Below are 72,089 nucleotides of genomic sequence, written 5' to 3'. Positions count from 1 at the left end.
CATCATATTTATCAGATTAGGTTCAGTTGGAGAAGAAAGGGGGAATAAATGGAAATAAATAATTTGGTGTTTTCATATGTTTATTTCAAAATGCTGTGTTGCTCTGTCGTAGCACAGCAGGTTTGGGTCACAGGTACTTTTGGATTCAGAAGCCGTGACCCCACCCAGAACATGCAGTAGTTAAGTCTGCATTGAAGTTCCATCTTGTGAGAACTTGACTAGTTTATGTAGGCTCTAAACCATCATTAGCCACATTCCCTTTTGAAAGTCTCATCTGTCTGGAATTTGCCAAGGACAAGTTCATCTTATTTTGTGCTTGGATTGCTTTGTCTAGTTCTTCCAAAAATTAGACCATCAAAGTTAAGGAGTATTTGTTTATGTCAGATGGTGATGAGACCATTTCAAAAATTAAGAAACATCTGTTTCCCAAGGTTTTTAGATTGATGATGGGAAATATCATCCTATTCTATGCAGATGTCCCACCAGAGACAAGGCAAATCAAAGTATAACCCTTTTGTGACTAAAATAAAATAAGTTTGCTTAATTCTGTATTACATATTCAAGCATTATATGGGAATATAGAATTCTATTTACCATGCACTAAGAGAAGGAGGTACACACCACTATCTAATTCCTCCTTGCCAATCTTCCTGTAAAACCACCAGCACTACAAATTTATTGGTTGAAAAGTTCCATAATAGGTTAAAAAAATGAGCACAAATTTTGAAAAAAAGAATATGAATTACTAAATTAGCATTGTATGATGGTACTGTATGGATTAAACAATGGAAATTGTGAAAGCTGAATATTGATATCGCTCAGGCACAAAAGCTGACAGGATAATAGCACCTACTTCCTAAAATTCTTTAGTCTGGGATTGTTCTGGCTTCTTGGATACTGTACAATCCTGTACACATTTAGATGCTCAATGGGTTGTGGGGATCATTAGAAATTGAATCTGTTTTAGAAGGTCAGTATTTTGGTGTTATGCATTTCTAAAAAATGAATAAAGCTACATCTGTTTATTTATGGAATGTTTCTGAAAATGTGCCTACTATTCACAGTTTTTGACATAAATTTATCTGAGATAACCTTCTTGAACATACATTTTCCCAGTGTCATCCTTTATTATATAAAGTTCACCCATGCAGACTTTGTAAAACACCAATTTCCTACATAAGAATAAGTTGATTATTATTTTGGTGTACAACTTTCAGAGACTTTTTTTGGGGGGGAATGCTTCTTTCATAAAACAAACATGGGTTTGATTGATGAAAGATGAACATTAGCAGATTCCATTTCATTCCATATTGTAATCTCTGGAACAATCCAATCTATTTTAGTGGATCTCACAAATCCACTCCCACTGAAACCAGAGACAAATGTCTTTGCATCTCTTAACTTCCATTTTATTCCCAGAAGATATAATTATGCATAAAATTGTAGTCCTTATCTCAATATTATTCAGTGCTCTTGTGCCAGAAGCTAATCAAGCTTTTGACCTAGTTTCAAAAGTCTTAGCATATGATTATCCTGGCAAGGATTATTTCTTTGCTTCCCAGTGAAGGAGGGAGGAGAAAGAAGGGAGTATATGTGTAAACCTGCCTGCATTGTCTGAGTTTCCAAAACACACTGAACTACAAAGATGCTACATTTTTTCTAATGTTTTGTGAACCTACCCTGTGTGGTTAATTTATGGTTCATTGTGTTATGCAATCTCAGAACTTCAGATTTCTTGACCAAATAAGGGTTAGATTAAGTGTATGTATGAACTCAGTCTTTGACTCTAGATTCATCTCTTCTACTTCTGTTAGATGAAGGTCTAACAGATATACATTAAAGGAATATAGTTCTCAATACAAAGAAAGTATCCATGCCCAGCCTAGAACTCAAAAGAGCTTTACTAGGTAACTCAATGTTGGAAGTTGATCTGGTCTTGTGTTTAGTCATGGCAGTGGTTTGAGTCAAGGGAACAAGCCACTGCTAAGGATACAACAGACTAAAATATGGAACACCTTATTGCTTAAGCCCACTGAAGATGTCTCTATGGCTTTTCCTGTGCAGAAGCCCCAATAGTTACAGTGAAATCAGAATCTCACTGGTTGGAAGAGCTTTCAGTTACCATTCTGATAGGTCACCTCATGGGGTGGGCTCTCTCTCTATCACACACATCCCTGAAGTTTCCCTAGCAGCACCTGAGAGGTTTGCCTGGTAGAGTTCTGGAGTTTTGTAACCCTTATGTTTGCCGGTAGACTGTAAGCAGAGACTTATTGTTATAGAGCTATGGGGATATAGTCACCAACCATAGGAACTATTACAGTTTTTGACTTTACCTAATGATGTTTCCAATACATTCAAGCAGCACAGTGTCCTCCTTCACATGACATACTGAAGCATAAATTAGCCAAATGTATTTTAGATTAGCAATGATGTGCAAATCTAGTCAGTGTGATTATTTCTGGTTCAGTGTGATATGCAAGGTCAGAAATATAGGTTGAATAAACCATGATGTCAACCCTACAAGGTAGACCAGATCAGGAAACCAATTCCACAGGAAGACCATCTCAATACTTTAAGCGATAGTAACAGAATCTTTCAAGTCTGCTTGGGTTTCATCTTTGCTCCCTCTTATAATCCATTGAGCTAGGGAAGAGCCACCTTGAATCTCTTCCTAACACTATCTCTTTTCCCAGGCCTAAAAACTGCTTCTACCCTTGCCTTTTCTGTAATGGTTTCTGAATATTCCCTTCAAGGCCATCTCTGTGGCTCTCTAAACATAGAAGATGCATTACTGAAATGCAGTCATTGTCAAGAAAAATAAATTATTTTAAAGCAAATGTTGACATTTTGCAAAAATGCCACAAGGTGTCAGCAGCTACATTCAAAGCATTCAGTATTTAGGGAATTTTAAAAGGACTCATTCACTTGGTTTTGCTTTTAAATATGGTGTGTTTTCTGTATGAAAAGTGTTCAGGAAGCCCAAACTGGTTGAAACCATTTTCTTCTGAGAAAACACAGTGAATTATCTTTACAACAGCATATTCTGTGGGGGGTTTTCCTCTGAATTTTTTGAGGCAGGGTTCTTTAACCTTAGCAACTTTAAGATGGGTGGGCTTCAACTCCCAGAATTCCCCAGCCAACATGGCTGGCTGGGGAATTCTGGGAGTTGAAGTCCACCCATCTTAAAGTTGCTGAGGTTGAGGAACCCTGTGTTAAGGAACCCAACATACCCATATACTTGCTCACATCCTAAATACAGCAATGTCCAAAATATGTGACTAGACACTTTGATACACTCCTACTATGCACTGAGAAATATATTACAAATGTGAATGTAACTGGAAATGAAGCATCTAACAAATGAGTCTTTCTGTGGCCTCTCTGAATGATTTAGAGTTCCAGCTTTCCTTCTGTCTTTCCACCAGCAGTCACTGAAAAATGGGGCTGCCAGCTGCTACTCTGAGTGATTCAGTGTTGCATCTTTTCTTCTGTCTTCCCACCAGCCTTACTAAAGTTAGTTTATTTATAAAGATGATCTCTGCAGAATTTCAGCATGAAAAGGGCAGCCTGTCAGGCTTGTCTGACCTCATGAATGAGTTTTACTGGATATCTGCCAAGAGTCCTGGTCATCAGAAGAGCCACTGACCCAAAATAGCGGCTACAACTACTTTATTCTAGTGCTGGACAGCTTCCATTTTTTCCTGTGGAGCTCATGTTGAAGCAGCTGGAAGGGCCATATCAACTATCCTCCAATTCTCCTAGAGCTGACACAAAGTTCTTCCTCTCAACCACTATAATGGGTTGTGAGAATAACCTTGGGAGACTGGAGGAAGAGCCGCAGCCTAGATAATGGTCTGATAAATGAAATCTGGGTCCAAAGGAGGTTGGAGAAAGCATCTCAGAGGGAGCCTTCTTACTTATCTGGGAAGCAAAAGCAGGGGAGGAGGGAAGTGCTTTCAAACTTGCAAAATTCTGTTATTTATTTTATTTATTTATTTGTTACTGCCCGTCTCACTCCAGAGCGACTCTGGGTGGTAACAAATTTGAAATATAAATAAATGACATCATTTTGCTCGTTTGAAAGCATGTCCCTCCTCCCCTGGCATATTATGGTAACCTTACAGTAAAGGCAGTATTAGTGTTCATGGTTTTGGTTTTCTGTATGGACTATCTTGAAGGCTGACAACCACCTTAATGTGCATTTGTCCTGTCCTTGAGTCAGCAGAAAGTAATAAAAACAATACTGTAGAAAACAAGGTCATACAAATTCCCTTGTTTGCAAAAGCAGCAGAAAACCTTTAACAAACTAATTACATTAAAATGTAATTTTAGTGGCTGCAGACTTGAGCAGGCCAGACGTGGTAAGAAACAGAAGAAAGATGCTGACAAGCAATGTCAGCAACAGTGGGGCTGCTGGGGCTTATGGGTCTAGACATTTGGCCCCCAGTGCTAGCTCCAGCAGATGACTTCTGCACTTTGCACTTGATTGCTCTTTCCTTTTAACCAAAAATGTTCCTTTTCAACAATACTTTCAACAGACACAGTTTGTCAGTTCTCTTTACTTCTCAAACGTATAATCCACTCAGCAATATCCCCCCCCCCCAAAATATCCCTTTATATATAAAAAAAAGCTGTTGGTGGCAAGTAACATCCTAGATAATATACAATATGGATAATCTCCTTCAGAGTAAGTGGAAGTTGGCCTGCTCTGGATCAAGACTACTGTATATGTGGGGAGGGTTGAAGGCATACGCTGTATCTTTCCCCCCAAAATGCCCATAACTCACATACACACAAATTATTTTTGTGCCCATGGGTTATTCTTTAACTGGGCACTATATATATATGATCTGGGAGGGATCTCTGCTAGGTATGGCACGCTGGGGCTACTATATCATTCTTTTTAGTCTGCATCTAGCGGCCGTCTACTCTCTGTTGCATTATCTTTGTTTTCCTCCAAAGCCATCAGTAGACATTTTAGAGTTAGCATTTTGAATGGAAGCCAACATAGACTTCTGCTCATGCAAAGAAACTATTGTACTGTCAAGGTGTCAGACGGATGATTTGATGGCTGACTTTTATAACACTTTTTAAAAAAAAGAAAACTGAAGTATAAAAATAAATTGACAGTTGGGCTGCTCCCTTTTCAACTCAATCATTACTCTACAGAAGAATGGCTTCATCAGCAGGAGTCCCTATACTTAAACTAGCTTCCTTCCCCAGAGCTATGCCAAGTAATTGAGCAACTTTCCAATTTTCCAACAGGCCACATTTCCAAAGCAACATCCCATGATAATGATTGCCTAGTCAAGTCATCTGAGCTAGACCGAAGTTTTCTTAAAAGTTATTGCTTGGAATTGCTGGGTGGACAGACATGTTACATGGCCCAGGATAATACTGGAGCCAAAAATAGTCCATGTAATTTCATTTTTATTTGAAAATAATGGGATTGTGTTCGTTTCCTTGCTTTTTTTCCTTCTAATACAAGTTGCCTTATATCATATTACAGTATTTGTCTGTCTAGACTAATATTGTCTACTTTTATGGGCTGCTTATTCTAAAAAAAAATTATGAGAATAAATCTGCCAGGAATTCAACCTGAGTTCTTCTGAATGATGCTAGGTATTTTCTCTCCCACTATGGCATTAGGTTATACCAGTGTTTCTCAACCTTGGCCATTTTAAGACCTGAGGACTTCAATTCCCAGAATTCTCCAGCCAGCAAGGCTGGCTGGAGAATTCTGAGAGTTAAAGTCCATAGATCTTAAAGTGGCCAAGGTTGAGAAACACTGGGTTATATTCTTTCAAAGAAGCCTACTTTTCACCCTGCTTCTCAAATGATTGCATAGATGAGCCCATCCAACCATCTCTGTCCACCTCTGGACTATGGAACAGTATTTCTTCTTACCTGGGCACAGGGCAGCAGTGAGAAAGAGAGTTATGTAGCCCTCTGGATTTGGAAACAAAGAGGTGCTTCAGGGTACCTGTAAGCATGAATGTAGCACCTGTCTACAACTCCTTATAGCACCCAAATCTTTTCCCAAGATCACATGGCCATCCTTTTTAGTGCAATCCTAGGAAGAGATGCGTTTGATTTAAGGAGTTGCAGGCAGGCACTACATTCATGCCCCTGCACCCTTTTTGCCTTTGAACCCAGAGCACTACACTGCCCTCCTATGCATGCTTCAACACTTATTTCAAAGAAACGTTTTGGCCTCGGAGGAGCACAAGTAAAACATCTTTCTGCTGTTCATTCATGCAATCCTGAAAAAGAGATGCAGCTGCTTTAAAAGTTACATTGATTCAGTCAACTCATTCAAACTGCCACATTTTTTTTTTCAGGCTCGTTTGGAAGTTGGAAAGAAGATTGCCTACTTTAAAGGATTGCAGAAAAGTGCTGTGCTGAGCCTTGCAAAAGCTCTGAAGCACTACCTCTGAATCATTCTCAAAGCATGCACAGGAGAGAACCCATCACCAACAGGACATGTGCATTCCTCAAATCACTTTTTGCAGTTGTTAGAGATCCCAGGATTGTGTCATTGTTTTACAGCCCCAGAGATCCAAAACTTTCATCCAAAGTTTCATGGAAGGTAGCAAATAAATGTTTTCTTCTGCTTCAGAAGATGGAACTGCATTTAATGGCATTAAATTACAGGACAATACTTTTTGGCTGAATAGCTGTTTGATTATAGGAATGTTTTTTTTTAAAAAAAATCATATAATTAGCTTAGTGAGCTCTCTCTCTCTCTCTCTCTCTCTCACTAGATGTCTTCAAGCAAAGGCTAGGCATTTATCTGTTGAGGATGCCATGCCATTCATCTGCATCAAGAACTAGATTTGGACTGGTACCTTCTAAGTCCTCATCATCACTGATTCTGTTTTTCTTTGTGATTATCATATTCAGTGGTGACTCCATCGCTGCTGATTTGTATATTCAGAACACAAAACCTGCTAAAAATGAGTTCATCTCTCCTGCCTTTCAAGGCAATAAGCAACCTATTCTTGGGTGTCCTGACTAGCAATTACTTTGCCACCTGCTCTGATTGCTGCGCATCACCTACTTTCACACTTCTTGGTTTCTATAATGCCTGATTGCTACGTTGCTTTTGTCTGCACCATGTGTGTTATGGCTCCCAATATTATCAGCCTGCCAATGCATTTTAACCACTTCTGTTTACTCTTGCACGAGAGGCAGTCTGTGGGTGTTTTTCTGGATGACCAGACACACACGCTGACCTCTCGGGCAACAGAAAATACACAAAACAGTATTTCAGGAGACAAAGTTTTCAGTACCCTTGAATGCCTAATAATGATTTGCTGATAAATCCCTTTTATAATTTTATCTAACTATTTCATATTTTCCCTGCCATCCAAGGCCATTGTCACGGTATTTTCAAACACCTTGTTAATTAACCTTCTGAGATGGAAGATGAATTACTACAAGTTTATCAGCACTTTGTTTATGGTAGATCAGCTTTTTTTTTTTTTTTTTTTAGCATGGATTGGGCTACAGTTAAGGTCATTGCAACAGTCCTTCAATTGTGTTAGTTGATATTCTGTAGAATATATCATTGTAATGGTGGAGTACGTTTTCTAACAGTGTATTTTTGAATGACAGACATGAATGTTTTCAGAAGTAGGGATGGCTACCAATTTAGCTGGTTTGAAAAGGAGACCAGATACATTTATGGAGGCTTGGGTTGTTAATGGCTACTAATTTGATGGGTATATACAGAATCACAAGCAGCATAACTTAAATTCACAATTATTGGGAAGCAACAGTGGAACTGCGCTAATACCGTTTCCCTTGTTCATTTGTATGACCTTATCAAATGTCTTGACTGGCCACTGTGTGACCCAGAATGCTGAACTAGATGAGTCTTTGGTATAATCAAGCAAGGCAATTGCATTGTCATATTATCTGGACACTTAATTATGAAGCTGTACTTAGAAGAGAATGTGGGCTACTTATGTTGGAACAACTCAGAACAATCTGTCAGTCTTCCATAAAGTGAATATCATCAGAAGCTGCCTTATACCCTGTTAACTCACCGGTCCATCTAATTAAGTAATACCTGCTCAACTCACCATTGAGTCTCCTGGATCTTGGGCAGAACACAATTCTCTTCTGATGCTTGGAGTTGAGATCTTCTAAACAGAAGATGCAACATGCACGCTATACATAGAATTAAAGCCCTTCCTTTTTGCTTTAGGATACAATATTATTTCAGTAGCTGTCAGAGATAGTTAAATCCTAACCTGACACCACTTTTGACCCTTCCAGATGGCTGATCAGATCAGTGCTGGCCCAAGAAATTCTGCTTACCCAAATTGTGTAGTGACAGCAGCTGGACAAAGTGGCAGAAGAAGCACATGATGTCTGTGCATGATGGCATTAAAATTGAAAGTTATCTCCAGAACAGTCAGAATGGGACCTAAATCTTAATGAGATAATAAACTTATGTCTAGCTTGGGAAAAAATTAGGACTTGCATAAATAAATATTTTTCTATGCATAACATTTCCTGAGTCCACAAAGAGAAGGCAAAAACAAGGAACCTCATTTAGCTGTTTCCTTTACCTGCTGGTTTTTCTATGTTGACAGAAATTCCCACTGCTAATCCAGACCAGTTCTAAAACTTGAAATTATCTCGTTCCAGTTTTTGGATAGCATGTCACCTACAATATATTATCATAATAATAATTTCAAGAGCACTATGTGCTAGTGAATGTTCATATGCATAAAAAATAGATTGAGGTCAATCCCTAGAGATTGTATGGGCACGTGCACATTGTTCCTTGGCAGTAACACAGAACTGGATTGCCATTTCCTTCTTGTGCAATTTTGGACCTCCCATTTGTGGACAGTTTCTACCAATCTTTAAGCACTTGCAAATCTGAAACCAAGTTTCTTTACTGGCATGCAGACAATGCTGTGATCACTTGGCCCCCCAGCCATGAAAGGTACTGAGAGCCCCAAACATTCCACAAGCAAGACTATATAGAGATGGATCTAATGGTATCACAAAGATGTCATGAATAATTAATTTATGGTCACAAGATGAAGGGGTATCACTTTGTGTGAAATGGACAAATGACCCTCAGCACGGAGATGATGGAACTTTGAAGCCATCACTCAAAAGCTTCACCCTGCCACATTAACATATCAGCAACACAATAAGATCAACATCTGCCTTTGACTATATTTTGTCATGGCAATTCCCTCCCAGGAAATACCAAGTTGGAGTTTGTTATCTATCTCCTGAAGCTTTTGCCCAGGGCCCTGAATTCAACAGAAAAAATGCTACTGTTTAATACAGTAGGGTGCACTAGTATTGATGGTTATAAGAGCACCAGAATCCTAATAATATAAAATAAGCCTCATATTCACATCACTATAAGCATTCCATTTTAATTATCCCCACACTAGTTTACAGACCTGGGGTTCCCTGGTGATCTCCCACACAAGAACTAGTCAAATTCAACTTCACTTGGCTTTATTGATATCAGCCAAGGTAGGTTAGGTACTGCCATGTGTTATATTTTTAATTCATCAGGCACTCCCAACCAGGGTGTCATACAATTCAATCCAGTACAAAATCCAAATGATGTGATCTACTATTTTTCTTCTGGAACATGTCAATCTGGCCATTCCAGATACAGTGAGTAGTTTTCTGAAAGTAAACCTTCTGGAACAGGAAGCAATGTGCCCAATTTTGGCTGTTTTGAAGCCAAATCATCCTTTCATCTACTCTCAAATGAACTTTGCAGTATGGTAATGAAGATTCCCATACTGCAAATAAAAACTGAGAATAGCTTCTTAATAAAAGTTATATAGCTTTTTACAGATAGTCCTCATTTAGTGACTGCTTTGTACAGTGACTGTTGTGACGGTGATGAAAATAACTTTGTGAGCAGTCCTCACATTTACAATCTTTGCAGGTCTGTAAAGCAAAGGAAAGCTGAAGTAAGATCATAAACACAGTTGGGGTTTCACTTAGTGACCACTTCACTTAACAACTGAGTTGCCGGTCCCAGCTGTGGTTGCTAAATGAGGACTACCTGTATTTTGCAGTGCAGTTGTAAGCATGTTTATTCAGAAGAAAAGCTTATTATTAATTTAAATTTATTGGCTGCCCAACTCCAGTAGGCTCTGGGCGGCGTACAAAACTAGATAAAACAAAAACAACTAAGAATATTAATTTAAGCAGACAGCCCAGATTAAAATAATCTAATAGACAGCAAAATCAACTGGCTGTTTTGACTTAAATGTATGACATGCAGCAGAGCTTACTTTGAGATAAATATGTAGAGGATTGCATCTCAAATCATTACATTACGCCAATTCTAGAAATGGTACTTTCACTAGTGGAAAATATATGTAGTTCAGGGTTGAACTGTTGGGTCCTTGGAATTCCCTGAGCTTGGTTGTTTCCCTGCAGACATTTCATTACCAGGCTAGGTAACGTCATCAATGCATGCAAGTTCAGGGAACATCAAGAACCCTAACAAACTCTACTTTCTCCATTTAGAAAGAAAAAGAAAGGGGAAAATGTGTTTAAATCTTGAGTGCCTTTTTCCCCTTTTGGTGGCAATGTAAAATATAAATTTTATGTTGTGTTTATTTACAGAACATTTATGATGGCTATAATAACTCTGTTTAAGTAAATAAATAAATAAACCTCTAGAAGCTGAAGGTTTTTGTTTTTAAGAGGAAGAGAGAAGAAAAATAATGTTCTCCCATCATTCTTCCACTGTAACTTCTTTAACTGAAGTGTTCCCTTGCATGGTGAAATTGGAAAAAACATTGTGTGACATGTATCTATTGAGAACTTGATCTCAAGGGCATTCTGAAAGGGCCTCCAGTTTAATAGTTTAGCTAAACCAGAGTGATTCTTCTCCTTTGCTTTGCTCCAGGGAAAACTTCTGCAAGGCAATCTGAAACTGTCTTTTTAGAAATATAATACCAAACAAAACAAAGTAAAATCAATCATAGGTTTTATGAGATGCTGCTGAAATATTGTTTAGCTTTCTGGGACATCGGCATACCCAGCAAATTGAAATGATGTCAAAGTGACACGCAATGTCATGATGCAAACTCCAGCCTTACATACTTAAGTTAGAAAGAAATCTTATCAGGGTTGTTTCCGGGCCGGGAATAAAATACACAGGCAGTTATTGTGGTAAGGAAATCAAGTCCTCCTGCCATACAATCTTCCCACTGTAATCAGAACAAAAGGTTAAAAATTACAATTAGAATGGGCTGGACACAAGGATTAAAAGGCAGCGGGAAACACCAATCTAATCCAAGGAATATTCCTTCCAGGCTGAGTTTAGCCAGAGATCTCCTTGATTAAATAGGAAAAGATCCTTTCCCCAAAAGAGATTACTGTTTCAATCAGAAATGCTAAGCAAGTGGAAACCACAACTTGGCAGGGTGCCTGACTGCAGAGCACCTCTTCTCGGAACATCGGCTAATGCGCTTTCTCAGAATTCCTAAAGGGCGCACTTTAGCACATTTTCGAGGAACAAAAGGAGGATCTCTCTATATAAAGGGCTTCCAGGGAGGACTTGGCGTGGCCACCTCCGACAGCTGACTCTGTTGCGCTCTCGGAAATAAACCTCACCTCCAGTTCAAGCAACTGCCTGCCTATTTTATTCCCAACTTGGAAATGATCCTGGCAAAATTTCTTTCTAACATTTATATCCCAATTTCTGATGCAAGTGTATACATTATGTTTTTGTGACATGATATCATGATGCACATTTCCTCTCTTCCTCTCCTTGCCTCCCCTGGTTTAAAACAGGCTTAATTTTAGTGGTGAAGTGAAATATCTCATTCCAGGCAATTTTTGCAATGTTTCTCTGTTCCGTTCTGAACAAGAAAACTGTGGGCATTCTCTACTGCAGTTTTAAAGGACTATCCACTCATCCTTGAGCTGGCACAAAACAATACTGGCATGCTGTTTGCTGTACCCATTGCCAGTTCCTATTCTGCCTCTACTGCATCTCTTCTGAGCCACTGCCTGATGTTGTCTGGATTTGTGAGCGGGCTGCTTTTTTGCTGTTGATCACTGCTCTTCAGCACGTCATCTACCAGTAGGGAAGGACCTCCCAATCAGGGCACTGCAGCAGAAATGGGGTGGGGCTGACTTCAGGACTCTGGAGTTCCTGATGTTCTGAGCTCGGTTGTTTGCTTGCAGATGTTTCATTACCCAACTAGGTAACATCATCGGTGCATGTCTTTGCAAATGTCTTCTTCAGCCCAATTAGTCTGCTCTCCCCTTACCCTTCATTTGCACATCTCCCAAGTTTAAAAAATGTAAAAGGAAATCTCCTTTCCTCTACCTTGTTCCTTCTACCTTCCCCAGCTTCCCCCCTCTCGGCAACCATGAAACTCAGCTTGATCACACCTACCAGTCATCTGAGTTAGTAGGTGGCAAAGCTAATTTCTCTAAATTAATTGGTAGCAAAGCATCATTTCATATTTTGAGGCTGTCCTTGGATGGTATCTGAATAAAAGAGAAAATACTGCCTTTCTATGAGTAGAGCTAATGATGATTTAAGCCTATTTCATTCTTTTGCTGAGAATAAGGGCAATGTTGTAGGACAGAAATTAGGATTGTCCAAGTATTACTGTGTGTGGTATAGACCACACACAAGATGTGCTGGGTTTCCCCCCCCCCCTTTTATTGCATGGAAAGCTTTATTATACAAAAATACAATATCATATACAAATGACCGCCCAGAGTCACTTCCTCATGAGATGGGTGTTGTCTAAATGTGAAATAAATAAATAAATAAATAAATAAATAAATAAATAAATAAATAAATATACTGATCCTTACTTAAACCAAATGTATAACTATCTGTTTCTAATCCTTATTGGTATACTGTACTTATAACTACCTATGTGCCTGTTTGCCACCTTCCACAGATTTTTTATCTATCATTACTATGCATTTGCATAAATTCCTCCTTTGCGGCCAGGTTTAAAGTGCCCACACTTATGTAAAGTAATAGGCTTAGTTAGCCCTGTCCTCAGCTACTCTCTCCATTGTGGATTGTGGGGAAAACTCTCAGCTGGAGTTACAGCAGCTCTTAGCAAAGGTCTAGTCACCTTAGGTTTAGCAGGCTTCATTGCTGGCTGGAATTTTACTATTTTCACCCAATGACCCATGGCTGCCACCCTGAACTGCTGGGTGGATTTTAGCATCTCACACTTCTTCACTTGTTGACTGGGAGGGGAAAGATTCATTCTAGCTGGCAGCTGACCGTTGGCTGCCATTTCTGGAGGAATTAGCATGGCTAGTATCCAAATTCCACCCTACTTTTCTTACACTGCTGTTCAACTGCTGCACACTACATACACCAAGCCAACTTTGTCCTGGCACTTCCTTCTCTCTCACCTGCAATCCTGCCCCCCCCCCCCCAGTTCTGCTATGCTGCTGCCTCGTGGTGGGGAGGTGTTCCTGGGGGGGATGAACAAAGAATGTTGGGATGTACGCTGAGAGTATATTTTCCCAGCAGGGTCATCCAAGGTGTGAAGGTCATCTCAGCTGCCCGGCTAAAGCAAGCAGGCACCTAGACTGGGCAGCGACGATATAGGGAGATGCCAGAGGCAGATGACCACTTTAGCAACAATGGCAATTAATTCATACTGCGCAGGCGAAGGCAATGGTAAACCAGTCCTGTATTTTTACCAATAGAACCACATGGATAGAAAATATAAAATGATTGGCCATATAGTGCTGGATGATGGGCCCCTCAGTCAGATGGCACTCAACATGCTACTGAGGAACTGCTGAGGATCTTTCAGAGTACTAATGGTATTTATGACATGGCTAGATTAAAGCCTTCAGGCATCTAGTTGCTGGTGTTGCAACAACACACACACAATCTGAAGCTGCAAAGACAGAATTACAGTAAGGACATAGAATGTAAGAAGCATGAACATAGGAAAGTTCAACACAGTGAAAGATGAAATGAAATTACTACAAATTGACATCTTAGGCACCGGTGAATTGAGATGGACTGGGATTGGACACTTTCAGTCAGAAAATCACACTATATGACCACACCCTTCCCTTCTCAACATTCACACCCAAGTGCTGAAGGCATCCTCCTCTTATAGCTGGGCACAGGCGTGATCCAGCTATTCCTTCTGTCATAGTTGGGAGGGAGAAGGGAAGGAAAGGATGGATTTGTACTAACCATTGCAACCCCCTTGTCCATTTGCTAAGTCCAAGCAAAGACATAGCCTCTGTCCAGGTTCAAAGAAGACAGATAATTCCTATGGCAGCCAAGCTTCATGTGACACTTGAAGTAGTACTTATCACCCTGTTTTTTTGAAAACATCACAACTAGGAGCCAGATGCACGATATACATGATCCGGCTGCACCAAAGGGGTCTACTGTATTTACATAGGTCTTTAAGTAAAGGAAGTCCAGCCTCTGGATAAATACAGATGACACCAATTAGCCCTGATTCTCAATGCAAACTACTCCCAGTGAGTCTACCCCACCTGTTCCAGATGCTTCTTTTTCTAGCTGTGTATTCCTATGCCTCCCTCCTCTCTTACTCTCATGTAAGTGTCAATATTATCATGATTTCTGGCTCAGTATTTGAGTCAACCAGACTAAGATACAAAATGCTAGGGCCAGATGCCAGTCTTTCATTTTTTGGTTAGTCTTTCTCTCTTAGTCTCCTAAGTGTCCTGTCTTGGTCCTTCTCCTCATTAGAAAAGGGGTCAGCAGCTGAGGGGATAACAACATCAGGGAGGATATGTCTTTCCTCACCAGTGTCATCAGATAGGATGTCATCAGATGTGTTGTTGTTGTTGCGAAGATTCACCAGTACAGCATTGCACTACCACAGGAACACAACGCTAGGAATTTTATGGGATCATTTTTGAACTCCAGGGAAGTGTTTTGCTCAAAAGATCCAATTTAAGAACTTTGCTGGTGATGCCTGTTCACTGTTCCCCCATTTCCCCCCCATAACAACAACACTTTGAGGGAGTATAGGTTGGGCTAAGAGAGAACGCCTGGCCCAAAGTCACCCAGTAGGTTTCCATAGATGAGGGTGGATTAGAACCAAGGTATCCCTACATCTATAAAGTGTCTCTGCTTTAGAATTGCATTAACTTCTCTGAGTAGATTCCTTGAAACAATGGCCTCTTCCTTTCAGGGACAGCCCCAGTATAGATATTAACAGCATACGCTGCTTGCTCTTGTATTCAAATATTGGATGTGTTCCACATTTCATTTTCAGTGCAATTCTACTCAGAAGAAAGCCCATTTAAATTCAGTGAGATTTACTCCCAAGTAAATAGGAGTCATTGAGTATGTGTGTAGAGTTACTATAGCTAAATAAATAATGTGAAGACAAACAAAAACCAGATATTTTTTCATATTTCAAACAAAACAGGGTATCTATCTCACATTTTATTCCTGAGTGTTATGAAACAACTAAATGGCATTATCTCTAGATTAAAATACATAGCATCCAAGCATTAGGAGACAAGAGAGTGACTCAATGTGCAGCCTTTCGGCTTGCCTTTAATTTCACCACTGCTATGCTCCAAAAAAGACAGTTGAGTCATGGTCACTGACTCAGGCCCTAAGTATCTTAAAAGAAAGAAAGAAATATATATGTGACAGGAACTCCAAAGAGCATGACACAACATTCAGTAAAACTAGATGACTTCCACGTACACTTTTTGCTTCAGATGAACTCCTGATATAGTGACTTTACCTAACCCTCAACTATCTTGGAGGCATATAACCATCTTTTACATTCTCCTTCCACTTCCTTTTGAATGTTCCTCTCATTTTGAAGTTTCCTTTGGGGAAGTCAAATGTGATTGTGATGGACTTTCTTGACAATTTTCCATTCCCTTATAAATTAAGTTTGATAACAATGTGGTCACTATTTCCAAGTGTTTCAGTAACACTTCTGTCTTGCTCTAAGTCCTGGATCAACATCATTTAAGATTAAATCATGGTTATCTCTTGTGCTCTGGTCATCTCCATTGTCTTTTTAGATAGTCATTTGGGATATCTAGAAATTATGTCTCTTTGCTGTGTGGCTAGACCACATTTATTACCAAACATTCTGAAATAAATAGCACATTTACAGCTGATTATGAAAAGTAGAAAAAGATTGACACATAGCTTCTGTTAAGAGTGTAGGGAGGAGAAGAAGAAATGTCTTTAAGATTGCTCCCTTTTATCTTGACAATTTACAGATTGAACCATTTTTCATAGCATCTGAATACCATAGCAAAATGCAAAGAGGTATATTGGCATATATTATTTATAATAGTCCAATGATAGTTAAATACAGTAATACCTCAGTTCATGAACGCTTCTGTTCACGAACAATTCGGTTTGCGAACAGCAGCGTTCGCAACATTTTGCTTCCGTTCGTGAACTCTGCATCGGGTGATGAACACGACCCGCAGCCATCTTCCCTGCTCTGACACGTGGTCGTGGCTCCCTCTAGGTGAGATCGCAGTTGCAGACACATACTTGCTGTGAAGCTTTTTGGTGTTGCCTCAAGCAAGGTTAGTGTTCTCTCTCTTCATACTGTACTGTACTTTGTTTCATATTTTTGTGGTTAAAAAAAAATACATATGGTTCAGAATGGATTAACCTTATTTACCTTGAACCTTATGGGGAAATTTGATTCGGTTCGCTACTAATTTGGTTCATGAACAGAATCGTGGAACAAATTAACTTTGTGAACTGAGGTACTGTGATGGAATGGAATTATGAAGGCCACACTCAGGGAGGGAAACATCCTTTTTCGTCTCCTGAGGGGCGAGGAAGAGATAAGAGGATGAGACTGGCACCTCCCTAAGGAATTCACTCTGTTTTTACTGGCTGACTGTGGGAACTAAGTTTCAGTCTGGGAAAAATCTTGCTAGAGGTCGTAGCTAATAAACACTGCTGAACTGAATCTGCATGGTCTCCTGGAGTTCCTTGGGCTAGGCCTGACAGGTACCACTGTATATGCTTTCCAGTCCTATATCAACAGACCTAGATATAACAGTTACAATTCTGAATAGATATCTATAGGATTGTATCATAAGTCTTCCTCTGAAATCTGAAATACTTATCATGTACTTCTATGCGTGATTCCTTGTAAATAAGCTAAAAAAACTTCAGTTGTATTTCTTTAAAATATGTGGGAGTAAGTGGATATTGTTCCCAAGTAAGTGAGCCCAGGTCTTTTTTTTTTTAATTACCCAATTGTTTCATAACTGTGGTACTAGAAAACTTATTGTGTCCAATAGTCATTACAACTCCTTATAATCCAATCATGAAATTCCACTTTTCACACTGATAAATAAAACAACTTTTGATATATTATGTGACTACAAAGCAGCTAAGACTCAGCTTTTGGTGTTATTTTTCCCTAAGGCTACCTTCAAAAAATATTTGCTTTGATTTTTGAAACTGGGGGAAAAACCTACTGAAGTTTAGCTCAAACACACAGTTCTGTCTTTGCAAAAAATATAGATGGACTTTCTTCTCTATAATAGGTCCATACAGAATCATGAAAAACTGTGTCCATTTTTTTTATGTCAGGAGACAAATAAATCTAGTATTAATTTACTAGAAAACTTAGGTATGACAGTTGTGACAGAAAAAGTGAAATAGGATTTATACTGAATGACAAATAAATCATTGAACTAAAATGTAACTACAGCTTTGGCCAAATCCATAAGGATCCTTGTTTTCATTCTTATTGTAAAGGAACAGAAAAAAAAAAACCTGAACGTAGCTTTGTCAGTGGTTATTAATTAAATGTGGCATACACAATCTTTGGGGGAGCTGGTGGACTATGGCCCAGTTAGTATCCTTAGGAATTGTGATAGGCTCCAATATGGGTATGTCCATCTTGTTTACATGTGGACTTTGCCATTTTTTTTCTTCCTTGGGCTTTGTGGGGTGCTTTCAAATGCCTTCCTTCCTTCCTTCCTTCCTTCCTTCCTTCCTTCCTTCCTTCCTTCCTTCCTTCCTTCCTTCCTTCCTTCCTTCCTTCCTTCCTTCCTTCCTTCCTTCCTTCCTTAAAAAAACACACGTTTAGCTCTGTTAGGACTTATGGCAGAAAAGGTCAAGAAGCCATCCAGCTGATATTTGGCAATCATAGTTATAGGAGGCTCTGGAGGTTGCAAAAATGGGTCAGGGGCTGCATATAATAGTGGGGCTCCAGATTGCTACTCAGACCTCAGTGTCATTCACTGGAAACTATCAGTGTATGTGGAGTATTGTCTTCATGATCCTACCTGAAGGTGTTTGATTATCACTGAAAACTGGGCATGAAACAGAATGGAGGGCTTTTATGTTATTTTCAAAAGCCAGCTATGTTTTAAAATGCAATGCAATTGACTCTTATGAGAGAAGAAAGAACATTCCATAATATTAAATTTGAATTTGTGGATTATTCATGATGGGGTTAGTTTTTGTTTTTGGATTTGTTGTTGTTGTTGTTGTTTTTGCAGGTTGTGGGGTAATGGTGATCAGAACCAAACAAGGAAATGAAGTAATTTGACAGATGACAGTTGGTGCAGGAAATGTCAAAGCATGCTTTGCTCGAGTTTGATCTGTGATTGCCACATACTAGTTTAGGATGAACACACACACGTCTTTAAACCACAGTCCTTGTTGCTTACCACAGGTTCTGTCTGTTGTCCAAATATTTATTGATCTGCAGCTACAGGGAACCTGCTGTTTATGTTTTCTGTTTTTGTTTTTAATCTATAAATGGATTTGACAACTTTTTGAATAAAGATTGTCTTCGAAGAGGTTATTGCAGCAAGTAATATACAATTTAGGGTCATCCTACTTTGATATGAGGACAGGTATCCTCCATATGACTTCAGCTCATAGACTTGTTAGCTCTGGGCAAAGCTTTAACCTCCCCAAAATACATTTTTCTTGGAAACTTTCTATGTATCCCAAAGCAGATTTTTTGTTCTCCATCCTTAAAGGATGAAAAGGCTACTGCCACGTTCTTATCAAGAACCATTCTTCATGATGTAAGACTCATTACAGAACCTTTTAAAGTCTCTCAGTAGCCCCGGGGGTCAAAGGTTTATTTGAACCCCACTCCCATTTTTCAGTACCCTCTGTGCATGTTTCCCTTCAGATGGAAAAAGAAGCTAAACGTGCATATAATCCTACCTGACATCAGACTTTTGTTTTTATATATGATAACTGCAGCTAGACTTTTATATGCTCAAAGATGGAAGAATGGATGGTGAAGTTGATAGAGTAAGCTGAGATGGCAAAATTGACAGCTTTGCTTGGAGAAAAAACATTGATTAACATTAATGCCAATTGGAAGCCCCTTTTGGATTTTTTGCAGGAAACAGAAAAAATGATATATGGATTTGATATTAAATTAATAGATTATGCAAAATATTTACATTAAGATATAGTTTTAGGGTAAGAGGTTATTATACGGTTCATTTGTATCTGCTGTATAAGAAGTTATTCTTTTTGTATCTCTTTTTTCCTTTTTTTCTTCTCTGTTTTCCACCAATTTTGTTTTCTTTCCTTCTTTCTAACTTTCTGCTTTCTACTCTTCTTCTTGATTATTCGTTCTTGTTAGCTTTTATCTTTTTGTTTTTGAAAACTTAATAAAGTCTATTAAAAAAAAGAAATTTTGCATTGCTCTATTCTTCTGTATATGGGATATGGGATCACCCTTTTATATTTTAGCAATTAAAGTATAAAAAAATATTTGTAACAAACTATATTCAAGACTCTGGGCCCTGTAAATTTTTTAATCTTGTCTTTGGCATCAAGTTAAAATGTGAGACAATCCAAAATAATGTTGAAATATCCCATGATCCAGGAAGAAGAGGCCAATTCTAACTTTACATTTACTTACTTACTTACTAGTCGTACGTACCATTCCATTCATTCCCAGACTCTGAATGGTTTGCCTTTGCTATTCTGTAAATAAGATTAAAAATATGCATAGCAACAACATAACATTGCACTTCTTTAATTTGTTGGTTGCTTATAATTTTAATAAAGGTTGAGTTGGAGAATGCTATTTTTCTTCAGAATGTGAAGAGAGAGAGCTGGGTAGTGGTGAAAGTTCTGCTCTAGTTCTACTATTTCATGGTAGGAAAAGCAATAATTATGTGCTTGTTTATCAGTTTCTCTTAGATGCAGTTTGCAGGTCTGCTAACCAATGCTAAAGCCATCACTCCCACATCCTTTACACTCTTTTCTCACTAAAATAATTATGACTGACCAAAGCCAATACTGAAATATTAACTGTCTTCGAGAAGTATTGCTATAATTAGTACTTATTATCTAATTTTTGGCTGACTGCCAGTTATGCAATTCAGCCAATCTGTAAATGCCTAATATAGGTTACTGACACTCTGGAAAGCCCACTTCAATCTTAGCTCCCATCTAATGCCAGAGCAAGGAAAGCAACGATAAGTATCAAGTTGCTTTCTGTTCCATATTGTAAAAATTTCAATGATTTCTTGGCTGTCCTGATATTACCGTAGCAAAAATTAAATTATCTTTTCCCCATACATTCAAGATGTACCATTTCAGGCATTAAGAAGCCTAAAGTTTCATAAAAGTTCTTTTCTTCTTCATTCTTTGCACTCAAGATATTTAATTATAGAACCTCAATTGAGGTACAAGAGAATGATGTTGTGTTCCCTAACCTGGTGTCCACCAAATAATTCCAGGCAGCATGTATAGAATTCTAGAAGAGATGGAGCATCCCAGGAGTGCTGTATGAAGTCTGTGTAATATGATCTTGAAGGGGATACTTGTTAAAACAACAAAGTGAGATCTATGTCTGTGTAACTTTCCTAGGTGGGTTTCTATATTTGAACTTCCCAAAAAGAAGTCATTAGAGATGGATGGCTTTATCAGTATCTACCAGCTCAGATTCATGAGCTTCACGGTTCACCTAGTTATTAATACAGTGGAAGCCTATAGAGCAAATAACAGTGAATGCACAACGTGAGCATCTAATATATTGTGTGCTATGGGACATCTGCATTGGGTATCTATAAATAAGAAGTCAGGAATAATAAGCAATGCTTCAAAATAATCTCTCTTCAAAATCATAAAATCGCTGCCTTGGAGCAATATACAGTATTTCAAAGTGAAACTTCTCTCCTAAATCAGTGATTTCCTGAACAGGAGGTTTATGCAATATTGGAAAATAAAATCTCTCTTCTAAATTGAGAATTTCTAGTCTGACCTGGAGTAAGCAAGAGCTGAATCTCACCTGTCAACCCACCATTGGAACCCTGGACCACATGATGGCTTCTGCTCTGTTTTGGGACCAATACTTTTACTGACCACACCTATTCCCACCCTCTAGCATCAGAATGTCAGACAGTATCAAATCAAGGGAGGTTAAGGAAGGGGGAAATTATTGCTACTTATTTCCTACTACTACCATTGGATCTGTCTTCCTGCCATCATCACTACCATGAGCCAGCTAGAATCAACAATTTAAATTTAGAGAAGAGCAGAATCTAAGGTACTTCAAGTTATGCAGGCTGCAGACTTAAGAAATGAAAGGGAAGCATACCTGGAGAAGAAAATCAATGAATAAACACCCTAATTTTTAGGCTTTAACTGTAAGCAGTTATGGCTGTGTTTTATTTATGCCTGTGCATCCCACTTCATATTAAAAAATAGGTACCTTGAGTTGTCTGTGGAATATCCATGCATGGATATTTATATATACATATGCATCTCCATTTACATAACATCCAAAAATAAACAACAAGGAACAAAATATGTCTGTGAACTCCCAGCTGTTAACTAATATCTGAGTCTTAACTAGTGCTGAAGTGAGCATAAAGAACCACAGAATAACATACCCAATAAAACTTTCAAATGCAAGTCATTTTATAGTTTTTGAGTCCCAGTTCTTGACAAGAACAGCTCACATTTTCTTTTCTCAACAAATCCAGTCTAGACCTTGATGTAAGCTAGTAGCTCATACCAGGGAGGCTAAAGTGCACAGAATGTTCACAAACAGAATTACACATATGAATATGATTAGGTTTTACTGCATTCTGCAACATTAAATGTTGCTTTTTTATTGCTGTTGGTTTTATACTGTTTTATACTATTTTTATACTATGTTATTGGTTATAAGCTGCCCAGAGTTGTTTTAAGATGGGTGGCTATATCAATGTTTTAAATAAATACATAAAATTATATATCTCATACAACAATAAGTTCCTATTTAAGTACGTACTTAAATCCCAGTTAAAGCAATCGTTTCCCAGTCTTTCTTTTTCATTTCTGACTTTTGGCATAACAATTCACCAAAAGCTTTCTTTTATTTAGAGCAGGTATCCTTGCTTGTTGCTGGAACAAGCTTTTAATTCCTGGGTCCCTAATATGTCACTCATGAGTACCGATGTGACCTTGGACATTTCCCATTTGCCTGCAATATTCTAGGCCCTCCCAATTTTATTTTTCTTTTAATTAATATTTTGAAAGAATGCTGTAAAGCAAAATGTTAGCCTTAAGTATTGTCATCGTCATCATCGTCATCATCATCGTCACATCTCCAAGAGTGTTTCTGAACTGTGTATATTTCCTCCACATCTGCAGATCCAATGGGCTATGGCCCATGCCCACCTGTCCCCCAAAAGACAGGTGAGTTGAAGTGGTAAAAATAGGCTATTGGGAATGATCTGGACCAATGTCATCGGTCTGATGTTTGATAAATGGCTATTTTGTGACTTGTGGCCACTTTGTGAGAATGCTCAAAATCAGTTCTCAAACTTCTAAACATGTTCATAATTCTAAAAGAATCAGAGTTTCCTCCCTTAGGCATGTCCCCTTCTTCCTTTATGGAGATCCAGTGATGATATGTCAGGGTGGGACACAAATTCAGGGCTTGTCTCTCCTCTCCCCTTGCAAAGTGCTCAGTTATTTGCAAAAAAGTAGTTTTAAATTCATAGAAAGAACAATATATTTGACAATGATGTTTACAAGATTCCCAAACAATCACTTTAATACCTATATTTGCACAAATGCCTAACTACAGCCCTTAGAAGAGCATTTTAGCAATTAGCTCTATGTCAGTACTACTTTAAAAGAAAGGCATTATAGCTGATAATTTACCATCCCTGTTTTGTCACTTGGGTATTAATAAACCTGAAAAGAATGTAGTTTCTTTTAATGCCAACAGGATTACTTCTGCTGCTGACAAGTTTAATATGTTGTCTTGTTAAGATATCATATTTTGGGCTCCGTGTGACAGCCCAAGTAATAGCTCAATTACTATTTACTATTTTATATTTTCTCTGCTTCTTAGAAGTAGTAATAGATGTGCCTCAGGCAGCATCTGCAACTCTTTTTCAAGTACATTGATCTTATTCTGAACTTGAAATTCATATAGAGCTGTCCTGGAAATAGGCAACCAAAATGCTGAAGATCTCTTGAGTTCCAAAATTCTTCCACCTACAGTTCTGATGAGAAAGAGGCTAAGTGGATATACTTTTCTGTGGTTTAAGTTTCCAGCCCTGTAAGTATGACAGAGGAGAAGAAACATAGATGTCCTCACATTCATTGAATGTGCCACAAAGTTTACCCGTTTCTCTGTTGCTGTTTTTTTTCAGCACTGGAAAGTATGCCAGTAGCCATAGCAGCTCTTCTCTATGTAATCATGGTAGATCCTAAGGGTTGATTTGCACACGACACACCCATCATTTGATGAAATGAATTCATCACAATTACATTCTGAACAAACATGCACAGGACTTGTGACTTGTACTCCAAAAAGTCATAGCAGGTTGACCGCCACAAGACACAGCCACCATGATAATGAATGTCACCTCAAATACAATGCCCATATTTACACAACACAGCATGTCTAAAGAAGTAAACTACATTATGCTTTAATTCCCAAAGCAATAAACTGTATTATGCTTTAATGTGATGGTCTGATTCAGGCAGCATACTAAGGCAATGATTGGTTCCAACAATACACCAAATGCATTTTAGCCTTTTGTAGCAAGATGTGCAAACTATGCCAGTAAAGTAGATTTGACTGATTGTGAAATGAAAAAACAAAAACAAAAAACATTCAGCTTCTGTAGAGAACCTGGATCTAATAAATGTCCCCAGGGTGGGGTGCAAAGGGAAAGAAGATTTGGCAGTGATCCCACCTCCCAAGTCCTTTACCCTAGCACCAGCACAAGTTTGCTGAGTGCAACTCTGCATTCAACTCAATGTTTTTTGGATTGATCTGGCTTACATCTTTAGTTAGGGTCCTTTACTCTATAGATGACAAGTGGGTAACTGTAAGGTACCAATGATGTTTTCTATTTGTGAACTGGTTATAAAAACCCTTGTATTCTTTCAAATATACTGGGTGGATCAATTCTATGTTCAGCTGCTAGTTATAGAGAAATAGCAAGATGCATAATGCAGTCTGAGCTAGTACATTGATCCTAGAGTAACTGTGATGTATATGAAAGTAGCAGTAACTTTGGATTTTGGAGATTCAGATTTCCAAGATTTATTTATTTATTTATTTATTTATTCAATTTATATAGCCACCCATCTCAGACCAGTGACTCTGATGCTTGTTGAATAACTTAAATCCTAAATCCTTAAGAATAACTGTCTCAGTGTTTTTAAATTCTTAATATTAATACACGTAAAATCTAAAATACATCGATACTTCCATATGAAATAATCCATTTTTAAGTAATGAGACATATGTGCAACAATTAGAAGGTGGAAAATCTACCGACTTCCTGCTAAAATTGAGTTATGTACACTCAACAGAGCAAGAAAGCAAGTCTGTAAACATAAAATCCAAGTTATTTTTCTTTTTAAAAAGGAAATACTTTTTTTCCCCCTCCACATAAAAAATCTGTGTATTACATTATTGTAGAAGAGGGCATATGGATTAGTCAATAAACCATCTCATGAACTGACCATAAAGATTTGTACTCTGAAACTAATAAGCAGAGCTTGGTTGAATAGACACCCCCCCTTCCTATGTTGGGATGTTCAGAACTAACAGATGAATTAAATGGGAATCACAAGTACCTTGCACAAGTTTGCAAATTTGGGGTCCATCTGGATTGGGTTTTTAATATCAATCTCTACCTTGCAGGAAAATATGATTTTTTTCCCCCTACCAAAAAGGCTATTTGTGGTCTATTCTTGCCTGGTGTAAATTTGTGTGCTTGTATGAAAATAATATCATTTAAAATATATCCTCCTTTCCCTCCCTCCCTTCCTTCCACTTGCTTTCTTCTTTCTTGCTTTCTTCTTTCTTGCTTTCTTCTTTCTTGCTTTCTTCTTTCTTGCTTTCTTGCTTTCACCAGTTCTCTTCTCTGTTTTTCTATGTGGGATCAGTCTGATCATTGCTATGGAATGGAGCTTATGATTCTTGAGCATTTGAAATGAAAATTTTATAGAAGGAAAATGCATCCTCCAAACAAACATCATCATGAAGAAATAAGGTTTTAATCTGATACTTAATGAGCTACTGCATGGATCTCTTTTTTTCAAATAGATGCTTCATGAATTTAGTTAAGTTCTACAAGAGTACACTTTGTCCTTTTAGGCAGCCGAAAATTGGAAGGAGCCTAGCAGCCCTTTTTCCAACTAATACATTTTAATAAAAAATGGAAGCTTTTGTGAGCACAGCTCACTATCAGATATGTGGAGTGGCTAAACTGATATAGGATTTAAACTGGGATGAGAGAGAAAGAAAGGAAGGGGAAGACAGCTTGGATGTGCAGAGGGAGCTTATGTGTGAGACAGATTACAAATATCAATTAACAGTTGTAATGTCTTAAAAACCCATTATGTTTGTTGATTTGTGTAACTTGTGTATCTGCACAACCAACCTTCCCAATTGAATCAGGCTCATTCTGGTTTTAGACTGTCGTAGACTAACATGATGTTCCTCCTACAATGCCCTTTCTGTTAGGTATCTCCTGGTTTTACAAAGCTTTTCGTAACATGCTTCTCTGTGAGATGCTCATGTTTAGCTTGTACGCGGTTCTGTAAATTGAGAACTGGCAGTGTCTGCCCAATTTTGGTGAAGAACTGAATTAAGCAGTCAGTTCTGCTGCTTGTCTAGTTTCTGTATCATTCCAATTTTAGTACGTGTGCTGCCAAAGTGAGCACGTCTAGTCAAAACGGAAAGAAAAATTCACTCTGCCTTCTGTACTGTGCTGATACCTGAAGCAAGATGTTTTGCATATTCCTTCATAGCATTTTTTTTATCAAGATCTATGAAACTGCTTTATATTGAGTCAGGTCTTTGATCTAACATGGTCTCTCTGAACTGCCTAACAGCAGGTCTCAACACTTCTTCATTAACTCAAACATCAGATGCTGTGAATTGAATTTGGGACCTTCCATATTCAAAACATATACTGTACTCTTCTTTATATCTCCACCAGTATCATGTTTCTTCTCTTCTTTGGGAGCCCTAGAAGGGCCATCAATGTCTCCACATAAAGTTCCATGTAAGCATAGAAGATTTTAAGGCAATCAGTGATTTCAAAGAGATGGAGGAAAGATTGTGGCAATTAGATCTCTACTATTAGCAAAGTCTCTAAATAAATAACTGAATGCAATGACTTAAGAATCTGGAAAAGTTTGCTTGGTTAAGAAGTAAAACAAGTTTAATATAACCATGGCAACAGAAACGGCTTTTAAGCAGGAAAAAATCAGGATAGGTCAGAGAGCAATACCAATTAGAGTTGTGCAATGCTTTCCGATTTGATTCTTTGCAGCCTTCTCTTTTCCTGTTTTGCTATTCCACATTGAGTCTTAGCCTAACTCTGCAGAATATTACGCTTATGGACCCAGCAAGATGTTTCTCAGATATTAAACAAGCTGCAATATTGTTATATATAAATAAGCTATCATTATACAGAACTTTGATGCAATCATTAATTCCTTCCAGTAGAGTCATTTTTCAGGGAATCAAACACATATTTACTTCCCAATCATCCTGAGTAAAAGAAGAAAGAACAGAGAAAGAAACTGAACAACACTTTTTAAGAGTAGCAGTTTTATGATGGTGAAAGCTTCTTTGGATTAGAATCCAGTTTATCAGATTTATGATGTATTATTCTAACTTGGCATGCATAGATATGAGTGTAGAAGGATAAAATAATGCAAGCTTTAAAGTGGAACTAGTAAAAGCAAACTATGATGATTACTAGGGCTATACAGTGCTCCAGAAATAATTAGGAAAATATGCTTCAAAGTGTACAGAAGTGTTAATCTAGCACCTGTCTGAAACCTTTGTAAAACTACCACATTTTTTCCTGGAATCTTAATGCTGCCCTCTGGAGCCACCTCATATCAAGGGAAAACCCCCAGCTGTTTTAAAGGCCAACACTACTCCAAAGCACCTTTTGAAAATCAGATCCAAAGCCCTGCACATCTCTATCAATACATTCAGGCTTAAAGACTTCTAAACTAATTATAGTGACCAGTCACAAAGCATTTTGTGACTGGTCACTATAATTCAATATAGTGACTGTAATTTTGATTATAATTCAAAAGCTGGGCATTTCTAATCTACTTAGCAAATGCCATGGAATAAAAACATGTCGTCTGGCTTCAGACCCAGGTGATAGAACTGAACTTTGTAAGAAATTATAAATCAACAGTTTTATATGGGAATTCTCCTTTGCAGAATTTTGGTTCAACCTCAGTCGCTTTAAGAATAGTTGGAGAAACGCTGTGTGCATTTGTTTGCACTCTCTACTTTTCTCTCACAAATAAGTGTTGATTAGGAATGTGTGGATCAATTAAAAGAACATCTGTTTGGCTGCCTGGTAAGTTTTTTCTCCAAAACCTTTTAATACAAATCTTGAGAAAAAAATTATATATGAATAAGGGGACTTAGAACTTATTTTGTCTAGTTGCTTTTCTAAGCTAATCACTTCACCTCTTTTTCCTTCTCCTACTCAGAGTTTTAATTCCAGAGCTGATCTCTCAGGGTCAAGTCTCTGTGCATCAAGCAGAGTCCTTAAATCTGCTCCTTGTCCACTAGTCTGTATGGTTTTGTATCCACAACACCACACCTTTTACATATTTTCCAAATTCTTAAGTTTAATTTTCCCTTCCTGCCTCTTTGGTTCTGTGGAGAAAGTCCCCAGTTCTGTGTTCCCCTTTGTCTACTAAGAAGTTCATCTCAGCTTGTGATCTAATCACCTTATTTCCCTCCTGGTTACCTTCACATTTGAAGTCTCTTTCCTGCATCCTGTGCATGACAAACCCTGGACGCACAGCTTCCTAGCCTCCCATTTCTTGGCTTCTCATGGCAAACCCCAGGGGAAGGATGTTAAAAGAGAGCCAAAATGGCACCTACACAATCAAAGCTGCCATCTTGACTTTTTTGACCCCTCTGAGGACAGCTCAGGCAAACACTTAGTAGTTTGCACCAGCTTCACTCATTTTCCCAACTGTACTGCAACCCCTTGAGTTACATTTAGAATTGTATTGAAAGAACAACACATTCATAATTAAAAAAAAAAAATTCTAATGTTGCTTTTTTTCCTCATTTCTTTTTCACTGATAACCAAAAATATAAACAAACTGTTTCTTAAAAGTATAGTGTTGCCTTTAATTTCCTTTTAATGCTGTGCTTCTGTTTTGCCAAACAAAAGAGAAAAGCTTTTAAACTATTTAAGACATAAAATGGTAGCCAGTTAAAGCAAATGAACCAACACATTACAACTGAATTGTTCTTTATTTTTCTTTGCACCCACACAAAAGAGAGGTTGTAGTTGAATGATGCATGTGGATTGCTTGCTGAAATGATTCTTTCCACCCAAATCCTCTTTTAGTGTGTTATGGAAAATAAAACACAGCATAAAACATACTGCTGATAATACCTTCTCGTGGCTTCATCATTGCTATGGCTAAATGTGAATATTGTCCTTTTGTGTTGTGGAACTCAACTGCTCTGGAAATTATTTTGACATCAAGGATCTTTTAAAGTTGCAATCATCATGACTATGACATTCTGGGAACCTCAGAGTAGATTTGGGAAAATCATTAAGCTGTGGTTAGTCAGCTATAGGAAAATAGAGAAGTTTGTGCACGTGGTACAACCTAGCACATAGCGCAGTAGAGATTAGAAATTACTTAGTGCTCATTTTTCTAATACACATACTTATCTTACCATGACTTCTTCTGTATCCAAGTAGGGAGTTGCTTGACAGCTAATGAGTAACCAATAATCTGTTTGTAATTTTGAGTCTCTTTGTTCCTGTAAAGTAGATACAGCCTGTATTTGGTGGTGGGAGGGCGTCTTTTACCTTGGCAATGCTGCTAATGTGTCCTGTGTATAACTGACCAGCCTCTGCAGACTCTTACAAATGAACAGTTTGGAGGCGGAGTCCAGTATTTGTTTGGGGTCTTGACTGAACAGACAAATGGGCATGAACCCTGCTGTGCAAACAGCTGAGAAAGGAGAGAGAGAGAGCTGTGGCTCTCATGAGGTTTCTCTCCAACCATCTGGAAAGCTAGCTAGGGGACAGCTCTGTTTGGACCAGAAAGGTGGGCCCCACCATAACTATCTCTTGCTGGCACAAGGTGAGTTCACCAGAGGATATTTGAATCGGGCGGGGGGGGGGGTGCAAACAAAAGTGCTGTATGTCAGGACTATTGTCCACCAGCCCCATGCTGGCTGGGGAATTCTGGGAGTTGAAGTCCACACATCTTCAAGCTGCCAAGGTCAAGAAATACTGCTCCAGGCAAAAACCTCCTTCATGATTATTCACTACAGCCTAGGAAGCCACACTGGTTAAGGGGATGTAACCAGGGAAGCAAAATGGTTCCTGCCTGAATAAGGCTCATTGAAAGGTCAGTTAATGAGACCACGGGTTTCTTCCGCTGCAGACCAGGACTACATTTATTCTGACTCCAAGCGGGGAAGAACTGGCATTTAGCATGTCCCTGTGGAGTGCGTGAGAGAGGGGGTTGAGTGAGAAGAAGCAATCCAGAAGACAATCCTTGTTTAGCAACTGCATCATTTAGTGACCATTCACAGTTACAATGATGGTGAAAAAGTAACTTTATGACTAATCTTTGCACTTACAAGTTTCACAGGTCTATAAAGCAAAGGAAAGCTGAAGTAAGATCTTAAGCACAGTTGCAGTTTCACTTAGTGACTGCTTTGCTTAATGACTGAGTTGCCAGTCCCAAATGTGGTCACTAAATGAGGACTACCTGTACCCTGGGAGGGGGCCAGGTACACCTCTTACTTTCCCAGCTCCACTCCTTCTCACCCAATTGAGTATTCCTTGTGCTGCTTCTGAGGGTTTTGTGTTCTCATTTTTGTCAGTAATCTCGCCCCCTGCCTTGCAACAAGAGTCCAGCACTGGCTCTGTGTTGTCTCTTAAAGTGGGGAGGAGCTTCATAATCGGGGTTGTGGCCTTTGGACCTTAACGGGGTATGAGGAGAAGTTTACTGGGTTGTTTCTTTGTCCCTTAATGTGGCATATGATAAATAAAAAGGAAATAATATTTAGGAATAGACTATGCCATTCCATAGAGCCTCCATGGAATGGCATGGTCTATCTAAAAACAAACAAAAATCTTTTGACTCTGGAAACAATCAAGGCATAAAATAAAGTCCTATGCCAAGGTACAGATTTCCTTTTTACAAGCACTAATTCTGGGAAATGATTAGGAACCAAAAGGTATTACAGTCCTTTGCAGTTGAAATGAATGATTTTGTATCAGTTTGCCTTTACCTGGGAAGGAATGGACAGTCCAGGTTTTGCTGCAGGGCTGTCTGCACTCACCCGTAATCTGGGAAATGCCCTCCACCTAGGGGCATGCATCACTGTACTTCTGCTAACCTCTTGTGATTTGTCTCCCTACAATAATATAAATTAGCCTTGCAGCTTCATCTTGCACTGCATGATTGGCTGATTAATCCTGACAAGGTCCAAAGACCAGCTATGGCTGGGTTCTCCTGGGATATTGGTCCTGAATCTTTCACAGGTACTCTGGCTACTTCATTAAAAGGGAAAACAAACCACCATTAGATGAGGCAATGTGGAAACTGACTCGATGATTGATGGGTCCCCACGCACCCAGTCTGCACCAGATACCATAATGGCAGGTCTGCACGTTCCATGTATGGAAGCTAGAACCTGGCATCTCCTTGCCTGTGGTGGCTTCTGAGGATGCTTGCTGAAGTCACTGTATCACCAGGGCAAGTGGCACCAATGCCATTGAAGTTGGGAGTGCCGATGTCACCAAGAACTTAAGGGCAAATGCATCTCTGATATGGGCTGGCATAGCAAGGCGTAGAAGTCGGGGGCGGTGGGGAGGGATAATAGACCACAACTAAAGGAATAAAGGTACTCCTCTACCTAGATTTGTGAAACTCAGACTTGCATTTAAAGTTGGGAGACAATATAGCTAATTACCTCTAAGTCACCCATGAGAGGTAAAGAGGAGGCACCCAAGAACAAGCTATAGCAGGGTTCCCCAACCTCAGCAACTTTAAGATGGGTGTACTTGGGGAATTCTGGGAGTTGAAGTCTACCCATCTTAAAGTTGCTGAGGTTGAGGAACCCTGAGCTATAGGATGGAGGCAGAAAGGTCTTGGATATACTAGAGTAAAGGGAGGAACAAGACAAATGAAATCTAGAGAAGGATTAGGACCTAGTGAGCAGAACATCTCACAAATCTTGTTGGAGAGAGAGCTGTCTCCTGTAACTGTGGCTAATTATTGTTTTTTATTCAATAGCCCATTATGCTGACACAAAGAAAATGTACATGATTTTATTGGCTATGCTATTACAGCAATGGAGTCCTTGGGGTTCTCTGAGCTTGGTTGTTTTCTTCCAAATGTTTTGTTACCTGGCTAGGTAACATCTTCAGTGCTAGAAGTGAGAGGTGTTTGTGCTCTGATTATATACGGTGGTATGCCCTGCCAGTGTTGGTGGGGTGTGGGTTTTGTTTTGTTTTATTTTTTTTCCCCTCTAATAGTTCCTTGATTAGGGTATTGTTTACTGCTTGATTGTATGTCTGGTGATAATCTTGGTGTTAATCTTTGCTTATCTGGGTGATGATTGCTGTCAAGGAGATGTTCTGGTCTTTTTGTTTCCTTTTTATTGTCTCTTTTGAATAGTGTGTAGATGTTGTTTATCTCTATGTGCCTGTTGATGGCTGACTTGTCTGAATGGCATGCTTCCAGGAATTCCCTCACATTTTTGGATTTAGCTTGGTCTAAGATCCTGACAGTTTCCCAGTTAAAACTATGGTTATGTCTGTCCATGTGTTGTGAGATTAAGGAGTTTTCATCATGACTTCTGACTGCTAGTTGGTGTTCATGGATGCCTCTGCTAGCCTTCTGCCTGTCTGTCCTACGTAGTGGCTGTTACAACCCTTACACTGTATGTTGTAGATGACTCCTGTTTTTTCATCTTGGGCTATTGGGCCTTTTGGTTTACTTAAGATATTTTGGAGAGTTTACTTGGTTTGTGTGCTACAGAGATGCCATGCAGTTGTAATAGTCTGTTGGTAGTTTCTGAGACATTTCTGATGTATGGCAGTGTGATCCTTTTCATAGCTTGTGTTGGTTGTATTGTAATAGGTTGAGTGGTCAGGCACTTTTTGATAAAGTTGCATGGACATCCATTTTGTTGGAAGATGTGGTATAGGTGGTCTGTTTCCTTTTTTTGCTGTTCTGGGTTGATGCAATGCATTTGTGCTCATTTGAATAGTGTTCTTACACAGCTCCTCTTGTGGGAGGTCGGGTTGTTGCTTTGGTAATGGAGTATTTGGTTAGTGTGGGTTGTTTTCTGATAGAGTTGAGTGTCTAATTTGCTGTTGTTTCCTCTGCTGCTGAGGATATCCAGGAAGGGTAACATGTTGTTGTTTTCTTCCTCTCTAGTGAATTTTATTCTTTTGAAGATGTTGTTGATCATTTCATATGTCTTCTATAGTGCTAGAGAAAGAATCCATGTCAACAATACTACACAACACACCTGACCTAACCAAATACATCAAGATCAAAATACCCAGAATCATGGAACTCATCAACCTCTGCTTCACTACCTATTTTCAGCTTGATGGACAAATATACCAACAAAGCAGAGGTATACCCATGGGATCACCACTGTCAGGACTCATAGCAGAGACTGTAATGCAGCCTCTAGAAACTATAGCACTCCCACACATACAACCAAAAGTATGGATCCAGTATGTAGATGACACCTTCGTCATAATAAAAAAGGAACAACTAGAGAAGACATTTGAAACGATCAACAACATCTTCAAAGGAATAAAATTCACAGCAAATCCTGGGAATGACTCAGAGGCCAACAGACTGGAAGAGGTCAATATACATACCAATACCAAAAAAAGGAGACTTAAGAGTGTGCAAACTGTCATACAATATCCTTAACTTCACATGCTAGCAAAATAATGCTTAGGATCATCCAGTGCAGTTTAGAGTTTAGAGGCACCTCTACATGGAGAAAGAGGTGCCAGATTTAAAACTGGCTTTAGAAAAGGCCAAGGAACATTAGATGTTATTGCTGATGCATGCTGGATAATTGAGAAAGACAAAGAATACCAAAAAGAAGTCACTATAAGCTTCATTAATTATAGAAAGGACTTTGTGTCAATCATGTCAAGCTGTGGAACCTGCTCAGAAAAAAATGGGAATCCCAGAACATCTCATTGTCCTCATGAGAAACTTATATAACCCGTTGGGGGAGATGGGCGGCATACAAGTTTAATAATAAATAAAATAAAAATAAATAAATAAATAAATATACAGATCAGGAAGCCATAGTACAGACAGAATATGGTGAAATAGACTGGCTCCAGGTAGGGAAAGGAGTGAGACAAGGCTGTATTTTCTCCCCTTATTTATTCAGTCTGTATGCTAAATATATGTCAAGGGAAGCTGGACTGGAAGAAGATAAGTGTGGTTTTAAAATTAGAGGAACAAACATCAATAACCTGCACTATGCTGATGACACTACCCTGATAGCCAAAAACAAAGAATCTCTAAGCATTAGTAATAAATGTTAAGGGGCACAGTGAAAAAATGGGACTAAAATTAAATATAAAGAAGACTAAACTGAAGACAACAGGTAGAGCAACCAGCCTTAGAATTTACAATGAAGATATCAAAGTGGTGGATAGCTTCTGCCTTTTAGGATCAACCATCAACAGTAAAGGAACAAGCAGTCAAGAAATATGCCACAGTCTAGCACTCAGTAGAGCAGCCATGAAGTCCCTGGAAAAGATATTCAAATTCTGTGATGTGTCTATGCCTACAAAGGTCAAAATCATGCAAGCCACAGTATTCCCTCTGACACTCTATGGAAGTGAAAGTTGGACTTTGAAGAATTAGGATAGGAAGAATATTGACGTTTTTGAACTTGGGTGTTGAAGAAAACTCCTGAAAATATCATGGACAGCCAGGAAAACAAACAAAAGGTTCTTTGAACAAATCAGCCCAGAGTTCTCACTCGAGGCACAATTGACTAGGCTCAAATTATCCTACTTTGGACACATTATGCAAAGACCCAGCTCTCTGGAAAAGGCTCTATTGTAAGAGCTTTTTTGGGGGTGAATTGTCTTATGACTGAAATGTACTTTTAATTAGCACCAAAAAACCTGTTTAAACAAGCTAGTTTCTTCCTAATTGCTTCCCAAACAGGCACATTGATTCCCCACTAGAAGCTAGAACTTCCCCCACTAGAGCTAGAACTCATCTCAGACCAGCATCTTGTTCCTCACATCCACCAGACACTTCAGGGTGCTCAGAAACAGAAAATAAGTAAATGGCAGACCTGTTCTCTTCAATCAAAGCCAGTGATCCTACATTAATCCTGAGTCTATAAAAAATAAAGCATCCAGACAATATCAAACATTAAAAATTAAAGTGGGTGGTGAATGGGTGATGAATGAATGTGGATCAAAGACAAAATTAAGCAATGCAAAAGAAGTACATTCCAGTTGTTTGGTCATAGAGGAAGACTGGATGAAATTCTAATGTCAAGGCAAACATATGAAGGAAGAGTGAATGGGTTGAGAAGGAGGAGATAGCCAAGAAAATTGTGTTTGGGTGGAATTGATAAGAACTTCAAGCAGAAATGTGAGAAGTTTGAAGAACAAGAGGCAGTGTATTAATTGGTGTACAGATGTGGTAGAAGCAAGATTGGAAGTATAAACTACATTAAGTCAGATTTCCTTTTCTTTCCTCTGATCCACCTGCATTTATTTGTTTGTTTATTTTGCTTACTATTTCTGACTCCTTTTCTGTGCTTTGCATAATGTTGCTTATGTGAAAGAGAGAATGCACATAAACATTAACAGTTTTTCCTGGATATTTTCTTAAAAAGGAGGATTTTAACTATCTAGAGGCCATCAAAAAAAGGATCAACCCCTTTCCTTAGGAGAGTGTTGCTGAGCCCAGGTGCCTCCACTGAAAATGCAATCTCCCTGGTCCCAGTTAAGAATTATCTGAGGATAATAGGACATCCAGGAAGGCTTCTTAGAAACTTACTGTTTCTAAGATTTGGGAGTAAAGCTAACCATAAGCCTTGCTCAAAAGTCTAGTTCTTCTAAAAACAAAGGGTAAGACTTGCTAGTCCTCCTCTACCAACTCTGTTATTTCCTCCCAACTCTGCTCAGCACAGTTACGCAGTGCTGAAAACCACTTTCTCCTCCCCTGTCAGCCTCCTTCTACTGGCTCCCCTGCACAAGTCCAATTGCTCCTGTCAAAGCCTGTTTTATTGATTGATGTATCACCTACCTCTGAGATCTTTTGCAGCAACACAACTTAAACAATTGCTCTGTTTGTGTATACTTGTCTGTTGCTGGTTCAGTTGCTCAGCTTTGAAAGCACTTTCTCAAATGTCCCCCTCCTTTTACTGGATCCACTGCCAGTCTGCCAGCCTGTCTCTAACAAAAGTCTACTTCCTCCACTTGGTGCAACCTCGCATCTCTTGATGCCACTGTCTCCATGAATATCAGCCACCTGGAGTCTTCCACCTGCTAAATGCCAGCCTCCTTCCCCCACCAAATCCATCTGCTATCCTGCCTCTCTCTCTGTTTCAGCCATACTACAATGACCCTGATGAGTAGTTGGCTCCAAAAGAAATGAGGAATGAGTCCATTTATCAATTCTACCATCGTCCGCCCTTCTTCCACTGAAGCTTGCTCTTTCCTCCTGGTGCTGTTAATTCTGCAACAACCCAAGCCTGCTGACCAGCCTGTCAGCAACTGTGACACCTGCAGTAAGGTTAAGAGAATGAAGTTCTCTGAGAAGATCAGCTATTCTAATCTGTAACATACAGTATTACCAACAAACCACAACCCTGGGAATTTATATCACCATGCCATTTCCCAGTGGATATCTGTCTGCATCATGTCTCATGGTAGGACATATGCTTGTCAAAACTAAATAGACTCAGAAAAGCATGTGATGAAAAGGTCCGCTATCCTGTGTTGTTGTAAAGATGCAACTTCATGAGGTCCATCCTGAAAATGACATACATATGGGGGGGGGGGGATATTTGCTAATCCATATTCCAATGGAATTTAAAAATTATAATTTAAAATTCAGTATTAATTTACCACTTAGATTATTTTATGTTTCCCACACCATGATAGCACTCTTAAAGCAAATTTGCTAATCAAGAATATTCTTCCATACAAGTCTCTGAGTAAGAAGAGTTTAGGGAAAGTAGATCTCTAACCAAACACCCACTTTTAGATGTTCATATTTCCTATTAGCATGTTTCCTTTGGGGTTCCTTATGAGAACATATGGGCTCCATAGCAGACCTCAAAATGGCTGTTTTAGAAAAGTGGGACTTTTAACAGCAACATTAATTAAGTGAGAAATTGTGGAACTCACATACAGTACATCAAAAGGTTTCAGGCAATCTCAGAAGGTCTCAATGACCACAATGGGTTTCTAACACATTACAATTGTTAATTGATAAGATACTTGTAATCTGTCTCACATGCATTTTGAATCTGCACAATCGACCCATCTTCCCCTCCACCTCACCCCAGTTTAACAGGTGACTGTTGGTACATGCAGGAAACAGGGCTGAGTAATCTGCAGTAATCTGTGGACCATACCTTGAGAGTCTCTGACTTACATTAATTGCATGTACTTCTTTTTCAGTACACCATAATAGATTCAGCTATCAACATAAATGGAAACAGGCCACGCTGTGTTTCACCCATTCCAGTGATAGACGATAGATAGATATCAGATTAATTCACAGTCTGAATCCAGTGCTATATTCGGATTTGGTTTGGATATTTCACTAGACATTTGCCGTTTGATTGATTGCGATTATTTTCCTGGGGCACACGTGTGTACATGCATCAATATTGTTAGCATGTATGGTTCCTACAGACTTACAGATTTACCTGATGATTTTGCTTTTTTAAAAAGTTAACATCAGAATAAAGTACATTTTCCTTAGGAGGAAAAAATTGTTTAAAAGATTATTCTTTGAACCACACCAATACAGCTCTGTTAAGAAATCAATGCCCCCTTCTTCCATTCACACCAGTTATTATTTCTCAAACTGCTGCAATTGAGGCAGGAGACACAAAAGAACTGTTCTACACATCAAAAAGACAATTGAATTTCAAAAATGATCTTTCCTTTTGATGTCAGTGCCCCAAATAAAGAATATCACACTGTAATTTAATTTCAGTATAATATATAAGGGCATAAAAGGGCTTTTCATACACATGCACATATATCACATGCAGAAACACCCCCATACCCCCTTATATATACACAGAGATGCACAGATTTGCAAGCTAGCCTCATCCTCTTTCTCATTTATGTCAAAATGTGGAAATTCATTGCAGGAAACAGAGCAGAGAAAGGGAAAAAAGAGCTACATATGCACCATTCAGATACAGATTCATATGGGAGAAACCTGACACACACGGCTGTTTGGATTTCCCATTAGCACTTCTCCAAGAACTAGCCTAGACTACTTGCTCTATCTGCGTGGGCTTGCTGTTGTATTTTGAACAGTCATCATGAGTTAGAACTGGATGGTTCAGTTTCCTTCCATGAGGAGAGTAAGGCTCTGTACAAGGAACACTGTTTGTGTCTGCCCTCATTAATAGGCAATTTTGTGATTTGACAGCTTTGTTGCTTTGAGATTCTGCATCTCGGGAGGGCTTGGAGGACGCTGATGCTCTGAAGCTGGAGCCCGCAGCCACAGATTGATCTACAGCCCATTTGCTGGGGGAAGTGTCACCCTCAGAAGGTTTTCTCTGGCTGCTCAAAGTTGAGACAAAGCTCGTGTCATCCACTCAGACTGAACATGCACATCTCTAAGAACTCGACGAAGCTGAAGGTAAGTTTTGCCTGGCATATTTCATCCAAGAACAGGAGAGGGAAATAGAACTGTTTGATTTTTTTTTCTGCAATATAGATTCCTAGGTAGATTAATAAATATGATGCACCTCTAAGGGAAGAATCCCCTCTGCTTATCAGCCAGAGCTAATCAGTACAATAACTAAGCTGGGATAATCAAGGTGTGTAATTCTAATTGTCCTAATGTAAATCTCCTTTCCATCAACTTGTTGGTCCCCCCAAGGCTACCCCAAAGGGTGTCTTAAGCTAGGTTGCTAAATTAGTCAACGTTGTGTTCAGCCATAAACAGAGCTGAAAATGGTAAGACATGCATTTTCTTGTTTCCCCACTGAAGGGTCTACCCAATCAGATTTTGAAACCTTTCAAGGCTGACAGTAGGGCATGAGGGTGAATGACCCTCTTCTGTCTCCAGACCAGACTGTCATTCATCTCTGTCAGAGAATGTCGGTGAATGGTGAGAAGAAAAAACTGCAATAGCTCACCTTTCTTCTCTTTCACAGCCTATTTGGCAGAGGAGGAGAAAAAATTTCACCATACAAGTTGAGTTGTAGCATAATTGTTTACAATCATCATCATCATCATCATCATCATCATCATCATCATCATCATGCTGGTTAATGAGATGGAGAGACCTCTTTGTGGAGTAGTCAGATTTGTGCAAGGGGTCAATGCACCATTGGAAGCCAAGGATTTAATATATGTGGGATATAAAGCTCACAGACAGGAACTTACACTGGGTTCCCTGTGATTAACTTTTTTTCCTAGGAAGGCAATGAGAAAACGTGCTGACCAGAATGGACAGAAGCAGCTGGACAACAATGGACAACAGCACAGGCAATGGACAGAATGAGACAGAACTTCTGCCAAATCTGGAGGTGGTCACCACTGAATACCAAGTGGTCACTATCTTTTTGGTTCTCCTTATTTGTGGGTTAGGCATTGTGGGCAACATCATGGTGGTATTGGTGGTACTTAGGACAAAGCACATGAGGACCCCTACCAATTGTTATCTGGTCAGCCTTGCAGTAGCTGATCTCATGGTCCTTGTGGCTGCTGGACTACCCAACATTACTGAAAGCATTTATGGTTTCTGGGTTTATGGCTACATTGGATGTCTCTGCATTACTTACCTCCAATACCTTGGTATCAATGCTTCTTCGTGCTCTATTACTGCCTTCACCATTGAGAGGTACATTGCAATTTGCCATCCTATCAAAGCTCAGTTTCTATGCACTTTCTCCAGAGCCAAAAAGATAATCATTTTTGTCTGGGCATTCACCTCTATTTATTGTATGCTCTGGTTTTTCTTACTGGATCTCAACAGAGAAGTCTACAAAGAAGCCACAGTAGTGTCTTGTGGGTATAAAGTGTCTCGGAGTTACTACTCTCCAATCTATATGATGGACTTTGGGATATTTTATGTCATGCCAATGGTCTTAGCGACTGTCCTCTATGGGTTAATTGCCAGGATTTTGTTTCTGAATCCCATTTCATCTGACTCTAAAGAAAACTCAGCAACATGGAAGAATGATTTTGTTCCCTCGAGCAAGACCAAAGCAGCCAACAAGAGCATCAACAGTGCTGTGGCTTCAAGAAGGCAGGTAAGAGAACTGCCTCACAAATGGCTTTGGGGAATCGTAGGTCCTATATGCAGCAAGAGTTTTCTGGATGGGAAGTCCAGATAGAATGAAGCCTCTGTGCTCAGAGCTGCTACATCTGCATCCATACATCATAAAGAGCTTCCTTTATTTATTTGGATATTTATTGCTATATATTTATGTCACTGACAATCAAATATTCATGTTCTCAGTGATCCAGTGATTCAGACCCAAGGTATTTAAGGCTTTAGGAATAACAACCAACACTTTACATTTTTTCTGGAAACAAATGGGCAGCCAACATAATACTCTTTGCATAGGTGTAATCCCTTTGACTCTTTCCACAGATGAACCTAGCTGTTGAATTTTTGCAGCAGCTGAAATATCTGGACTAGATCTAAAGGCAGAGCCCATTGCAATAACCTACCCTGCAAGTTACTAGTGCATTTACCATCATTTTGATGTGCTTTGTGGATTTTAGCTTAGCATGTTGTGTGAACTGTCATCTGCAAACTATGATTTATGGTCTAGTATGTTGTGTCAACCCAGACCATGGTTGTTTATTTTGTAAACAACAGTTTTTTTAAAAAAAAATCTTGGGGGCTTTGTGCAATGTGTGAACCAGGCCATTATATCTGAGTAACAGAAGCTGAGGATAAACAATGGAGTGGGGGCAGTTGCGGAATTGATGCCCTGTTTTGTTTTGTTTTTAGCTTTCTGGAGTAATTTCAGCACTGTTGGAATGTTTGGATGAGTTGTTCAGACTCAGGATGGAAAATTTTCTTTTCTAATGAGTTCCAAATGTAACATGCATTCAAATGGGTCTGCAACTGTACTCAATAATAAGCATAGTGATTTCTCAGCATGCAACACCTTTGAGTTATAACTGGGTAGGTTATCGTATCATAACTATTTAAACAGCAGTGAAATGCAAAATGATGAGGCTAGTAGTGTTGCCCTGTGGGACTGAGGAACTACAATGCCTGGAGCTTTTCAGTTTTCTAAGAAGGCAAAAAGAATAGATACAATGGCAAATATCTCCATGGCAAGCAAAATACACTAAACCTTCATGGATGCAGTCCCAGAACTTGAGCCAATTCAATAATATTTTCTCCAGAGGGTGGTGGCCATCACTTTCATGCCTTGGAGAATATGGATTATCTCGACCCCTTTCGATGAGGTTATAGAGTTGGTTTCAGAACCAAAAGTGCCTTGATCACCCTGAATGATGACCTTCTTTGGGGAAGGATGGGGGAGTGGAAGTATAAATGTCTTTTGATACAATTGACTATGATATGTTGCTGAGTCAATTATCTGTGAAGGGAACAGATAAACTGTACTTCATTGTTCCACTCCTTCCTATCTGGTCAGTGCCAGATGGAATTCTCCTCAGCCTCATGGCTGCTGAACTAAGGAGTCCCACCTTTGTTACTCAACAACTATTTGAAGCTCCTGCATTAGATCAGGAAGGGTTTAGCAGCTGAGTGCCACCAGTATTTTAAAGATACCTAACTCTATTTCTACTTGTCATCAGAGTCAGGTAAGGCAGTTGTCAGCCTTCCCAGGCAGACCAGATGGGAAACACAACCAGATGAGCTAATTCTACTTTATTGTAAGGCTACATTAACAGAATCTTGAAAGTCTGACAGTACAAATCTCCCGCTGTCTCTTTTACCATCTGAGAAGTTAGGGAGATTCCTTTCTGAGTCTCTTTCTCTACCCATTATGCTGCTGCAGGCTATGCTCTCTCTTATCTAATCATTCCCTAGGCAGCATCTCTTCCCCCTCATCTCCCACGGTCATTCCCATATACCATTACATCAGTACAGGTTTTGGATCAATGTCTACTCATTGTAAGGAGCAGGATGACAGCTAATAAACTGAAGCTAAATTCTGACAAGTTAGAGATACCGTGGATTGGTAGCTTATTGATCCAAACATTAGTTGGGCTTGCATTCCCCCTGAAGAAGCAATGGGCAGATTTGATATGTTCCTGGATTCATCTCTATCACTTTAGGCTTATATGACATTGGTAGCCAAGACTGCATTCTGCTGGCTGTATCTCCTCTGGCATCAGCAACCCTTCCTAGACCATAATGGCCTGACCATAATAGTCCATGCCTTGTTAACCTCCCATTTGGATTACTGAAACACATTCCATGTAGGTCTGCCTTTTATGGCAACTTGAATAGAGTCCTAGAAGAATTCCACTGGTTGCCTATTTGTTATTATTTGGATGTCAAGTTTTTAATAATGGTGTTGAAGGCCATTAATAGCATAGGACACCAATACTTTAGGGAGAACTACTTAAAATTAAGATCTGCAGGGGGTGGGGATTCTAAGCTTCTTATGCTGAATAGGGCATTATGTGGGGACATGAGAGAGAGCCTTTTTTGTACAGCATCCTACCTTTGAATGCCCTTTCTCTAGAGGTCAGGCTTGCTCTGATATTATCAGACTCTTAGTACCACATGAAAAGTCACTGGCCTTTGACTCTGGCACCACAGATTTAGTGTCCATAGCCTAACCAAGACTTAAGCATCTCTCTATAAATGCTATTATAATTATTACTCTAAGTTTTAAGTAATTTATTTTACTTGGTTTTATTGTTTTAATTTAAGCCATGCTTATTCTATAGCTTATAACCTACCATAAGAACTCTGGACAGCGAGCGGCAATAGATATTTTAAATAAATTTAAAAAAACATTAAAATGCAGATAAAGAGATACCTTTCTCCCTCTGTCACATTTTTAGAAAAAGAGAGGACTTCTAAATGCAGGGAGATTCTAGGGATGATAAAGGAAAGGATTTCTTTACCCAACACAAAACTAAACTACGGGATAAGCTCCCACCAGCCACGATGATGTTGATTTCCAGTGTAGAAGATCTGAAAAGGGGACTTGACAGATTCATGGAGGACAAGGTAATCAGTGGCTGTTGGCTTGAATGGATCTCTGTGGCCTACAGAATTTAAGACAATAGGCCTTCAAGACCAGCTATTGGGGAATAACCGATAATAGTTTGCTTACTTTCTAAATGCAGCCAGTTGGTCACTCTGTGAGAATGCTATGTGAGAGGAGGCTTTTGGCCTCATCCAGCAGGACTCTTCTTACCTTCTTAGTACTGAAGTTCCCAGGTGGACAGAGAAAACAGCACAGGTAGCCCAACTCAACATAGTCAGTGAATAATGAATTTAATTCCCAATAAGTATGTATGGAAACATACCAAGGCTGTGGTGCATTTTTGTTAGGGCAGGGAGAGAAGACGTTCCTGCTTAAAAAGACAGCAAAAACATTTGATGATGCATAGACCCACACCCAAAAGCTGCTCAGCTGTCTCAACTTCAGGAGCATGATCAAAAGGGCTGCAATTTTTATGTTTATAACTCTCCTCTAAAGGGGGCAGAGAGAATGTGGGGAATCTACCCCCTTATATTCTGAAGCTCAGAGAAAATGCTACATGGAGACACTATGGAAGGAATATATCTGTGTCATGAATGAGCAATATTTACAAAATTTCGTTGGTGTCTTGATCTGAGATGCCTGGATCTGCTTGAGAATCAATTCCTATGCATGTGGAAAATGTTTCAGAGCAAGAGCTAAAGAAAAACCCTGCTATGTGACACTGTCATCACCTCTGTGAAGAAAACCAGAATTACATTCTCAGAGTGCTGAACCTTAAGGTGGTTTGCTAGCATGTGGTTTATAGCTTGGTGTGTGGTGTGAACCTTGCCAATTATAGTTTATTCATTATGCAACAATTAAATAAATTAGGGTTAACATTTGTGTTAGCATAGCTAGTAACAGACCAGGGAGTTTTTATGCAATCCCATATTGTTTGTATAATATTGTCAATAAATTACTATAGTTATTGATTTGTTTTAGAATGTATCTAATTCTGTTTGTTAAAGTTTGCACTTTTCATGCTATTCTTGAGGAAAAATAGGGAGAAGTATGTTGTTCAGGTTTATTATATTGTCCTATTTATTCCAGCCTTTGGAAGTGTATTGATCAAACTCCCCAAACACCTCCTTGACCAATCACAACTCCTTATTGAGTATATACTCAGTTACACACTCACACTATTCCTGCATCATGTGTGAAACAACCCCTAGAAAATTACACTGCTAATAAAGGATCAAACCTGAAGGAAAGAGACTCATTATCTTTCCAGCCAAATGCATACAGCAAGATGGCTTCAAGATCTGCCTTGTGATTTAGAGATCATGGAGTTACTTTTTCCAGCTATCTTAACATGTCATTAACTTCCGGGGGGGGGGTTAGGATAAGATCTAGTTCTTCAGCCTACAGCCCCCACTTGTGTTTTGGGATTGTAAGTCTTGGAATTTCAATCTATAATGTCTAGGAATTCTAGATCTGTTGCAATGCATCTTTAGACTGGACTAATCTAAGGATCCGAGCATCATGATGATAATTTAAGGATGGTATAGAGTATCCAGCAAAAACAATAAATTCAACATATCCTTGTCAATAGTGTTATAGTTTTATATAATACTTAGGGAAATGAAGACTTGAAAGAGAAAAGAAATAACTCTGCCATAAACTAAGTATTAACAGAAGTACATGGAGAAATACTGTATATGTTCTTTCTCGGCTAGAGATGTATGATGTGCAATAAAAGCTCCTGTTTTACATTCAGTGTAAAATTAAACTGGACACAATATACATACTTTAAATTTGGGTTCCCTAGACTCAGGGCGATCAAAACCAAAGTAGAGATCACATTTTTTTTGCATTTTGTCTTGTCCATCTGCTGCATATGGTTTAAATCAGGCACTTGACTGAGTGGTGGATCATATCTAGTTCCATCGATCTGTTGATGTCTCCTTTATTTGAGTGCTAGGTTTCCAGGAATTCTCTGGCTCTTCTGCTCTTTCATGGTCAATTATTTCTGTGTTTGCCCACTTGAAGGTATGGTTCAGTCTGAGTATGTGGGTGGCTGTTACTTCTGACCTTGGTTTTTTTTGCTGCAGTTACGGATTCTTTGATTCTTTGGTGTACTTGCTGTCTCATGCTTTCCCATATGCTGTCTCATAGCTACATGAAAGCTACAGAGCATACTTGGGATAACACTGAGGGCTTTTGTCTTAGCCTGAAATTAGACTAGCCCTTTGGAATTTCTGTCTTCCACATCTATTTTCAGACAGAATAAAATCTGGTAGAACTGCTGTTTCCATCAAGCTATGGTTCCGTTTCAAAATAGGTTTCCTGGAATCACAGTGGCAAATGAAATATGGCTCAAAGTTTTTATTAAAGGAAATATGCATGTACAGTGCAGAACCTGGACTACCATTATTCCAATAAAACTTGGAAACCATTATCCTAAAAAATCCTGGATAACTGCATTAAAACAATTCATGGTCTAAATCTCAGGCTGCCTTCTGCATGTGCAGCATACCCCCCCTCCCACACACACCCCAGAGAAACCAAAATGACAGAATAGGGTATAGCATAGCCAATAACACAGCTTAATAAAGTTAACCAGACATGTTTTTCCTCTTTTTAGAAAACATTGCTCAGAGTCACCAAATGGGATACACCAGCACCACATTTACGCTGTAGAAGGTATTCCTTTAGTGGATGCACGATTAATTTACGGAATTCACACGCTTAAGAATTGGAGTACAATTCTTTCAGTGATGTCTCATGGAGCCTCCATGCCTTGTGGCAGTCTATGGCTGATTGTTAACTGCTGAGGAATGACACTCGAAGAGCACGGTATAGCTTGCAAGCTCCGCTAATGAGAGAATTTGTTTCTCCCTTCTGGTTCTCCTTGGTTTGATCAAGGAGGATGCGTTTGATGTTCTGAAGCATCAAAAAGATGGTATGGAGCGCACAGAGATACAACTGTAACGAGTATCTACAACTCATTAAACCAAATGTGACTTTTCTTAGGATTGCATGACAGCTGAGCCAAGAAAAGTCTCAGCAGCTTTAAAGAGTTGCATGAGGTGCTCAATCACACCACTGCACTCTACATAGTATCTTTTTGCCCTTGAAGTTGAAGTATGCACATTTCTCATCCTGATAGCCTTAGCAGACACTCAGTGAAATATGGCAAGGGAAGTAGAGCTGCACAGCTTGCAAGGTTTCTATATTTCCAGAGGTTTTAAAGACAAAATAGCTCCTAGTAGCAATACTGCGGAAGGTTTCCTACACTGGAAGGGGCAAGACAAGGTGATCCTTTGATGTGTCTTTCAACACTGTGATTTTAGTATGGTATATATACCGTTAATGGACAATTTGCCACAGGCTGGAGGCTGCAATTCTTTCTGTTTGGTGCTGAGGGTTGCCGTGGATAAGATGAGGATGTGGCTGTGGGTAGATAGTGACAAGGAGATGAGGTTGGGTTATGGAAATGGATGAAGCCGAGATGCTCTGTTTTCCCAACTTTGGTAAGTCGGGGCGTTCAGCTTTATGAAACATTGCAAACTCATTCTTAGGTGGGTATATTATTTTATTTGGATTCCTCCCTAAACCTGACAGGAAGCCCCTGAATGTTAACAGTAAAACAGGGGAGGGCTCCAGGGGTCATAAAATAATGATGCCAGGACTGCATCTAGTTTGTTCGACGTGGGCTGCCTCTCCATCCTCAGTTTAGGCAAATCACAAGATTTGATCTTACGGGGTTATTGTTAGGATAAATAGAGATAGCCCCAGATATGTTTCTCAGATGAAGAACATGATAAATTCTGTGCTAGCTGGGAATTCCCAGGAGTTGTAGTCCCCAACGTCTGGAGGGCACCAGGTTAGGGATGGCTGTGTTTGATTCTCTCGGACCAAGCTTTGTTTGCTGTTGTTTGGTGCTTCATTACTTTATTCCTCCCGCATGGAACTATGAGCTATTCCTTCCAGGTGCCTCTCTTTATTACCCAACTCAGCACCTCTCCTGCCAGAAAAGAAAGATCTTAACGGGGAACCTAATTTCATTACAGCTTTTGAAATCAGTAGCACCCTTTTCACAATGTATAGCTCTGTGTTGCAAGAAAGGAGTCATAACTGAAGTCTCATAATGGCAGCTCTCATTTTGAAGAAAAAACTCGAATACATTTTGTTGAAACACATTTATGATGAGAGTAAACTGATTATTCTTCCCATCAGCATCTCCGTGAAATATATAGCAGGCTACAATTATGTGCCTATCACCCAAGAAACATGGAAACAGAGCAATTCTGGCATACTCCAGTTCCAGCAAAGAAACTGGCAGACATAGTACATTGCTCAGGAAAAGGAGCATTTCCAGAGAATGATCCTCAAGGGGAATGAAGAGCTGTACATTCTTGTTTTGAAACTGATGTATGTGTTGTGTGCTGGTGCTTTCACAAGATTTGAACTGCAGCTTTCTTCTGTCCAAACAAACCTCAGGTGGGCACCCTTCCTTGAAGAATAGTATGCCTTCTAATGAGCTTAATATCCAAACTGCATCATTTTAGGCAACATTCAGGGTAGGAAGGGTATTGTCCCAACCTCTGTTGCAGAGCTGACTTGAATCCTCTCACACAGACAGAAGACTATTACTTCTCCATTGGCCCATGCCAGCGTTACTCAACCTCAGCAACTTTAAGATATGTGGACTTCAGCTACCGGAATTCCCCAGCCAGCATGTCTTTTAGTCCACACATCTTAAAGTTGTTGAGATTGAGAAACATTGGCCTATGCAATGCTCTTTAGTCATTCTTTCTCCTCCTCAATCCTAACCTTACTGCCAGTGTCTAAACTGTGTGTGCAAAAGCATTGTTGTACAAGCACACAGGATAAGAACCGTGCATATATCCTTTCTGCTCTTTCACCTCCTCTAGCCCAGCAGGAAAATGCAGATCCAAGCAGAAAATGGACATGTTCAGCAGTTCAGTTGATTGCCCTGCCTGGATGCTATATATGGATTCTTTGGTCTTTCAACCAGTCAACAGATTGAAGGGATTAAGCTAGATTAAGAGAGGAAATGGGTATGCAGGAGGATGTTTCAAACATTTGCTGGCTGAGGTTCCTTTTTCCTCTTCCTCTTTTCTTCTGAAAAGTGATAAGATCATGCATTAGCATTGACAGGAAAGATGGTTAACTCTTGTTAGCCTCAATCATCTCTCCCCAATAGTTGTTAAGTCCCACTAAATAAAAATAAAATTGCTATTTGTATGGTTCTGTCTGAGAAGATAGCAGCAACTACTTTCCCAATAGTGCTACTCTGATCAATCTGGAACTTCTGAAGGAAGTACAAAAATAATCATAAAATAAATGGTTGGCTCATCCCAAGCAAATCAACAATATATTATTATAAATGTTAATTCTTAAGTTTTCTTCATATGATTTTTTTCTGATATTCCTTTTTAAAGATGTGTTTTGCTTGTGGCCTTTTTGCAACGTATATTTCTCTTCTGCAAGCTTTTGAAGTGTCCCACTGTAAGGGTAATTGTGTAAGGTTTTTGAAAACTGTGTAGCATCTTCAATAATAACTTTATAGGCACAGGCTTCTTAAATAAAGATCTCTTTTTGACTAAAAATAATGGATTCTAGCACACCTGTTAAGTACTGCTCTTCTGGGACCACATAAATCTGTTCCCACTGGCACTGATGGTGGATGTCAGCCATCGCTGTGTTACTGGGACATGATGATAAATAATTGAGCATGTTCATGAAGATTCTTTAATGGCTCTGAAGCTATCTTTAATGAATTTAGCAAGTGGAAATGAATCTCTCTAGGCTTTCTTTCCTGGAAAAAAAACAGGTTCAAAAACTGTTCATAAATGTTCAATAAGCAAGTTGTTTAATCATGGGTTTAGAAAGAAAAAGAAAAAAAAAGAAATGTATTCTGCAAAGGAGAAGGTTGATTTTATTTGTTTAGCATACACATATCCAATCTTACTTTCAAGGAAGTCAAGGTAGTTCTCATCTCTACCTTGTTCTTCCGACAACCGTGGGAGAAAGACTAGGCTAAGTAGACCAAAATCATTGGCCAAAACATATTCACTGAACTTGATAGCTGAGTAGAGATTTGACCTAGGATTTCCACTGCTAACAATTTAAACTTTTTTTTTAATATTTATTTTTTAAAACTTGTAAGTTTAGTTTAATGTTTTAAACACTTGCACATAACAAGTCCCTCTGAATAACCCTATTTCCAGTTGAACTTATTCCTTGTCTTATTTTTCTCATGTCTGATATCTGCTCATGGAGGCTTCAGGGGAAACTATTAACACATAAACTGTTTTAACAGAAAGACTCTATTTAAGAGACATCTTATTTAACAGGTAAAGCAAAACTTCCAATAGGTGTGGAGGACTTCTTCTTTCCTCTTGATCCTGTTCTTCTTCCTTTTCCTTTCATTAATATTCTACGGTGTGGCAAGTTCATAAATCTGAGTATAATTCATTCACATTCCTGCAGTAAACTATTCCTTTTTGCAGGATTTTCCCTAAGATGCATTGTCCTATGTTTCTGGAAGTCTCTGTCAAACTCCCTGCTTCATATAATTAAGATTACATTGGCCTTGGGTCCTCCAGGATGCTCCACCCAGCCCAGTGTGTCCAATCTGTTCCAATGGATACTGTTAGTCGGTTGTACTACAAACGTTAATGACACATTTTCCCCACATTCTGCTCCAGGATTTTAGCGAAACAAAAAACAAATCCCTATTATCTCACCTTACCACAATATTACTTCTGGCTAGACAAACACATTTTGGAACACATGTTAGGCTTTCATTCTCTTCTTCTGAATTTTAATATTAGATAGTCTCTTTATGCCTATAAACTGCTTTAAAAAAAAATGATTAGAGACAGTATCCAAGATAGGAGATGCCTAGTCATCTCTTCTTGAAATGAGAATTTAAAAAAATCTAGTTAACAGATTTGGCTATTTGAGTCAGCTGATAGGCCAGTTGGTATCCCTAACACTCAGAATTTATATAATACAAAACAGAACCCTTTCAGTGATAGGCCTGCTAAATTATGGAACTTTCTGCTCTGCAAATCATACATGGCCTCAGCTCTACACATTTTAAAGTGAATTAGGAAAGCTTACTTATACTTGGTTGGTTGGTGTGAGGATTTTTTTTTTTAAGTTTTCCTTGTTCCAAGTTCAAATTAAGGAGGTTTAAAATAGCAGTGGCTGTTATTAGATGGACCACAGGGTAAGTCAGAACTGTCCATCATAGATGAGGTGTCACTGCAATACGCCTGGTAGGGCTCTGGTTACTGCTGTCCTTTCCACCAGCAGTGGGCAGGAGGTTTGTTAGGAATTCCATCACCATCCGCTCAACATCTGTCATGCTCTCCAGCAGCTTTCCTGCTCAGAAGAATGGGTTCTCACCATCTGAAGGTGAGAGTCAAGTTTCCTTTGCATTGACTTGAGGACATTTCATGGGTCCATCCCTAACTTTTCCATGCAAGAATCTGAAAGTGGTTTGGCATTGCATTACTTTTTTAGCTTCCCAATTAAGTCTACAGTTTGCTGGTGAGCTCCCACCCATGTACTAATCAGTTCTAACCTACTTTTCTCTTTGAGATCAGCTTTTTAATCTTTTTTTTTTTTAATCCTGCTTTGATTTTAACAGGCCTATATTTTTAACAACATTATGCTGCTATGATATGATAGGTGATTTGTTTGGGGGTTTTAAAAAATTTATTTTAAAACTGTTTGGACTCTGTAAGGGCTATGTCAAAAGAGCCTAAAAAGTGGCCTGTTAGCAAACAAACAAACAAACAAACAAACAAACAGGATATTGGTGATAGAAGAAGCAAAAAGCCAGACATTTCTGGGTTCAAATACATATAATGTTACAAGGAATTTTAAAGATCAACATTCATTTGAAACCAGAACTTTTCTTGCTGGGATTAATGGACAGCCAATTAGAAAAGAGCCAAGATTATTTTTATATATGATTACTGCTGCGAGACTATTATATGAGCAAAAATGGAAAAACTTTGAAATACCCACAATGGAGGAATGGTTGGTGAAGCGGACAGAACAAGCAGAGATGGCAAAATTAATTTGTTTGATTAGAAAAAGATCAACAACTGCATTTACCGGTGACTGGAAACCGTTGTGGACTTTTTGCTGAAAAAAAAAGAGAAAAATGAACTTGTGATTTATGGGTTTGAAGATTAGAAAGGGTAGCTTATGGAAAGAAGGAAATTATAATGTAACTTTAGAGAGACGGGACAAAATATAAATATATTTATAACCACTGTCAAGAAGATCAGAAGCCGCTTCTTTATAATCTTCCTTTTCCTTTTCTTCTTTTCCTTTTCCTTTTCTATTTCTACTTTCTTTTTTCACTATTTACTATTTTTCTTTATTATCTTTATTTTATTTTATGGTTTTTACTTTGTTAAAAAATTCTTGAAAGAAGAAGAAGGAGGAGGAGGAGGAGGAGGAGGAAGAGGAAGAGGAAGAGGAAGAGGAAGAGGAAGAAGAAGAAGAAGAAGAAGAAGAAGAAGAAGAAGAAGAAGAAGAAGAAGAAGAAGAAGAAGAAGAAGAAGAAGATGATTACTCAAAAACCCATTTTAATATCAGCCAGTTTGGTACAGTAGTTAAGGTGCTGTGAGTCCTAGTCTTCCCCTGGCTGGAAGCTGGCTGGGTGACTTTAGGTCAGTCATTGTCTCTCAGCCAAACCCACATTGCAGTGATGCTGTTGGGGGTAAAATAGGAGGCAAGAGCATGCTGCCTTGAGTTGTAAAAGGATAGCTGTCTAATAAATGAATAAATTTCTGCCTCTTTTTACACTTGAGAAGCCAAATTTGTCTTGGTCCTCAGCATAAGCTGGTTGCCTCTCTGGACATTTCATTTGGTCCTTTACTGAGTTATTCCTTTATTCCTTCCTGATAAAGAAGGAGGAAACATTTCAAATATACAACTGAGGAGCTTATATTACACGTTCATTGAAACTAGTAGAGATGAGAAATGAGAGCTGATTTTAGCAGTATTTGGGCTTGACTGATGTGAGCACTTTTCTGCATTTTGCAAAATACAGATGTGTCTACTGAATTGCATGACTCAATAAAAAAAGATTTATAGATGAGGAATTGGAAGATTTATTGATTATTAAGACAGCACAAAGATGGGGGGATTGCAAACACCTAAAGGACAGCTTCAAGATTCAAGATCTTGACAAATGGAAATATTGGGCTAAAACCAGCAAGATGAATTTCCACAGGAACAAATGCAAAGTCCTCCATCTGAGCAGGAAAAATAAAAGGCATGAGTATAGGATGGGGGGAGCGAAGATCATACTATGCAGCAGTACATGAGAAAACATCTCTTGGTGGATCACAAGCTGAATGTGAGCCAACAGTGTAAACCAGGAAGGAAGGAAGGAAGGAAGGAAGGAAGGAAGGAAGGAAGGAAGGAAGGAAGGAAGGAAGGAAGGAAGGAAGGAAGGAAGGAAGGAAGGAAATCTTAGGCTGCATCAATAAAGTACAAATCTTGTATATGATTTAGCCCATTCTCTTTCCAGCCAACTTATTATTTTATCATGCCACTATTAAAAATTGAGGATGAACCAGTACAGCATAATACAGAAGTGAGAGGAGATACTGTATATTCAGCATTAGAAGTTCCATATGTGACTTCCATGTCTTGAGTAAATTTTGAGTAAATCTATCAGTTACCTGCTTTAAGGGCCACAGATCTTTTCTAAAAATACTATTTTACTTAAAGGCTTACACCCTACATTCATATTTTCTAATTTTACACAATGCCAATTTGAGTTTTCCATTATTAATGGCAAATCATCATTTAAATTAAAATGCCTGAAGATACTATTTAAAATATGGAATATCCCTTCTCCCTCATTAAAATGTAAATATAGCAAACTTCTTTTTATTCATGGCTGTTCTGTACCAAAACTGAAAAGTTCAACTTTACACTGCCAATTTTTATTTATTAACTTTACATTAATAAAGTTGGGGTATTTATGAATCTTTGAGTTTCCCCTATTTATTTCTAGATAGGATCCTTTCATCAGATTAAACCTGTTCAGTGTTGTTTCATTTGAGAAAGGCTTTCACATTTGGAATTGTTGCATTAGCTGAGATGAAAATCAATAAAGTTGTAATGTAATAATCTGGTAGGATGTCATCTGAAAACTGGCAGATTAAAGTTTCACTAGCCAGAGCCATGTTCAATGTGAATTCCACACTGAAGTTATGTTGGAACCCATTTCATGATGGTCTGATTATGTTGACAGTGGTAGTGCAAAAGAAATTGGAGATGTGCTACCCCTTGTTATTTCTGTCTTCCTGATTCATGAGCTTTTCTTATGCTTAATTAGATACATATTGTTGTTTCATTAAAGGAAGAGATGGGTATCTCTTGAGCCTTCTGTGAGATTGGTAGATGTATAATAACCACTGAGGATTAACCATTTTTCTTAGATGTTGGATGGACTATCAGTAGTGAAAATACTTGATTCCAAAACGAATGCTAGGTGGAATAGTATTCTCCAAATTTTGGAAAGTTTTCTTCTCCTGTAAGAGAAGTGTTTATGTTTCTACCTGCTCTCTTCAAATTGCTTTAGGTGTTGTTCTTGACAAAGTCTGCACACTCTTGCATCATAGTGGGGAAGACTACAACCAAGCAACGAAAGTGCCCGCTCGGTCTGCTGACTTGGTGCTAATTTGCGATGGGCATCTCTTTTTTCCTTCTCATTATTGTTAAACCAAACTTGACCTGGATGGATTTTCAAACAGAGCAATGTTGGGCCACCTTGTTTTCAATCAGGGGTTGTAGAGGTTGCATATGTCATTTGGGCTTTAAGACTTGGCCCAGAAGAGGGTGAGGCTAAATATTCTTTCTCTGATAACTTTCTCTCTCTTTCTAACACCCTCCTTTCTCTTGTTGACATCTTCCCTCTCTACTTCTCTTTCTTCCTCTCTTTTCCTCCCATGATAATGGATCTAGACCTCTATGGGTCTAGATCTCTTGCCAGAGATCTGTACTTCTTTCTGGCAAGGAATTTTGGAAATTAAGCTGGACGAAATTGTGGCTGAAACAGAAGTCATGTTTGATCACAGGACTGTCCTCTGACATCCTTTGGGCAGAGGAAAGCCTTCTGTGAAGAAGTCCCACAATGTACTAATATATGCCAAGCATCATTTGATGCCAGTGGGACACACGTTAAACAAACAAACAAACAATATCTTTATCGAGGGCCCGAAGCATCTGCTATTGATTTGGTGTCTCAAAATCTTTGTTAATACACTGATTCAGCAGTTGGGGAAGCAGTTGGGGAAGCAAATGATAAGATACAAAGTAGGAAAAAAACAACAACCTGGTAGTGCCTTCAAGACTAATGGGCTTTTATTAGGGTTAATAAATTATTATAAACAAATTAATCATAAATTAATAAATAAAATAAAATATTTTATTTTTAAATAAAATAAATATTTTAAAATAAAAGTTAATAAATGAGTTAATGAATTTATTATTCATTAGATATTTATTATTAGCAGCTCCTCTCATCAGACGCACAGTGTGGATTTGCTGCTACAGAACTCAAAAGGCACAGAGGGTAAGGGGGGCAAGGAGGTGGGGGAAAACCAAGGTGGGAAGCTAATGGCTTTACACTACAGCAGAGCACTCTCAAGTTTGAAATATAGACAAAATACATACCCTTGGCTGGGGTGTGACAACCAATTGGTTCAGCACTGGAAAAGTGGTATCAAAACCAAAGGGCATTTAAGTCCCTCAGAAGCACCTGAAATGCCCGCTTTTTTCCAGCATCAGTATCCGTGTAATTGCATATCACATATCCTGGGTACGTGAGTTTTGCCTCATGTCAGCTGTAGAGAGAACACAGGAGGCCTTATGTTCACCTGACGTGGCCGCAATCAAGTTCCTCTAAAAACTTCAAGGCCTCCTTTCAAAAATAATTTTAAAAATGAGAGAACTCCTTTAGCAGACTGGAGGCCAAGAAAGCACTGTGCTTTATGTTGCTGTCCTGGCACACTGATTATTAATACTCATGTGTTAAATTGTTGTAACATGGAATAATCCTGTTAAGATATACAGTAAGCCAGCCATATTCTCTTCTGTGATACCCTATTCCAGCCCCCGGCCTCAGTCTTCCCTTCCTCTGTCCAACAGATTCTTTTCACTCCATGATTATTCTGTGGATTCAGGTGGATCATTTCTGGAGGGGGGATGGTTGCCCTCATGAAAGGGTTTTTTTTTTTTCTGTAAAAATGGTTTGCACTTCTGCAAATGCTTCTGAGCATTCCAGCTGGTGGGCCTGTTTTGGTCAACAGAGGAGCAGCTGTACTTTTATCAAAAAGATGCATTATATTGCTGGAAGTCAGAATTCCTGAACCAGGGCACACTCCTGCTCTGTGCACTTCAACTCCCAGTGGTCTTCCTTATAGCTTGTCCTGGCTAAGCATTCTGGGACCTAAAATACACACATCTAGGATTCCATCACACTGTTGTAGCTGCCACCTTGACTTCTTTGACCACATTCTGCAGACAACCCTGGTGAGAGTCATGCCCATTTCCAGCAATAAAGCATCTGGCTGTGATCAGCATTGCTTTAACCCAGCTGGGCATGGGGACCATCAGACCAGAAGCTGCCTATCAGTAGCACCGCTGGTCTAAATTTTTCCTACAATAGTAAAAAACAAGACATATGTTGCAAAAATTCAGGTATCCTGTTGATGAGTGCTGAGATGCTCATCCAGAATTTTTCTGAAGCCCAACTTTGGATAGTTTATAATGTAAAGTCCATAGAGGGGGCCAAGCCAAACAAAACCTTCTTAAATCAGTGGAGTGTTTGTCTTCTACTGAATCATTTCATTAGTAAAGAGGATTAACCCTTTTTTTTAGCAACCATAATTCAGAGTAGCAATTATAGCACTTAGCTAATTGGGAATATTATGCTCATTGGAATATTTTCAAAGATTGATTGTAATATAAAGAAGGTCCCTTAACAGGAGTAAAAAAGAAAACCATGAAAAGGGCCCTCTTTTCAAGTATCAGCCCTAACTCAGACTATTAAGAGCTTTCTTAACAAGGACCCTAACAAAATGTTTTCTTGCCAAAAAGACCTCTTGATGATTGAATATCTGAGTGCTTTTAATGAAGCTACAGACCTGCACAGATGGAATCATCATCTAGAATGATGGTTGAAACAGATGAGTTCAAAACACTTCATTTTTTTTTTCAATTTCCTTTATTAGGATTAATAAAGGTCGGCTGTGCAAAAGGAAGGGAAGGAAGAAATGAGATATCTTAAAACCCATGAGAACAATGTTTAGGTGTTCCCTAATAGAAAGACCTAAAACAGAGAATATTAGACTGTGAGTGTATGGTCTGTCAGTTGCCTGACAAGCATTCTCTCTCTCTCTCTCTCTCTCTCTCTCTCTCTCTCTCTCACTCACTCACTTAGCATGATGGTCCCAATGCAGATCAGTTCACCATGAGTTAGCAACTAAATAAATAAAATTAGAAGCAGAATGATGTGTAAGGTGCACATCATTTAGTTTAAACCATCATCTATAGATCACAATAACCTTTTTGCCTTGGGCACCAGGATTCTGAACCCAAATTATTTCCTTTAGGAACTTATAGGAAAGTGGTACTGCTTCAACCACTAGCTTTCTAAGCATTGTTGATGTTTGGCTTCCTCTACATAAGTTAGAGGTAGCCAACCCGTAACTTTCTGCTACCCTCTGGAGTTCCCCTCCAAATGTTGCTAAGTAATTGTAATTTTGAATGTGGTTGTGACTTTGCTAGCTCCCTCAAAGGGCAGGGGAACTGTGAAGATGCTTTCATCCAGCCTCATTTATAAGGAGAACAACTAATTTTTCAAAAACCATATGCTTAAGAGATGTTGGGTTTTGTTTTACAAGGAGGGGTATCCACATTCATTCATGGGGTATGATTCTGGCTTTGCTTCTTTGAACAGCCATGTGTTTATGAAAGCCCAGGACTTTCAGACAATAAGCCAAACTGATTGGTGGCATTGCAGCAACCTTGGCCTCTCTTTCCCTCTCTAACCCAACTGCATTCCGTCACTAGTCTCCCTTCTATTTGACCTTCTAGGCTCTAGTACAGTGTTTCTCAACCTTGGCCTCTTTAAGATGGTGGACTTCAACTCCCAAAATTCCCCAGCTACATATGCTGGCTGGGGAATTCTGGGAGTTGAAGTCCATACATCTTAAAGTTGCTGAGGTTGAGAAACACTGCTCTGATAAGACACCTCAACCATTCCATATTCTTCCTAATTCTGGGCTGGTTTGCTTCTCAAACTCAAAGAAAGAACAGATTCTTCCTGCCAGATGCCCTACAGCTTCAAGCTGTACAACAATCCCAAATTTTCCCCTAGTCCAGTGTTCTCACCAGCCTTTTACCCTATTTTAAATCTCCTATTTCTGAAATTGGTCCGGCTTTCTCCCTATCCAGCTGGATTAGTAATTCACATCCAACAATGAAGGTAAGGCCAAATGGATTTAAACAGGTCCTGACATGCTCTGTATTCCAACCAGCCTCACCAGCATGCATCTCTCCCTCTACATCTTCTGACAGCAACTGAAAGGGGAAATAAGTCTATAAGTCATCATATTAATGATATTGCATTATTTGAACTGAATTTGGAATTATATAAATCGTGTTTAGTTTTTGTCTTCAACCTGCCTGTATCATGGGCTGGCCTCTGCCCCCCACCCCGCACAAGTTGTGCATCCTTGATTTATAGTAAGTACTTGTGGGATTGATTTCTATAGACTAGAGAGCACATCTCTGCCCAAGGTAGGTTCCCTCGACCCTTTTCATCTTTTCTCTGTCATTATTTCACAGTAATAGCACTAACTGTAATAGCCTCATAGTGCTCTTATATTAATGGTCAGTCCTTTTTTTTTTTCCCCTGATGAAATGGAGCATTCTTAATTAAGTGCAGTAAGATCAAGGATCACTGAGTTCTGCATCAGATTAAACAGATTTTTACTTATTCTCTGAACTGTTCTTCAGCAGAGGATTCACTGTCAACACAGAGATGGTTAAATTGCTTAAAATTGGTTGGTGCTACCTGACTGGTGAAGCCTGAGTCTCAAATGTGCAAAAGTAGATTCCATATGCAATTATACCATTGGCTTTTCTTTGAAGGTCTGACTCATCACAGCTGACTTGATAGCTGACTGGGACTGTGTTCATAAAACACCCCTATGGAGCCAAAAGCAGGAGGGCTCTGTTCTTTTTGAAAAAGAGTTCTATTACCTGTTCTAGAAAGGTAATGACAATGGAGATAATACTATCATTCACCTGATGAAATATTGATGCTCATTAAGATATGTAAAAATCCACATTTCAAAGGTGATTGGGTAATATGTTCTTGAAAAAGGGAGAATTGTTAAATGCTCATCTGCTCCTTGACTTCACCATGAAAAAATTAAAAGGTAAAGAATCTCTCAAGTCCATCTCAGTGCCTGGTGAATATATAAATGCATCCATAGAATTTGATTGCAATGAGCAATGTGCCTGAAATTGAGCAGCCCAATTGGATCAACTTAACATACCCAGGAACATCTTCCTAAGTAGCTAGACCCCTTTCTTTAGGCCAGTGAGATATTTATACTATGTAACTGTCCCTAAACTCCAAAGAGTACTCAGCACACTTTAATGTCCTCCCTACAGCAGTCCTTGAGGGTCAGTGATGTAGGTAGGTAGGTAGGTAGACCTTAAGACCTATGACATTGTAGAGAAAGGTCTATTGAATCCAGAGCCCATGTTATACTGCATTTTTATAAGGATGAAAGGGCCCATCTTAACACTCCTTATTTAACAAAGTACCCAGGGAATTCTGATATATTTTATCTACAGTCACTATTATCAGAACAGTGTGGTCCAGTTTGTGGCTGAAAGTGGCTAAATTTTGCTATACTGTTTGTAAAACCGGACATACTGTGATTGCATTGAGTGTGTCTTGCTATAACTATACTGTTTTATTCTGTTTCATCTGCTGTTAACTTGTCGAATTCTGGAGAGTGGCCGTAATAAAATGCTTTGGTGTTTTTATGTCTTTGAGTCAGTCTTGACTTCTGGTGATTGCCTGGAGAAGTCTATAGAGTTTTCTTGACAATATTTTCTGAAGTGGTTTGCCATTGACTTTTTTCCAGGGCTAAGAGAGAGGGATTGGCCTAAAGTCACCCAGGTGGCTTCTATCCCCAAGGCAGGACTAAAACTCAGCTCTCCCCATTTCTAGTCCAGAGCCTTAACCACTAGGCTTATAGAAAAGGAAAAACAGCATGGTGGGATTCAGAGACAATGTAACAGAAGAGCATAGAGAACAGAATAAAGAGTGGCAATAGCATATACGTAAAGAATAAAGTTATTATACAGAGAATATAAGTAGGCATTTTATATCAACAGCCCTGAAATTTCCTGGTGGTCTCCCATACAAGCAGTAGCCAGGTTTGCTTATTTTTTTTTTTTTAAGATCAGCCAGATGCTACCACCAAGATTGAAATAGATGACTTCAATACTGTATACTAAAGTAGCAAAGGAAAAGAAAAACTCTTCATTAGATGATATTTTTTGGTGTATCGAAATAGTGCTTATTGAGGCTATGAAGCATTTCCAATTTGATTTCTAAAGATATTTTGGAGTGTGCAAGAAGACAAATTTAGCATCGATGTGCAACACCTTAAAGCAGACTTTTCCTAGCACATGAGTCTGCTTAGTTCACCTCGGTGGATGATCAATGCTGGAAACTAGAACAGGGGCTGGAAATTATCCTACAAGTTCTTCTGGACTTCTTGGGGACTTTTAATACAATAGTATCTTTCTGCTGCATGGTGAACATTTTTGAACATTCTTTTGCTGTAGTTCTGGTCCCTCCTGTTGACACATGCCCAAAAGGTTTTGCAGGAGACTACTGTTCAATGCAACAGTGGTTGACCAATGGTGCCCCACAAGATTCTATCTTGTCCCCTAGTCTAACATCTACAAAAAAACACTAGGGGAATTCATTCATTACTTTGGGATGGGAAGTCATCAGTATGCTATCATCCAAAGAAGCAACTTCCACTCTTCCTGAACAGGTTGGACTCAGCAACAGTTATCTATTCCTTGCTTACAACTCAGTATGATTATTGCAACACCTTTTATATGAAACTTCTTTGAAAAGCGTCCAGAAATTGCCCTTGTACGAAATGTGCCACTATGGCTTTTAATAAGTAAAAAGAACAGAGATCACATGATACCTGTATTGAAAGAGCTGTATTGGCTACCAGTTGCCTAAATAACACAAGTTAAGGTACTAGTTTTGACCCTTAGAGGCCTAAATGGCTTAAGACCTGACTAACTTAAGAACTGTTTCTCCCACTATGAATCTGCCCTGTTACTTATATCAACAAGGGAGAGGTTTCTGAAGATGCTGGTAGAGCCCAGCTTTCTGGTTCACATGAGGAGGACTTCTCCACTGTGTCATTCTATGGTTTGCTCTCCCCAAGGTGGTGTTTTTGACCATCACTTTTCAGGAAAAGAGTAAAGTTGCCTTTTTTCCGAGCTGTTATTTGTTAATTGCTATAATGAAACAGATGTTAGTGCTCAGTTTTTATTTTAATAGCATCAGTTTTATTCTTGTGCTTTATATTTTGTATATTTTTTTAAAAAGTTGTAAGCTGCCTTGAGTGTTTACACTAACAAAATGGCAGGGCAAGATATCGTTAACAAATAAATAAAGGTATGGCTGACTTAAGGTGCTGTAGATAGATGCTATCTTTACCCTCTCTCATGCTCTTTTGGGGACTTTTTGGGGATCAAGTTCCAAATGCTGTTCAGTATTCAGCCATCTTTCTGAAAAAATATTTCACAGGTTCTTAGACTTCTAGAATCAGAGTTGGAAAGAGCCATTTCAACCATTAAGTCCAACCTCTTGGTCAGGATGGCCATCTGAATGAAAAGGTCTCTGGCAGATGTTTGTCACTTCCCTTATACATGCTTCCCTTACAATCCTTCCAGATGATGCTTTTATGGTTAATTGCCCTGTCTAATTCTTAGAATTTTACAAGGCATTCAGACAGTAGCATTCTCCAGTTCTAACCTTCCTCTCTATTCCCACTTCTTCCCTCATTTTCTGAGACAAATCTGAGAAGAGGAAACAATTACTCAATATTATCTGAAGGGAAGTGCTAGCAGTTTATCAACTGGATGTGCTACTGGATGAGGGTTTTGCTTTTACTCCACACGCTATACCAGTGCTTCTCAACCTTGGCAGCTTGAGTGTGTGGACTCCAACTCCCAGAATGTGTGGACTCCAACTCCCAGAATTCCCCAGCCAGCAAGGCTGGCTGGGGAATTCTGGGTGTTGAAGTTCACACATTTTCAAGTTGCCAAAGTTGAGAAACGCTACACTATACTATGGTTGTATCTAGAGCCATTATGCAAGATTTACATGGCTCAAGGTATGAACTATTCAGTCTCCACTAAGTTAATGTAGGTTTTGTTTTTAGCTTTCTTGGGAGAAAAGATTTTGAGAGAAAATCTAATGTCAAGAAGAAGAAGACAGAGAGAGGGAGGAAGAATGTCCAGTTAATTCACTGAACACACAAAGGTGGGAAGAAGTTTTTGTGAGTCCTGAAATGATTCCTATTTTTCATTATCTCAATGTCATGAAAGGTTTTCGGCAGATTTATATGTCACCCTTCAGTTAAAATTTTCAAATCAGCTTACAAAACTCTACAAATCAATGTCCAAACAAGATGATGATGATGATGATGATGATGATGATGATGATGATGATGATTCAGAGTTTAAATAATTCAAATGACATCCATTATCCTGGTATGAGGAACTGGTAGCCCTCCAGATATTATAGGACTCTACTCCCATCTGTCCCATCCATTATGGTGATGGTCAGATTGATGGAGTTGTGTAAAACAATCGTTCTCTGTCCTTGCATTAGATTATTAAGAAGATTCATGTTACTCCATTTTTGCTCATCAGATATGTCCATTCACTTCCCATAGGTTACCAAGATGCTGGCTGTGGTTGTAATCCTATTTGCCTTTTTGTGGATGCCCTACAGAACCTTGGTGGTCATTAACTCCTTCCTGCCTCAACCTTTCCAAGAACAGTGGTTCCTGCTGTTCTGTAGGATCTGCATTTACCTTAATAGTGCCATCAACCCTGTTATTTACAATCTCATGTCCCAAAAGTTTCGAGCAGCCTTCAAAAAACTCTGTAAGTGCCAACAGAAACAGCTGGAGAAACCTGCCAACTACAGTGTGGCCCTCAACTACAGCATCATCAAGGAATCTGAACATTTCAACACTGAACTAGAGGACATTACTGTTACAGAAGCTTACTTGCCATCCACAAAAGTATCCTTTGATGATACCTGTGTGACCTCTGAGGTAAGAATCAGAATTACAGCTTGAGTTAGTGCTATTTCAGCCAATGTCCACAAAAAAGATCAGTGGTATGGTTGGACAGCTTTGGACATAAGAGACTTGTAGATGTGTGTCCTTCATTGATTGGTACTTCAAGATGTGAAAAGATATCCCTACTACCCCTATACAAAAATATTTGCATTTTGTCCTCCCAATTCTGATTTAACAAAAGAGGAGATATATTTGGGTGAAATTCTCAAAACTGACATGTGATGGTGTTGTACTACAAGGTGGCAAAGGGATTGAGCTCTCAATGTAGAATCTTCTTTCCAGGGTCAAGAAACCTCTCTGGTTTTTCATAGTTCAGTTAAATCCTAAGGTTTTAGGATGACAAAAGATTTTCTCCTCATTGGGCTTTCTCAGACTGGGAAGTATAGGCATCTAGAGAGACTTACACATGAAAAAAAAAGATGCAATTGAAAACAGCAACACCAGCAGTAACACTTTTCACCAAGATACTTCAAAACAGCACCTGAGTTCTAAAGAAATTATCAAGATCACTGGGAATAATTTTACAACCACTTACAAGATGGGGGCAACCAATGCCATTCACAAATAGAATGGTTTCAAGATTGTGAAAGCTAATGTCAAGAGACCTTGATCTACCTCTGTATTAACTTTGTTGCATGCTTGTCATTTAAACTGACTCATCCTTCAATTTCTCATTTCAGATGATATGAAGTTGAAGGAAGACACATCTCTTACTCTACTGTTTGATCTCATAGAACAACCTTCCCAGCCTGGTGCCCTCCAGAAGTATTGAGAGAGCAACTCCCAGAATTTTTAGCTGAAAGAATGCTGGGTTAGAAAAGGCTATCACAGAGTGATCCAATTCTGAGTTAGCCTGGCTATTATCTAAAAGTATCCTAAGTGGTAAAGCTCAATATGGTCATACCTCATTGAAGCTACCTTACTGTATATTATTAATGCTTGCTTTGTGGAAACTTAGAGGTAAATTTCAGATATGTATGCATGCATTCTTAATATTCATTTCCCATCCTTGTCTTCTAGAAAGAGTTGCCCAATCAGTTTCATGAGATAATTTTAGGTGGGATATTTTTGTGATTATAGTTCTGTCATTAAGAACATTGGTGCAATACTGCACATTATGACAAGCAGTGTGTAAATATGAGAGTGGTTTGCTTGAATGGCCCTATTTTATGCTTTCAAACTACATCACTCTCCTACAAGTCCCATAGGCATTTGTAATTATTTGCAATTGGATGAAAACACTGTGCTATAGCTAATTGCCACACAACTGGCAGTTGAGGTTGAAGAACACAAATCACATTAGCAAAATTGGAACCATCTCAGGGAGACAACAATTCCAGGAAAGAAACTGCAACACAGGCCAAATCCATAAAATCACCTTTCTTCAACATCAACAGATAGTATCATGTAGCATCTACAACACAACAGTTCTCATCTTGTTGCAAAAAAGCTGTATAAACACCAGTTCTCATTTTATCCCAGTTTAGAGAACTAAATTGTACTAGTATGGAAAATATGGGTAGAGATAAGGGATTTTTTCTCCTTTTCGCAATGTTACAGTTCTGGGTCATACAGTAAAACTAAATGTGACTGTAATGTTCTTTCCTCACCTTCTTGAATTGGGGAGAAAGTATGTCAACATCAGTTGCATTGCCCCCTCCAGCCCAATTTTAGAATGCCTCAGCAATGAGACTGAGCAGTGTTCTCCCTTGATAGAATATAACACAGAGTAGTTTCAAGGCAGTGATTAGTGAATTCCTTATCATACTCTCTCCTCCCACTGAGTATCACCAGCCAGCAGGAAAATCAACCACCAATTGTTCCCCTGAATGTAGGTCAGGGTGTGGATTCTCTCCAGCATCATGTCAACCCTCTCCCAAAAGAAATGAGCTGCAGGAGCCAGGTGTCCATCACTCTTGCCACTGAAGGCAAAATGATCATGCAGGGCCCTTTTCCAGTCCCAGACAGAAAGAGGGCTTTTCCTTAGTGGATTTCCACATTCAGAAGAACATGGGCAGTTCCTAGCCCCTGATCATCCCTGGGCTCATGCCCAAGGTATCCCAGATTGTCTGAATAGCAAGTTTTGTGTGAGGAAGGAAAACACTACCTCCACACCAATACAATTAAACACTGAAGGCTTTCTAGGCAGCAGGCTAGGGTTAAGATAGAAGTGACATCAGGAAGACACATACCTCAAAATTGTGCTGTGGCAAGCAGGACATGAAGAATGAAGCAGGACATAAGATGGACCCTCACTGAGGAATAATTCCCATTTAATTGGAAGATCATGTTTCCAACTCAGTATGCACTATGCCCTCAGTAGCATCTCTAAAAACTAACAGACTCTGCAGTGTACCTTCCCTTTGAATTTATTTTTATTTCTGTGTTAATTTGATTAAGGTCAAAACACATAATTTTTAAAACTTTGCATGTCGTATAATGCTAGTGCTAACAAAGATAAGAATTTTCACATGCCACAACTCAGCTGCTGGCCTGCTGCTTTGCTGTTACTGTAAATACTGTAAAATGTGGATTGTGTAGGTTAGAAGAAAATTGCATTGTAAAGTTTCTGTTATTTTTTGCAATTTTTATGCAGGGGTTCCCTGAGACCTGAAAAATATTCAAGGGTTCCTGTAGGTCAGTGTTGTCCAAACTTGGCCACTTTAAAATGAGTGGACTTCAACTCCCAGAATCCCCCAGCCAGCATTCTGGGAGTTGAAGTCCACTCATCTTAAAGTGGCCAAGTTTGGACAACACTGCTCTAGGTAAAAAGGTGGAGAAAGGCTGCTCTAAACAATTGATATGCCCACATATGTCCAGACATGATTCCATATTCCAGTCTGATTTTCCTATGACTCAGTTTTGCTGTACCAAGCACCTGGAAGATAACTTTTCAAGCCATCTCAGGCAGTAATTTGCTTGAATTTCTCTCCTTGGAAGCTATTCCTAGCCCACTTCCAAATCTTTTGTTGTATAAATCTTCCAGACCTGGGGTGCAAAATTGGGCTGGCCACTAGAGGGCAGATAAAAGATGCAGGAATCATTATCTCTTTGTTGCCATCTAGTGGTGATCATTGGTTTTGCAACCCAGATCCGCAACTCTCAAATCACCAGCAAAGATTTGGTAGTATTCAGATTCAGTTCATTCAGAGTGGTCCCACTTGATTAAAATATCACCTGAACTTTTATAAATCATGATTTGATTCTGGGATGTAGCTGCTTCCAATGCATTTTCCTACTTATAATAGAAAAAAATAAGACAGAAAAGATCAATAAGTGGGTTAAAACCAGCCCCAGGAATGATAGTTATTCAAGCTATTATCTTCATACCATTATAATCTGAACTGTTTCTGATACAAATTTAGAACCTAATAAAACAGATAATACAGGACAAGAGAGGGTGGATTTTTAAACCCATAGGCCCAGTCTGCCTGTGTATCTTTGACCAGCTTTTAAAAGTGAGTGACAGAAACAGCCTTGACTTCCCTTCTTGACTCATTGCAATTATCCAACAGGAAGAACATGCATATGCTTGCAATTAAAAGCATATGTTACTAGGCATACATCAAGTGATTTTCATTCAGCAAGTGAGACAGAGTTTATCTCAAGTTGTTGAAGTTATTATTATTCAGTTTAGAGCAGTGTTTCTCAACCTTGGCAACTTTTAAGACCTGTGGACTTCAACTCTGAGAATTCCCCAGCCAGCAAAGGTTGGCTGGGGAATTCTGAATAATCACAATTATGTTGGCCATTACAGACAATGCTAAGATTGCACCAGGAATGGAGAAGATTGTATTGCTCATGTGTATAAAACAAGTTCATACATTCACAGAACAGGACAGCTTGCAGAAGCTTCAAGATTTACAGGTGGTTTTGTTTTGTTTTGAAACACAAATACTTAAATAAGACAAGGAAGATATTCTAAAACAACCTAATAAAGATTGACTGTGCTTAGCAGCCATGAAATGCCAATTGCAGGGAGGAAGAAAAGTAATAGGAGGAACAGTGTACAGAAGGAATGCATTCTATGCTCCCAAATTTTGTTACAGCTCCTATCTGTGGTCATCTAATAATCAAATGAAAAGAATAATTGAAAACATATCTCACATCCATGGAATAATACAAACATATTGTTCCCATAAGTTCCTTTGGAACAAAAAGCAAAAACTGTCGTGAAACCTTTGTCTATCTTCATGGTAGAAGCAGTGTGTGTGTGTGTGTGTTTGTGTGTAAGTGGTAGATCCCTGAATCTATGGAATAGACTATAGGAGGGAAGCACATTTCTGAATACTTCCCTGTATGTTAAAATCAAAGCAAATTTGTTTTCAACAAATAGAAAAACTAACACTGTAGGGATCATGACCTGAGTTAGAATCCTTTTCATGATGTTTTAAGATTCTATGTAGAAGACTATTCAAAACTGACATTTGCACATTTAAATGTATAGGTGATATTACCACTTCTTTTGCCTTTGATACCTGAAATGCAGACACATTATTGATTTCATCATAAGAAAACATATATCTCTTAATACTTCATTGTGTGAAGGGACTAGACTGTCATGGAAGGAATCCTAAAGTTGGAACAGGCCTTACAATTTACCTGGCCCAACTTCCTACTAGATACAGGAAATTCAGAGTTTTATCAGCCCTAACTGGTGGATGGCTAATCTCTGCTGGAAGACCTCCAATTATCTTCACCAAGTAACTGATTCTACTCTTGAATCAACAAGAAATTTGTCCCAGTGTTCAATTAAAATCTCCTGTAAATTAAGCCTATTAGATTTGGACCTGCCCTCTAAGGCAAGGGTAATGTCTGTCACATTACCTCTCTTCATATGGTGAGACCTGAATCTGATCTCCTGCTTCTGAGCCCTATGGATCCCATTGTCAGAGACAAATGTGTCTGACAGCATCTCCCAAATGAGGTGGGAGGAGGAATGGTTCCCAAATGCAGTGACCAGGATGGATTGCTCTTCATCTTGCCATTTTGAGAACGTGTGTGCAAAATCAGAATATCAATAAATAAAAATTAAGCTCTAAACTGGACCATTTTGAAAGTGGTGAATTTGCTGTGAATGTTCTGTAAGATGATTTTGCTGCATCAGCTTTAACTTGGTATTGTTTGAATATTGTTGCTTTGCCAACAATTCAAAATGCAATTCATTATGTATGTACAGCTACGCATACCAAGTGTGCAGAACAATAGCATTTTGGTAGAAAAAACTGGCTTCTTAGTTTTGCTCAAAGAGATGTTTTTAAATGTGTCCCCAATTTATCTTATCAGCAAGCATGTAATAGTATCTGTTAACAAATTTGTCCCTGTTGGCTTTAAATATTCTTGTTCTTTTCAATGGTTGTGAAGTTATACTTTTTAATGTGTACAGATTTTTAAGAAGGTTGGAATGAATTTGTGTGACTGCCTGCTTTTTGCTTGTATTTATACAATTATATATTGAAGTAGTATAAAAGAAAATGCTATCTCAAAATATTTGAATTGGTTGCTTGCTGTTGTGGCAAGGAAAATATTGTGAAGTGGTGTCTAAAGAGTTTATTGATCTAGGTTACATTTCTCCAATATAACATGTTCAGATGTACTGGATTTAACTCCCATATTTTGACTAGGGATTATCCAAATTCTGACTGAATACACCTAAATGCTACATGGCTGGAGAAGGCCAAAGTAGGTAATATGAAAATAGTTCAAGAAAGAACATTGTGGTGAAATTGTTTGCCAGTATGCTCAGTAATAAGCTGCAGATGTATAATGTGAATTAATCTTCCATGGCACTATGAATATAGTAATTAAAATAAAATAAACTTTTCAGTGTGGAAACCTTCCAAAGTTTCAGTGGTCAGTGACAGAAAATGGAACACTGCCTAACCTCAGATTATTCTGCTGATAAATGGCATACCTTTCACTTAGATAGATGTTTAACCTCCTTTACTAGGGAAGTTTACTAAGTACAGTTTCCATGCTGAACTCCATGGAATACAGATACAGTAATGTACTTCATCTAGGGTCCTCTGAAACTGGGATGCTACCACTTTCACTACCATATCTCTCCAAAAGGGATGGCTAGAAACAGGCCTAAAGTTGTCCAAAATACAGGTAGTCCTTGTTTAGTGATCACAATTGAGAGCAGCAACTCGGTTGTTAAGCTAAGCAGTTGCTAAGTGAAACGTCGTGATTTTACAATCTTACTTCAGCTTTCCTTTGCTTTACAGACCTGCAAAGATCATAAATGCGAGGACTGGTCACAAAGTTACTTTTTCATCACCATTGTAACTGTGAACAGTCACTAAACAAGGCAGTCATTAAAGGAGGATTACCTCTAGTTGGATCAAGTGATGGCTTCTTACCCAGGAGGCCCATACCCACCCCCAAAGAAGTGTTGACAACTGCTCAGATCCAACTTCCTATCACCTCCAGAAGGCCTTAATCAGCCATGAGGGCAGCGATCCAGCTTAGCTCACAGTACAGACAGCCCTATCCACTTCCTCTGGACTCACAGATTCCCCAGATGACTTCACAAGATGAAGCCCCAATAATTTCCATTAGCATTGACCAGCTAGAGTCCATGTTGGCTTGGATCTGGGCATTTTATCTGCTAAATGTCATGAGAATTCTTTCAGTGGCCAATCAAGTGTTCTTGGCAATCCTCCTTCCCCAGCAGGGAATGGATGGCCGGGTAATGAAACCAGGGGCTGCTGGTTGGCACTCAGCAGACATGATAAGAGTGACAAAATAATTCCTTCTCACTGCCTGTATTACCACTGTGTAGGCTCAGACATGAGCTCTTACTAGTGACCAGGTGGGTTTGAAATGGGTCTTCCTCCACTGGCAACTTTAAGTGTCTTCTCTCTCTCTCAAAGGCAACTTTCTAAGCTCCTCAGCGAATCAAGGAGCTGCATAAAATTGTGAGAGGGCAGAGTTCACTCTGGGGCAATTTGGTCCATGTCACACTCACTTTCCTGTTCCAATAGGCAACCACCAGACCCACAGGAAACTTCCTAAACCACTTCTGGAAACAATTAGGATAAACTAAGTACCTGGCTCTATTAATTCCTTTAAGGGTACAATTCTAGGGATTCATGAACATGAGAAGTTCATCTCAGCTCCATCTAACACAGTGTTGTGGAGTCTTTGGGGTTCTCTGAGCTTGGTTCTTTTCTTGCAAACATTTCATTACCCAGCTAGGTAACATCTTCAGTGCACTGAAGATGTTACCTAGCTGGATAATGAAACGTTTGCAAGAAAAGAACCAAGCTCAGAGAACCCCAAGGACTCCACAGTTCAACCCTGAGCTACACATATTCACCACTATTGGCAACTCAGTATTGTCTATGCTTACAAGCAGCATCTTCCCTAAATTGGGAAAAGGATTTTTCCTAACCCAAAACCAGACTACTTGGCAGTTTCCCAAAAACTCAGTTTAATTCAACCCCTGAGATACGGTATGTAAGCATAAATAGACTTAGATGTATAGCATTTGAATTGGAAGGGTGTTAAAACTGACTACAATGGCCAGATGTTAGCACTGGTTTACACATAAGTCTTTCTGGAAAATAAAACTGGATTCTGAAGCAGTGTCTTGCTGCATCAATGAAAAAAAAATGTATTAGAATAATACAAGGTAATACAAAAGCCAGCTCAACTTGCAAGGAATTTTCTGAGATTACACCACCCCCAACCTTTCTGTATTTCTAGACTACTCAAAGTTCTGTTTTGCTATCTGATGAATTGACCATTTTAAGCCTTGAGAAATAGATGATACTATAGATCATTCAGTCTGATATAGCAATTTAATCATATTTGTATTAAACTGAGGTATACAGTTTGGCCTCTGCACAGCATGACAGACTGTGTGGGGCAGAATAAAAATAAATTGTATTTCATTTATATTAACATTTCATTATCATTTCTTACTATTAATATTATTAAAAGTTGTTAATATGATTAATATTTTTATCTTTCTGCCACACAGAATCTTAGCATTAGAAGGGCCGCTTAAGCTATGAAGTCTTACCATCTGCTCCATGCATAGTCCAAATTAAAACATCTCTGATAAGGGTTGCCCAGCAAGGCAGAATCACTGCCTCTTTGAGTAATGGGCCCTATTCTTGAATTGCTCTGTCTGTTCAGAATTCTTTTGTGTTTGCCAACAATAAAGCACAGATCTTAAATATGATAACTTTTCATGAATTTAAAGAAGGATATTATATTCCTAGTCAATAATTTCAAGATTAAACATTCCAAGTTTCTTTAATCTTTTCTTATAAGATTTTCTAGTCTCCTGGTCATCCTTTTTGGTCTTCTATGAATATTCAAATTGTCTAAATCCTTTTTAAGGTGTAATACTTAAGGTACTGTATACTAGATTCAGTACTTCCAACTGAGTGACTGCTTTACATTCTTGAAGTTTCACTTCTCCAGTGTTTATATAGTACATGAATGAAGGCTGGTAATAATCTTTTCCCCTTACATCTCTTTTCCTGGCTTTCTACACTCTGTACCTTAGATCAAGAAACTGAAGTAGCTGTGCTGATGCATTTTCTTCTATTTTCCGCCCTGTTTCTCAAACAGCCATCAGCTGTTAATAATTCAACTGCAACTTGTTCTGTTCTCTCATTAAAGCCATTTTTGGAAAAGCTTTGATTTTATCTCCATGACTTTTCATTTTCATAGTTTATATGGATATGGAAAATTACTTAGGCTAAGTGATTGAAGCATTATCCATGATTAACTCCTTTTGATGTTTTGGTTCCCCTAAAACATGCATGCAGCTCCCAAATTTCCCATTTTTTCAAACCTATATACTGTACCTCCAATTAAAAATCAGAAACATAGGTTCTTGCCCTTTTTGAGATCAGAAATAAACAAAAATTGTAGTGGAAACCTTAAAGAGAAGCCTAAGAACCTTCTTAACCCTAAAACACAGGAAAAAGCATGAGGTCCTCCCTCCATCCATGCACATGTCATATTGCCCACTTGGCATTATCCTCTTGTCTACTACACTTTTTAGACTTTTCCAATGTTTTTCCATCAAAAGATCACCTACTCCTGTGGGTTGTTTTAGCGCAAACAATGAGGCAGGCAGCTGTTCCAAATAGCAAGACAGGACAAAGGTAGGCAGAAGCCCAGATCTGACCTACCATCCTTCCTGGTTTGAGCAGAGGATTCACTCTCCCTCATGAATAGACACTCATTATATTGTAAATGAAATCTCTGGGACTGGAGAAGACTCAGAAGTAGCTGAAAACATTGTTAACCATGAGCCAATCTTATTTCAGAGTCAATCCAGAGTCAATCTTATTTGGAAAAGGACAGCCCTTCAGCTTGGCGTTCTGAGAAGAAGAGATTTAAACAGCCCTCAGAGACCCCATCCTAATGAATTCATTGATGAATGGATGCTAGAATTTAGATTTATCCCATTTCTAAGATTCTGTTTATTAACCTCTTACTTTCTTGACAAGAAAACCAACTAATGGTACTCATTATGAATCTTTTTTGCAGGATTCAGTTCTGCTGTTAAGGGCTTAATATATATTATTATTCTAAATCTCTTACCATATAAACAGACCCTTACACCCATTTGATTGCCCAGAAATCTTTAGTCAAATAATTGCCCTTTTCCTGTGATAAACCTAAATCACTGTATATGGAAATAGGGATACAGCTGTTACAT

At 38.9% G+C, this 72,089-nt stretch overlaps 1 protein-coding gene across 1 annotated transcript; it reads left to right on the top strand.

Moving 5' to 3' along the window:
* The first annotated feature begins 16,919 nt into the window (after positions 1-16,919).
* Positions 16,920-65,086, top strand: TRHR (thyrotropin releasing hormone receptor). Its single transcript, XM_025163705.2, has 5 exons — positions 16,920-17,002; positions 38,183-38,395; positions 39,181-40,016; positions 61,988-62,374; positions 63,082-65,086. The coding sequence occupies exons 3-5, from the start codon at positions 39,210-39,212 to the stop codon at positions 63,088-63,090; spliced, it is 1,203 nt and encodes a 400-aa protein (XP_025019473.1). The 5' UTR covers positions 16,920-17,002; positions 38,183-38,395; positions 39,181-39,209; the 3' UTR covers positions 63,091-65,086.
* The last annotated feature ends 7,003 nt before the right edge of the window (positions 65,087-72,089 follow it).

The sequence above is a fragment of the Python bivittatus genome, unplaced genomic scaffold (genome assembly GCF_059951505.1).
Source record: "Python bivittatus isolate LINGU-HERP-01145 unplaced genomic scaffold, Pbiv_v1 ctg000590_np1212, whole genome shotgun sequence".
NCBI classification, from domain to species: Eukaryota; Metazoa; Chordata; class Lepidosauria; order Squamata; family Pythonidae; genus Python; species Python bivittatus.
Note: the sequence above shows the minus strand (reverse complement) of the source record. Positions and strands in the feature narration are given on the sequence as shown.

Excerpts from the sequence above, each read along its gene's own strand:
- TRHR (XM_025163705.2), top strand. The coding sequence starts at position 39,210 with ATGGACAGAAGCAGCTGGACAACAATGGACAACAGCACAGGCAATGGA. Across the intron at positions 40,017-61,987 it reads CTGTGGCTTCAAGAAGGCAG|GTTACCAAGATGCTGGCTGT; the intron begins GTAAGAGAACTG and ends CACTTCCCATAG.